Source organism: Geotrypetes seraphini, chromosome 2 (genome assembly GCF_902459505.1).
Source record: "Geotrypetes seraphini chromosome 2, aGeoSer1.1, whole genome shotgun sequence".
NCBI classification, from domain to species: domain Eukaryota; kingdom Metazoa; phylum Chordata; class Amphibia; order Gymnophiona; family Dermophiidae; genus Geotrypetes; species Geotrypetes seraphini.
The window spans coordinates 299,568,288-299,640,376 of record NC_047085.1 but is presented as its reverse complement, the minus strand read 5'-3'; the positions used below and the strand labels follow the sequence as shown (position 1 = coordinate 299,640,376).

The window sequence follows — 72,089 nt, the reverse complement described above, 5'->3', positions numbered from 1 at the left end:
ACGGCCCTCGAGGAGGGACTTTGACACCCCTGCTCTAGAGACAGTTGTTGTTTCTGAGGACTGAAAATGGGCAGAACATCTCTTTGTAGAAGTGGAAGGGAGGAGGCCAGTAATCACAAGCTATTTAATCTGACCTCTTTAGTGGGTAAATTTATGGTGACACTAATGAAAGAAAGGATAATGGAGTATCCCAAATTCAGTAGATTGCAAGTCACCAAGTAGCATGGTGTGACAGATCCAGTTCGGATTTTCCTTGATGCCAGTGCATACACACACACAAACAACCAGGCAGATATGGTTAGAAGGTACAATGAACAATCTTTTATTCTTTTTCCAGACATAAGCCTGTTCCCTCACAGGCTCAGGGAAGGCAAAACAATTTCTTAATTCTTAGAGCATTAATTCAGTTCCACACTTCTTTATTTATCACAGAACTTTATCACAACAATGAGTTCCACAATATATTCAATATATGAGGTTGGCTTACCATAGCACAGCAGAGAACAGTCATCCCCTTGATATTCTCATGCACTCTCCATTCCTTTCAAGACTTATTCTCAGCCTACAGCTAGGAAAGGTGGAAGTCTCTCTCTTTCATGGACCTCCCTGAATGATTCCAGACAGGGGCAGAAGTACTCCTCCCTGCCTGAGTCTCACCCCTCTGACTCAGCAGGGCTGTATCCCTTCCTTAATGGATATTAGCACTAAGTTGCATAGCTCAGGACATTCTGGGACAGGTAGTTCCTGCAGATTTGTCTACCACCCCCTACTGTCCAGAGGTATAATTGCAGCTTCAAAGAGGGAAAATCCCTGCATCTCTCACACATGGGTTTACCAGGGGAGTTTCTATGGCTGGATGACCAATGGTTTAGATTAGAGTGAATGATTCTAATTTCTGTAAAGAAAGCAGCATTACAGGTGGAATGGCCCAGCTTATATCTGCTGAATTAGAGTGATCAAGTAACCCTATATCAACTCCTTGACTAAGTTATGACAACCCATTGACAGCAACTAGAGAATCCTTCTTAGACCAAAACTTGAAATAATAATGCATGGCAGAAAAAACTAGCATGGTCCATCTAATTTACCTATCAAGGTGGCTAGAATTGTTCTTGCCACTCTGTGCTTTCATTTAAGATTGTACCTGTCTCTTCCTGCAAGTTGCACCCTTCGGAGTCATTTCTTTTATTATTATTATGAATTTTCAGATATAAGTCATACAAGCATCCACTTGTTCAGAATAAAAGTTAAGATAATCAAATAGGAAACAAATTAAAGTTCTTCCCTAGACCTTAATATTCTTCAGTGTCATTTCTATACAGTACTCCCCCGAAATTCATAGGGGTTCCATTCCAGGAACACCTTCGAATTTTGAAAAACCGCAAATGTGGTTTAGGAGCTGATCAAAGGCAGGAGAGGCAGCTGGGGCACCGACGGGTGCTGAAAATCATTCTCAGTGTTTTCCAACCTCTTCCTGGTACTAAGTCAGGCTACACCAATCAAGAGCTCCTTTGACACACCAGATAGCATGTCAAAGCAGCTCCTGATTGGTGTAGCCTGACTTTAGTACCAGGAAAAGGCAGTCGGAAAATATCGTGAATTACTGAGTCTGCGATTCGCGAACCATGAAGTCGTGGGGGTTTACTGTATTGCATTATCCACTGTACTAGGTGGATGAGGCGATTAAGTAGTGCATTCAAAACAAACCAGAGAAAATATTTCTTCACACAATGTGTAATTAAACTCTGGAATTCATTGCCGGAGAATGTGGTGAAAGCAGTTAGCTTTGCAGGGTTAAAAAAAGGTTTGGATAATTTCCTAAAAGAGAAGTCCATAGGCTATTATTGAGATGGCTTGGGGAAATCCACTGCTTATTCCTAGGATAAGCAGCATAAAATCTGTTTTACTACTTGTGGTTCTGGGTTGGCCTCTGTTGGAAAAAGGATGCTGGGCTTGATGGACTTTCAGTCTGTCTCAGCTAAATGTTGGTGGAGGAGGATCCACCACAGTATACACTAAAGGTATAATGGGAACATAAGAGCATAAGAACTCTCATACTGGGACAGACCAGGAGTGGGACTGCAGAAGACAAACGTGAATAGAGATGGAGGAATGCAAGACCCTGATCAATTTTCAGAGGGTTGTGTTCTGAGAAGCTAGCTAGATTAGAATTAGACAAAGTAATGGGGCCGGAGTGCTGAAGGAACTTAGGGAAGTTCTGGTGGCTCCACTGACTGACCTTTTAAATGCTTCTCTAGAGTTAGGAGTTGTACCGGAGGACTGGAGAAGGGTGGATGTGGTCCTTCTCCACAAAAGTAGAAGTAAGGAAGAAGTAGGGACTTACAGGCTAGCTGCCAGTAGCATTTAGAGTACAATATAAGACTGCAATGATTTGTTATCAATTTTTGTATGGTACAATTCCAGAGGATTTTAAGAGCAAGATGATTACTTATCAGCCTAAAAGATTGTTGCGTTCTAAAAATTCTGCTTTGTTAAAGTCCAATGTTAATTTGAAATATGTTGAAACTTGTGCAGTGACCTTCTGTTGTGTGGGGGTGACATTATGGAATTCGCTGGTAGGGCAGTTGAGAAAATGTGCTGATAGAGGAAATTTTAGAAAGCTCCTCAAAACGCAATTGTTTGTTAATGCTTATTTATAGGGTCTAACTCATCCTGTTCGAGGAATCACTGCACATTTAAGTTCTTGTTTATTTGTCCCTCTTTTGTACTGTTTTAGCTATTATGTATATGGACATATTGTAAAATGCCTAGGAATTAGACGGTATAGAAATTTTTAGGAATAAATAAATAAATAGATACAGGCCGGTAGGTCTGGCTTCTATGATATACAAATTAATGGAAATGCTTTCAAAAAAGAAAATGGTGAAGTTTCTGGAATCCGATAGATTACAGGACCAGAGGCAACATGGATTCACTACAGGTAGGTCTTGTCAGACAAATCTGATCAATTTCTGTGACTGGTTGACCAGAGAATTAGATAGAGGGAATGTGCAAGATGTAGTATATTTAGATTTTAGCAAAACCTTTCACAGTGTTCCACACAGATGTCTAATAAATAAACTGAATGCCCTCGGGATGGATCCCAAAGTGACGGGCTGAGTCAGGAACTGGTTGAGTGGAAGGCGACAGAAGGTAGTGGTCAATGATGATCGCTCTGAGGAAAGGGATGTTACCAGTGGTGTACTTCAATGTTTTGTTCTTTTTAACATTTTTATAAGCGATATTGCGGATGATACCAAAATCTGCAATAGAGTAGACACCCAGGATGGTGTGGATAACTTGAAGAAAGACCTAACGAAGCTTGAAGAATGGTCTGAAATTTGGCAGCTAATATTTAATGCTAAGAAATGCATGGTCAAGCATTTGGGCTGCAAAAACCCAAAGGAACGGTACAGTTTAGGGGGTGAAGAACTTATGTGCATGATAGAAGAGCGGGACTTGGGTGTGATAGAAATATAGAAACATAGAAGATTACGGCAGATAAGGGCTATAGCCCATCAGGTCTGCCCACTCTATTGACCCACCCCCAAGTCTACTATCCTAGGGATCCCACTCCTGGTGATAGGTTCCCTTGGCTTAACCCTCTAAGGGATCCCACTGGGCATCCTATTTGCTCTTAAATTCTTGCACGCTGTTTGCCTCGATCACCTGCACCGGGAGCTCGTTCCAAGGATCAACCACTCTCTCGGTGAAGAAATATTTCCTGGTGTCGCCATGAAATTTCCCGCCCCTGAGTTTGAGCCCTCTTGTGGCTGAGGGTCCTTTGAGAAAGAGAATCTCTTCTTCCATCTCGATACGGCCGGTAATATACTTAAACGTCTCGATCATGTCATGTCCTCTCTCCCTATGTTCCTTGAGTGAGTACAGCCGTAAATTTTTCAGCCTTTCCTCGTACAATAGATCCTTGAGCCCCGAGACCATCCTGGTGGCCATCTGTTGCACCGACTATACTCTCAGCACATCTTTTCAGTAGTGTGGCCTCCAGAATTGCACACAGTATTCCAAATGAGGTCTCACCATGGTTCTGTATAATGGCATTATGACTTCAGGCTTCCGGCTGACGAAACTCCTGCGGATGCAACCTAACAACTGTTTTGCCTTAGATGAAGCCTTCTCCACATGATCAGCAGTTTTCATGTTTGCGCTGATGATCACTCCCAAGTCTCGTTCTTTTGAAGTTCTAGCTAAGGTCTCACCATTCAAGGTGTAAGTTCTGCACGGATTTCTGCTGCCAAGGTGCATGATCTTGCATTTCTTAGCATTGAAGCCCAGCTGCCAGGTCGAGGACCAAAGCTCCAACAAATGTAGGTCCTGTGTCATACTATCGGGTGAATTGCCGTCTCTCACTATATTGCATAGTTTGGCGTCGTCAGCGAATAACGTTATCTTACCTTTAAGCCCCTGAGTTAGGTCCCCTATGAATATGTTGAAAAGGAGCGGGCCCAAGACTGAGCCCTGCAGTACTCCACTGGTCACCGCCGATGTTTTAGAGAGGGTACTGTTAACTACCACCCTCTGAAGTCTGCCACTCAGCCAGTCATTGACCCATGTAGTTAGTGTTTCTCACAGCCCCATTGATTTCATCTTGCTCAACAGCCTGCGATGCGGGACACTATCAAAAGCTTTGCTGAAGTCTAGGTATACGACGTCCATGGATTCTCCCAAGTCTAGCTGTTTTGTTACCCAGTCAAAGAAGCTGATGAGATTGGATTGGCAGGACCTACCCTTGGTGAATCCGTGTTGACTGGGATCACGTAGATTCTCCTCATCCAAGATTGCATCTAATTTATGTTTGATTAGTGTTTCCATGAGTTTGCATACTATTGATGTGATTGTATGTGATGATCTTAAGGTGGCCAAACAGGTTGAAAAGGTGATGGCAAAAGCTAGAAGGATGCTAGGTTGCATAGGGAGAGGTATGGCCAGTAGGAAAAAGGAGGTACTGATTCCCTTGTATAAGACTTTGGTGAGACCTCATTTAGAATATTGCGTAAAATTCTGGAGGCCGCACCTTCAAAAAGATTTTAAAAGGATGGAATCAATCCAGAGGAAGGCTACTAAAATGGTGTGTGGTCTTCATCATAAGGTGTATGGGGATAGACTTAAAGATCTCAATATGTATACTTTGGATGAAAGGCGGGAGAGGGGCTATGATAGACATTTAAATTCACAAAATTCCAAAAATGTTACTCACCAAAGGTGGGATATCCCTTACAGATCCACATTTAACATCAACAAAAAGGGGGGAGAAAAAGCCTCAAGTCAATTTTTCACGCAGCAATCAACAATTGATTACAAGCTACTGTTGTCATCTGCAATTAATCAGGAGATTCAGGAAAATCAAACACATCTCACATCTACCCCATAAATCAGATATCATCAAAAAGGACAAACACCAGATTCAAACATAGCAACTCATTAGAGCCCCACATGTTTACTCACTTATCGGCGTCACGCTCAGGGAAACTGCAATGTTCCTACTCACTGCCACTAGCCTGTCAGTTATGCAAACACATCCACTCCCACACCTTCTAAATATGCTCCCATTCAAACCCCAAACAGCTGCGTCTTTATTTAAAAACAACCAAACACGCTACTGGACCTCCATACACGTCACACCAACCCATCTACACCACTCCCACATTACTCCCACATCAGTATAACTTTGACAGGTCAGTCAGTAGGAAGATTTCAGTTTCCCTGAGTGTGACGCCGACGAGTAAACGTGAGGTTCTAAAGAGTTGCTGTGTTTGAACCTGTGGTTGGGGGCTTTTGGTGATGTCATGGGTTTGCAGTGTTTTATACTATTTTGCTTTGTTTTGGACGTGTGTGCTGAGGAATCCCCTGATGAAGGTTTAAGAACCAAAATGCCAAAGGGGACAGTATGTTAGCTGTACCCGGGCGTCAGGAGTGAAAATACAGTCAGCACTCGAATCCTGAGGGATAGATAAGTGCAGTTTCACACGTTATTAGTGTATTTGGTTCTATGGAATTTTTCATATTTAATTAATTTATAAGAAGTGTTTAACAAATAAAATTTGGAAATAGGGAGGTTGGAACAAATGATTAAAGAACTGAGATTGGTGAAGTGGGTTCTGAAATAGCTGTGTGCTATAAAAGGCCCCATGATCCCTCTCCTGGTTAGTTTTAGTTTTTAAAAGAAATTTCAGGGAGCATGTATCAAAGAACTTCCCAGTTCATAGGATGCTGAGAAGAAGTTTTCAATATTAAATTTTTGAAACCAACTTGGCATAGAAGATAGAAGACTAAGAACAATTGGAGTGCTTTCACCCATTTTGAAGAAGTGAAGTGTAAATCTTCCCATACCTCACTGTGCACCTGAAAATCCCTGAAGCAGCCGAGTATGGTGAAACAAGGCCTTGTTGGAGTTTGTTTGATGGTGTTTTCATTGCAATGTTAGCTGCTTGCCGATTCTGTGTAGACAGAAGAGAGAAGACGGTAGAAACACAGTAACAGGAGCACTAAAAGCCAATTGTTTTGAGCTAAATGAAAATTTCCTTTGATCTTTATAAATCAGTGTACAGTGGTGGGTTTTGATCCCTTTCTTTTGATTGTTACATTTTCTGGGGTTGGAGTTTTTTTATGCTGATGACAAGAATAACAGCAGCTTGTAATCAATTGTTGATTGCTGCATGATAAACTGACTTAAGGCTTTTTCTCTCCCCCTTTTATGTTGATGTTAAATGTGGATCTATAAGGGATATCCCACCTCTGATGAGTAATATTTTTGGAATTTTGTGAATTGTTATTGTTACTACATATATTTTTTGTTGAGAGACATTTATATACCTATATGGCATAAATGCACATGAGTCGAGTCTCTTTCATTTGAAAGAAAGCTCTGGAATGAGAGGGCATAGGATGAAATTAAGAGGTGATAGGCTCAGGAATAATCTACGTTTTTTACAGAAAGGGTGGTAGATGTGTGGAACAGTCTCCCGGTAGAGGTAGTGGAGACAGAGACTATGTCTGAATTCAAGAAAGCATGGGATAGGCACGTGGGATCTTTTAGAGAGAGGAAGAGATAATGGTTACTGTGAATGGGTAGACTGGATGGGCCATTTGGCCTTTATCTGCCATCATGTTTCTATGTATTTGAGGGTGTACTTTGGGCCTTTAGGCGACAGTTTATATGATCTTAATTGCACATCATTAGTCCTTAGGATTCCCAAAGAGATTTGGATCGATGAAAGTGGATATATTTTTCATGGGTAGGATGTATTGAGGTGATAAAAATGATGATTTTGCTGCAACTGTTATTTTTGTTTCAGACCCTCCCGATTTGAGTGAGTTGCCCAGTTTTGGCGTGTGTGCAGAGGAGAATATTACAATTTATTGGGGTAAATAGATGTCCTCTAGTGAGGCGATGGGTTATCTGCCTGAGTAAAGGAGAGGGGAATAGCTGTCCCTAATGTGGTGAAATACTATCAGGCAGTTCAACTATGGATGATTATTGAATGGCAGGCTCATGAATGTAAGCAGAGGGTGGATATAGAGCAGTTGGATGTTGGAGAGATACCTCTGATATATTGCCTGAAACTTCTCTCTATATGACCCAGTTTTGAACTTCTGTTAGACCCATAACTGCAGAAGGGTGCAGTTTTGGCGCTCTACAAATGCCTAAATGCATGAGGGGGAGAGCCCTTAGAGTATATGAAGGCTTGGGAGGCAGACCTGAGGTGGGGATTAACTGGTTTAGAATGGGAAAATATTTGGCAGAATGTTAAATCTTTGGGGTTGGCTGCAACTTTGGTGGAAAATGGGTACAAGGTACTCCTGAGATGGTATTATACATCCATGCTTTTGGTGAGAATAAGGAGTGGGGGAGAAGGGCAATGCTGGCAACGTTGTGGGCTGCTTGGGACCTATATACACATGCGGTGGGATTGTGTTCAGGATTTTGGGTGTCTCTGTTTTTAGGATGCTTTCACAAATTTTGGGAAGATTGGTGTCTGCTTCTTGGGAATTGGCTTTGTTACTTTGCTATGGGAAGGATATGAACAATGGAGCGATTAGCTTTTGTAAACTGACACGACTGCTATGTTGGCCTTGGCTGCCTATTGGAGGCGGCCAGTTATACCAGACTGGCAGCTGGTGGTGGACAACTTGAACCAATGGCATGTTAGCATTAAAATATGGTAAATTGCATAGCTTTGATGGAATTAGGAAGAGATTTGAGCAATGGAAAAAGACTGCTTGATAATGGGGACAACAGAGAGAACTTGGACTTGTAACTCTTAGAGTATATGACTTTTTCAGGATATGGAGGTGGGAAGGGAAAGGGAGGGTCACTTGGATATGATTTTTGTAGCTTTCTGGTTATATCTTGTTGTGGGGATAGATGCACGGAAAAAGCCCCATGCACCTGTCATGTTGTTTTCATTTTTGTCCTTTGTGACTGTATCTATTTTGTGATCATCAATAAAGGTTGTTAGGTAGCTGAAGGGGGAGGCAGGGGCAGTAGCACAAAAACCTGTTTCTGCTTGTTCACCCTGTTCTCAGTTTCCCACCCTCCTCCCAGGCTTAGTGTTTAGCTGACAGCAGAAAACAATTATTGGGAGTTGTCACTTTGTAATCTGATTAAACCATACACTTTTTTTGTCAGTCCTTGTTAGCGTCCCATGCAAGCATCACACTGACATGCGTAAAGCAGGTATAACCAGTTATTTTAAATATATAAGTACTTAAATAAATAGCCCTCTGTTTTCTTTTGGAGCTTGCCAGCAGTCAGAATAGACCAGTAATCTCATGCCTTCTATCACAAAAGTGTAATTTATGTGTGTATATTAACACATATGGGTCACCCGATATGACTCCAAAACCATTTGGTTATTATCCAATATACAAAGAAAGGACAGCAGGGGAATTTCATGATAGTAGCTGAGTTAAAGAATTCTGTGCAACTGATGTATGAGGGTGCTGCATCCTGATATAGAGGTAGAAGAAGATCTTTTGGGTTGGAGGGGATCATATTTATTTATTTATTTTAAAATGTCTTTTCTGCTTAACACCCTCCAAGTTCTCTAATTGCCAATGTTGTATTTGGAAAAATATTGGTGGAAGAAAAAGGTGGGGGAGAGAAAGTGACCAAGGGAAGAACAGATGCTGGACTTACAAGACGGGGATGATAGAATGAGGTAGGAAGGGAGACAAAACTATTTTTACAGTAACTCTCAAGCAACCAGAAACTACAGTTATCTGGGATCTAGCAATCCCCATGGATGCCAAATAACTGAGAGCTTACTGTATTGGGCAGACTGGATGGACCGTTCTGGTCTTTATCTTTTGTCATTTACTATGCTACTATAATGCAGTGATAGCTAAATCCCCACAGGGTACATAATAATAAGATGAAAAACATGCAGATGCATATAAACCAGCACATTACCATTAAATTTAATAATGTGAATTGTACTGAATATTATAGGTCACATTATGGCTGGAAAAATAACCCCAGACAAAAAACGTTATTTTACCATCCTGGGATCATTGGGCCTCTAAGCCCCACCCCTCAGGAGCTACAAAACGAAACACACTGAAGCCCTTGGAGCCTCTCTCAAAATGGCTGGCTACAAAATGGCTGGCAGTTGTGTAGTAAATGGGGGGTAACCACAACAACCAAAAAGGTCTATCAAGTAAGAATGCAGTGCCACATGCCAAATGTGTGTATGTGGATAAGGAGGAAAAAATCCAAACCATAGAGACTATATTGACTGTCTATTGGTTATTTTTGGATTGAATTATCTTTCATCAATACAAAACCTCCAAAAAGCTTATTTTTATGTTTTTTTATGATTATTTTTTATTAAAAATTTTTTTAAAAAATGACCATTTAATTTATAAATTAAACGCAGCAATGCTGATTTAAACTTAAAGCAGCACACTTAGGGCTCTTTTTACTAAGGTGCGCTAGCGTTTTTAGCGTGCGTTGCATTACCGTGTGCGCTAACCCTGCGCTATGCGCCAAGAACTAATGCCAGCTCAATGCTGATGTTAGCGTCTAGTGCGCGCTAAAACCGCTAGTGCAGCTTAGTAAAAGGAGCCCTTAGTGCTACAGGTTGTGACAAACCCATTGCCAGCCCAGTCTTTGTCTCAGGTTCCTGATCAGAAGAGCTAACCAGGTAAACAGCACAGATATGGAAGTGGCTGACTACCCCTCTGTTAGTGAGGCAGAGCAAGACACTTATGAGACTAGAGTCACTAGACAGGATGTTTCTTGTCAGCGTAAAACTTGTACTAAACCAGCTAAGGTTCCAGTTAGAGAATGACACGGGGAAAAAAATCTGTCCCCGTCACCGCCCCGTCCCCAGCCCACCATTCTCTGCACCGCCCCGTCACCACCGTTCCCTTCACCGTCCCGTCACCGTCACCGCCCCGTCACCGCCACTGCCATCCCATTCACCGCCCCGTCACCATCCCCGCTGCATCCATATAAGCCTTAGTACTGTAATATTTAGCTTATTCCTTTCTTATAAATCAAAGTTCCTGCTGCTGAACTAGAGAAAGAGATGTTCAGCTGGCAGGGCTTTGTTTATAAATTTTTATCAACACAACTAATATACTACTTTATTCTAAAGCAAAAAATAAATAAATATAATTTTTTTTCTACCTTTGTTGTCTGGTTTCTGCTTTCCACATCTTCTCATTCAATTCCTTCCATCCACTGTGTGTGTTCTCTCTGCGTCTTCCATTTGCTGTTACTGTGCCTCTCCCTTCACCCCCCCCCAATTGGTCTAGCACCCATCTTCTTCCCTCCGCTCCCCCATAGTCTGGCATCTGTCTTCTTCCCATTCTGTCTTCCACATTTCCCTTCAGGGTCTGTTCCTCTCCACCCTCCTTCAATGTCTGTCCTATTCCTTTCCACCACCACCCTTCCCTCCCTCATTTACCATCTGTTCCTTTCTACCACCCTTCAGCTCCTCTCGCGTGGCCTATCTATCTACCTTCCTCCCTCTTATTTTCATGGCACGTTACAATGTAATTTGTGCAAGCCACTTGAGCCTGCGAGCTCGGACCCTGTCCCATCCCCACAAACCATCTCGCTTCTGTGCTCCTATTTTCCCCATTTCTAATATCTCCCCTATGTATCTGCCATTGCCCCCCCCCCCCGTGTCCATATACCATCCCCATGGCATGTCCCCTTTATGTCTCTGTCCCTATGCTCCATGCACATAATTTCCCCTCTTTCTGTTACCTTCCTGTGTCCAGATTTCCTCTATCTTCCTCTTCCATACCAGTGTGTCTCTTCTTTTCAACCCCATCTAGCTTTTTTCCCTCTTTCTTCCTCCCCCCCCCCCCTGCTTCTAGCATCTGGCTCACCTGTCTGTCCTTCCCTTTCTTTCCTGCTGTGGGTTTTTCTTTCCATCTTCATCCCCTTGGCCCAGAATCCTTTTCCCTTTCACTCCCTCCTTCCAGTTTGAGCTGGGAACACGGGCGATCGCACGGTCCCCGCAGCCCCCACCCGCCTGCCTAATCGATCCTAATATTTAGTCAGCTCTCTCCCTTCTCCTCACCTTAGTTTGCAGGCTTTCTTTTTCGGCGACCTGCACGCTTTCCCAAAAAGCCGTGCACACGCGGCTGCTCAGTGTTCAATCTTCTGCTCTGCTGCAACTTCCTGTTTCCGGTTGCGTCAGAGCAGAAGATCGAAACTGAGCAGCAGCGGTTGCGCGGCTCTTTGATAGCGTGCGGGTCGCCAAAAAAGAAAACCTACAAACTAAGGTGAGGAGAAGGGAGAGAGCTGGCTAAACACTAGGATTGATTGGGCAGGCGGGTGTGGGCTGCGGGGACCGCGCGATCCTTCATGCCTCACTGCGGGGACAAGACCATTCACCGCTCCACGGGGCGGTGAATGGCCTTGTCCCCGTCCCCGCAGTGACTGCTAGTTTTCGTTCCACGTTTTGGCGGGTTACCCGCGGCTAAACGCGGTGGCCGCGGGTAAACCGCCACTGTGTCATTCTCTAGTTCCAGTTGTTAAAATGGAGCCTGTTCCTGTAAGGAGAGGGCAGTGCAAGGAGCCCAGGTTGAGCCCTACTCTGTTACCTAGAGAGCTGCAGCCCAACCCCCTTCCTAGAAGAAGAAGGTGGGACAATGAATTACTTAAGGAGAAAGCTTTGAAGTAACAGGAGAGTCAGGGCAGGAGTCAGGAGGAGCCACAGGAAGCTAAGGGGAAACACTTCCCTCAGGAACCATGGAATGGGCAGGATTGTGAAATACCTGAAGAGGAACCGCTGTTGGGACCAGCTATACAATGCTCAGAGTTTTGAGAACCGATGGACACAGGTGAACTCTCATTACAACTACCATTGCCACAGGATTGAATGGAAATTGAGTCCTGAACCAAGAACTGAAAGAAGTATTGAAAGGTTGCAAGTAAGCTCTGTGGGAGGTTTTGTTTTTTTTTTTGCTCTTGAATGGAAAAGCTGTGCTTTCCTTCCAAGGAAAAGAAAGAGGCATGTTTGTTTGCATTTGACTTTCTTTTGCTGGGACTTTTCCTTGCCTGTTCTAAGGCTGGTTAAAGCCTAATGAAATTCAATGTTTGCACTGTGTTATCTAGTGAACAAGGTTTGCCATTATTTACCTGCCTCAGATAATTTTAGATAAGCACTGTTGGAGCTAACTTGGCAGAGGCTTCTGAAACCCCAAGTTGGTGAGAGTTTGAAAGTTAGGGCTAGATTCACTAACCTGTCTTCCGTGAGCAAGCCGTGGCTGATCCTAGCTGGCCTGACGAATTCACAAATTGAAAAAATTCAAATGAGGGCAATCGGAGGAACGCCCTCATCTGGCCGACATGGATCGCTAGTGTGCAAACCCGCGCATGCGCAGACCATCTGTAGATGCTCTGTGCATGCGTCAAGACCCCTCTGAGCCGCAACTTTTTAAAAACTTTTTTGTAGCCCAATGATCCCGTGGTTTTAACCCGTGAGTTTAAACCACGGGATTGCAGTGCGGGGAAGGGCAGGAGAGATTTGGGGCAGTGGGCAGGAGAAATCCGGGGACGAGCAGGTCGGTGATTTGAGGCAGAGCAGGCATGAGAGTTCAGGGAAGAGCAGGGCGGCAATTTGGGGCAGAGCAGGCAGGAGAGATCGGGGAAGAGCATCAGGGCCGCAGGCAGGAGAAATTCAGGGCAGCAGAGAGCAGGGCTTCAATGGAGCTGGAGAGTCGGAAAGACATTTTCGACAGATCCCCAGCAGTCGCTTCTTGGGTTGATCGGCCAGCCCAGTTGGTTTCAAAAATTTATTTGGTGAATCGCATCTCTGTCTACTTTGCATGCGTTTCCCCTCATTTGCATTGGAAGCGGATCGCAGGAGAGGTTAGTGAATCGGGCCAGAGGGAAATTTGGTCGCAAAGGGGTCATAAACCGATCGGTAAACGATCGGTTTGCTTAGTGAATCTAGCCCTTAGTGCAGTTTATGAATGTTTGAACTGTGTTATAAGAACATGATATTTTCCTACTGGTTCAAGGAAGTTTGGCTGCTTGTTATTTTTCTTTTCTTGATTAAAGTTTGAGTTCACTCACCTGTATGAAGGTGGGAGAAACCTTTTGCTATGAAAGAACTTTAACCTGGTTCCCTGGCGAAGAGAACTTTCTCCAAGGAGCTGCAAAGCACAGGGAAGGTAAAAGGATTAGGTTTTTTTTGTGTGGGTTGTTTTTTTTTTTTTTGCATTACCTTTATTTTGTTACCAAAATGGAATGTTGACCTTTTTGCGTTTTGTTAGTTTATTTCCATGCTTTATTAAAGTGACTACTTTGAAAATTGACCAGTTAAAGGTCCAAATAAAATTCAGACCTTATGATTGGACGAGGCTACTTCCAAGCAACACCAAGAGAGAAGTTTGAGAAGTTTTTAAACTAGGAAGAAGAGAAAAGCCGACAGTCGACCGAGAGAGGATACCATGCAGGAAGATAGAGGGGAAGACTCATCACAGGTCACAGATCTAAAGGGACACAAGAGGGAAGGAAATGCAAGAAAGGAACAGGCCGCAAACTCAAGTGTATGTACATGAACTCAAGGAGCCTAAGGAATAAGATGGGTGAATTAGAAGCTATGGCACAAAAAGATAACTTTGACATCATCGGCATCACGGAAACATGGTGGACCGAGGAAAACGTTTGGGACACTGTGCTACAAACTATACCACAGAGACAGAGTGGCTCAAAAAGGTGGGGGCATTGCCATATACATCAAAAAGGGAATTGAATCTACTGGAGAGAACATGCCACAACTGACGAATAAGATAGTCTCTTTGGGTCAAAATTCAGGAAACAAATGGACTGGAAATGAAGATCGACGTCTACTACTGCAATAGAGGCTGAGCGTGGCTGAGTGTAGTGCCACGAGTAGAGGTGGTTTCAGCTCAAAGAATGGGCTTTTCTAACTAAAAATGTTGGTGCTTGTAACCAAGGAGGCATAGCCCCTGATGAAACATAAAGTGAAACGGTTGGGCAGCCATTGGGCGCAAAGATAAGTGCCTTTCCTTTAGAGCACTATATAGCACTTTTATGGCACTCTATGCACTTTATAATTTATGCAGAGCCTGTTGAAAATTAATAAAAATATTTATTGCACATGCTATTTGCTAAGACCAATGATGAAAACACCACCCCAGTAAGGGCATGAATAAAATAAAAAGTAGTGGTCTAGCAAGAAATCCACTTTTTATAGTTTTGCCTTCATTATTTGGTATTCATATTTATTGGACATCTCTTAAAGTTTCATCATTTAGTTGATTTGTACATCAAAGGAGGACAAAGACATTTCTGACAAACTGAACACATTTTTTTGCATCTGTAATTAGCGAAGAGGATATACACAATATACCAGAACCCATCAGGCTATATGCTTGAAACGAAGAAAGGAAACTGACAGGGTCAGTCTAGAAGACGCGACCTTAGAATTACATAATTCTAACTGTACCGAAAGTCATTCTCAGGAATTTGACGTGGAGGTTTGTGGGGCAATGACATGTGCAGATTTACCACGTAATTTCTTATGAAATGAAGGAACGGTTAAGTTGCAATAAATCCTCGTGAGTGTTGTAACATCTACATGTCAGATAGAACCCGGAAGTCATCAGAGTTAAAAATACTGAAAATTGTCACTTAGAACCCTGTAATTCTAAGGTCGCGAAGAGGTATGCAGGCAGATTGATAGGCTCAGAGACAGGATTGCGGGGATGGAGGTTTTTGGTTTTTTTTTTTTTAGAAGTATCCACGTTTTGTCTGGTCAGTGGGATTTATATGGGGTAGGAGCCATTACGGCTTTTTCTATAAGGAGCCATCTAGTTTTAGGTGGCAAAAAGGAATGTAAATGGGAGTATGTAAATGACCTCTTACAGAATATAGCCTACACCAGGGTTAGGCAATTCCGGTCCTCGAGAGCCGGAGCCAGGCCAGGTTTTCAGGATATCCACCATGAATATGTATGAGATGGATTTGCATGCACTGCCTCCTTGAGATGCAAATCTATCTCATGCATATTTATTGTGGATATCCTGAAAACCTGACCTGGCTCTGGCTCTGGCTCTCGAGGACCGGAATTGCCTACCCCTGGCCTACACCATGCTTTGATAGTACATAATTTGCTGGTGGCCATGCATATGGGTGGGGTTTTAGCAAAGCATGGGTGGAGTGTACAGCTACTGAGTATGATAGCATTCTATCATTTATGTGTATGAGTGCTAACATGTAGGCATGAGCATTTATATCAGTCATATGGCTGTCATAGGTGATCATGCCACAATATACATGTGTTTTCCGCCATATGTGCCTACTTTTATTTATAGAATAGGCTCAAACCAGGTGCAATAGCCAGTGCCTGTTATAAAATTAATTTTGTACCGATATAATTTTTTTTTTTTTTTGTATCAATAAATATTTTATTGAAAAGAAATTTGAACAAAATCTACAAACATCCCATTCGGGACCATCAAACAATATACAAAAAGCACAATTAAAATACAAGGTCCACTACCCACAGCACACCCACCCAAAATTTCCTCCCAACAAATGAAAAAAAAAAAGACCCCCAGCAAAAACCTGCCCCCCCCCAACAATACAATAACCGTTCCTCCCCAGTCCATTCCCCCTCTCTCTAACCCCCATCCATCCACCATTCCTCCCCTGCAAAAGAAAACATCCAATACCCTCCCTTCCTCCCCGCTCAAGGCATCTTATCTAGGTAGAGTGCCAGTGAGAGGGATATTCAGTGGCACAAACCAGATGGTACGGTATAATATTTCCTCTCATTACCTCAGCACAATCCAGATAGTACTGTGGAATTTGTGGGCAGAAGGGAGCTGGAGGGTATTCAGTCAGCAGAGATGTTCAGGGCTATTACCCAGATAAGTATCTGAATAACTTATGATAGCAAAAACAAACAAGCAAGAAACCCCATGAGAACATAAGAATAGCCTTACTGGGTCAGACCAACAGTCCATCAACCCTCCCAAAATAAAATAAAAATACTGTCCTATGTGATATTCATTTAAGTTATCCAGTTTGTCTGTCATAACTAGATTCTAAGCTCTTTCGATCAAGGACTGTCTTTTGCGTGTTTAATGCACAGTGCTGCATGCATCTGGTAGCACTAAAGAAATAATAACTAGTAGCAGCAGACTGGTTTAATATCATTTAATATCACATTCAGCAGCAGCCACGAGACTGATACTACTGCTGAATATCTGGATGTTTAAAAAAAAAAAAAAAAAAACCTGCTGGTTGCAATGTTGTGTTTTTGTGCGTGTTGGGGGGAGAGGGGAGCAATACATTTATACATGCCAACTGGTAAATATCACTTTAAACATATAAGAAATCTGTTTAAAGATATATATGAATTTTCAGCAGTGGCACTTAGGGATCCTGTTATTAAGGTGTGCTAACCGATATGGCATGCACTAAATGCTAAGGCGCCCATAGAATATAATGGATGCCGTAGCATTTAGCACGCGCTAATCTTTAGCGTGCGTTACATCATTTAGCGCACCTTAATAAAAGGACCCCTTAGACATTTTAATCTGCTGCAAATATATATAGCTTGAAATGTATATTTTATATACCAATGACACTGGACCTCTTACTTGAAAGGCACCACTTACATGTGAGCTTGATTCATAAGGAATGCAGCTGCTTTTTGGCATCTGCTGGCTATTCTTATTGGCCTAGACTAGCTACTTTTTGTGCTATTGTTCCTTTGGAGCATCCGGTATATCCTTTGTTTCAATAATTCTCCCCAGGTCCTCTGCAGTTATAGGGATTTTTTTTTTTTTTGGCTGGTTGTATCCACTTAAAGCCTGGTGATATTTGCTGCTACCAGATTATTAGAGATTTTGTTTGATGTATGAACAATGGGGGCTTGTGTGTATTTATTTATATATTTATTTTTTATTTACAGATAATTTATTTCCCCATTTTCCCAGGGTCCAAATAGTTTTCTCCCAACTGTGTTAGATAGCAAAGTGTTCCCATATTGCTTAGGTTCCTAAACATTGCTGCTGACAAACAGCATAGGAGGCAAAAGCACACTGTCCTCTGCATGTGAGTCAGCCTTTATGTTTGCTCCTAGCCAAAGGACCAAGAAAGTCATGCCTTAACTCTTTTGAAGTATAATTCATCTTTAACAAGACATTTAATTATCTTGGTTTCATCGATTTTCTGTTTCCTGCACTCTGGGATGGGGTAGGATGCCCCTTTCTTTTCATATTGTGCAAGTTCTCAATCTCAGACAAAAGACTAGAAAGAGACTGTCCTCAGTTCAATTCTTATCATTTGCCCTTGCTTTTAGCCAAAAGTAGAAAAGGAAAAGAGGAAACAACCTTCACAGATCACTTGAAGTGCATAAACCAAGAACAAAGGTGCTAATGACCAAGGAGAAGTAGTAGTAGTAAGGAGAATTTAATAAATATTTTTGGAACGAATCTCCCTTGGTCACTGACACCTTTACGGCTGGTTTGTGCATCTTAGCTAAAAGGAGGTCAAGGACCAAGAAGTGCCTAGACTGTAAAAATATCCTCCTCTGGGAGCAGCTTCAAGATGGCAGTGGTGCAGGGTACATGAGCAAGTCTTTTGAGAAGTTTGCCTGAATTGATTTTTTAATGGAGAAAAGGAAAGCAAGGAGGCAGATTTACCCTGCCACCCCAGTAATCTCACCTTCAGTTGATCCAATGGATGCACATGTCCAATTAGACTGTGCCGTGGCTGATATGCCTCCTCTTTATGTGGGCATTTGCTCAGTTTCTTATATAAGAACAAGTTTAAGTGTTCATGTTAAAATATATAGATAAGGTGTGCTCTGCGGACTTAAATCCCCAGAGGGCTTTGCTTCTCCCAGAGAGCTAGGCTACAACCACAGAGCTTAAGCGCTCCCCCTCCCCCCTTCTTGTTTAGTCTGAGAAAGAACAGTTGCCATATTGTCAGACCACAAGACTGTTAGAACCTGAGTCTACCATGTTCTCCTACCGAGTTTTTACCCTTTATTTCTAACACACCTTAGATTCTCTATCTAAGTCTGGAGAACACACTTCTGGCTTGAATAGGATGGGCTGTTAGAGTGAGAAGATTCTGTGACAGAGCTGAACTGCCTTGAAGTCATCAATTGTGAGGGTTTATTCTTTATTTCATGTTATGAAAGAAAGTTGCTCAACAAATACAGAGTCTGGCTGGTAACACTAAGGCCCTCTTTTACTAAGGTATGCTAAGCATTTTAGTGCACGTTTAGGGCGCACTAAATCAACGTGTGCACTAACTGCTAATGCATCTATAGGATAACATGCACGTGTTAGCGTTTAGCACGTGATTAGCACGTGCTAATATTTATCATGAGCTAAAAAGCATAGTGCACCTTAGTAAAAGAGAGGGTAAGATTACAGAAGTAAGGGTTAAGTGAATAGGAGCCTCTTACAATTGCCAATAACTCCAAGTGAGTTCAAGTGAGTCCAAGTGAGTTCAATAAGTCCAAGTGAGTCCAAGTGAGTTCAATAAGTCCAAGTGAGTTCAATAGTGCTTGGCCAATCCGAGGAGTCCTAGTTTTTCAGTAGAAACTGAGGGAATCTATGGTGAACTGTTCTATACAAGCTGTAAGCAGCACAGTGGCTCCAATTTGGGCATCCATGGCAAAGGAAGATAGTTTGCTTTCTCATTCCCTAGAGCTAGAGGAACCATTTTGCCTGGAGCTATGAATGCTGCCAGACTAGCCAGGTGGGCAAAGTGAGGCGATGCCATTATTGCGAATGGCACCTTCTTTTTTTTTTTTTTCTTTTTCTTTATAACAACTTTCTTATTACAATCAAGTAGAATAATTACAACTTGAATAGATCAATATAGCATAGTGGAAATTGACAAAAGAAATATCAAACAATTAACTAGGATATTTAGTCCACCATATTTGAAGAATTATAACAACACAAAAGAAAAGCAGCATTACTCTGAATTACCTACAGATGGTATAGCAAGTTATACATTAGTTGCTACAGATGTTCCTCCTTCTCTTGTTTCAATAAACTCTAACAGCTGTTTGGGATAAAAATTAAGACATTCTTAGTTTTATAGGTAACAAAACATTTCATCAGAAATTTTAACAAAAAGGTTCCACTTAGGGAAAGGATTCTTGGCCTTAATGCCAAGAACTCCTTTCTCCGTTTCTGAGACTTTTGAGCCATATCTGGAAATATACGAATTTTGGCCCCAAAGAACTGATCATTTAAATGACGAAAATACAGACGTAGAATATATTCACGGTCACTTTCCAAAGCAAGTGTAACTAACGGTTCTCCTTTCAGTTACTACCTCTAATGAGCTCTCTAGGAAGGTTGTCAGATCTAAATCCCACTCATTATCTCCTTGAATCTCCTTGGGGGTAGATGCCTCCCCAGAACTTTTAAATTGTAGGTAATTAACTCTTAACTATAGGAGGTAAATTTTCAGGTGGAATACACAATACAGTGGTACCTCGGTTTATGAGTGCACCGGTTTGCAAGACAAGCAAAACATTTGCAAAATCGTTGCCTCGGAAACCGAGCATGGCTCGATTTACGTGCGCCCCCCCCGCAATCCAGCACCCTCCTCCCCGCAATCCGGCACCCTCCCCCCTTGATCCGGCACCCCCCGACGCGATTGGGCACCTCCCCGCCGCGATCGGGCACCCCCGCCACCGCGATTGGGCACCCCCCCGCCACTTCTTCCCCTCATCTGGGCACAGGCACTGGGAGGGAGGGAAGAGGGATGGGTGCAGTGCTTGGCAAGGAAGGGAGGGGGCTGGGTGCAGAGTCTAGCAGGGAGAGGCTGGGTTCAGGGAGTAAGGTGCTGGGAAGGCAGGGAGGACAGATGCTCAGAGGATTGGGAAATACAGATACTGCATGGTTGGAAAGGAAAAATGCACGGGCTGGAGGGGTTTAAGAAAGGGGAAAAAGAGAGATGCTACACAGGTAGAGTAATGGGAAGGGAGAGAATTAAATGCTGCCGGTGGGGGAGGGAAAAGGAACAGAAAATTGTTGGACATAGATGTGTGGCTTGAGAGGGAAAGAGAGATGATGTATATGGGGAAAGGAAGAAAGATGGAGAATTGTTGGACATAATAGTGGTGGAGAGGAGGGAGGGAGAAATGTTACACTGGAAGGGAGGAGAGATGTCAGACCACTGGAATGGGAAGGAGAGAGAGAGAGAGAGAGAGATGCCAGACCACTGAATGGAAGGGAAGGAGGGGAGAGAGAGATGCTAGACTGCAGAAAGGAGAGGAGAGAGATGTTAGACCTCGGGAAGAGGGAGAGATGGAGAGAGAGATGCTAGACCATGGGAGAGAGATTGCAGGCTATGGAAAGGAGAAGAGAAAGAAGCTAGACCATATGAGGGGGGAAGGGGGAAGACAGAGATGTCTGACCATGGGAGAGGGATGAGATGGTGCAAAGGGATGGAGGGAAAGGGGAGACAGAGGGAGGCAATGGTGCACAGCGATGGGTGTGACAGGGAAGATATAAGAAGAAATACTTCTTATGGATAGCTGGGAATAGGGGAGAAGAAAGAGGGAGGAGATGGTACACATGGATAGATGGGAAGGGAAGGCATGGAAAAGTAGATTTTGAGAAGAAAGCAGAAAAATAAAAGAAAGTTGAATGTTAAAAGTTAATGCTCAAGACAGATGTATGGCAGAAAGTGAAGGAGAGAAAAACAGCAAATGTCCTAGTGTCCCTGGATACACAGTTAAGAGCACAGACAGAAGGACGTGCAGCCAGAAACTGGGAAAGATGGTTTGAAAACCAAAATCATCAGGCAACAAAGGTAGGGGAAATGATTTTATTTTCAATTTAGTGATTGAATTGTGTCAATTTTGAGAAATTACATCTGCTCTCTATATTTTGCACTGTTCAGGAAGAAATGCATTTGTTTCTATTTCTCTGGGGGTTGTACTGTATGCAGAGTCTTGATTCTAAGGGTTTTGTTTGTATATATTAGTACTTAGTTTGTGGTCCTGTATTTACATAGGGGTTATCTGTGTTCTGCATGTGTGACCAAGGCCAGGTGTTCTGGTAGGAATGAATGTTGAGAGAAATGCAGTGTGCTTTGCGTAGTTTAATTTTGTGGTTAATTATTATGTATTGTTAATAAGATTATATTGTGTGTATATATGAAAAATGAATGGAAAAAATGGTATTACAATTACAGTAGTACTATTATGGTGGCAGGGTCTGGGGCAGAGATTGGGTGGTGTATGAGTCGGAGCTTGCAGGCCCCCCCCCAAACAAAAAAGCGTTCCGCTGCCTATGTCTCAAACACTTTAAAATCATGTGTTTGAGGCTTGTGCGGTTAAAGCAGAGCTTACAGGAATGGGGCAGCGCCAGGGACAGTGACAAAACTCACTGGGATCGGATGAGGAAATTCAGTTCCTGCAGGGACATGGACAAATTTGTCCCTGTGTCATTCTCTACTTCTTACTCTGATATATAAAAGTCTTATCCCTTCTGCTCCTTGCTTCATGCCTAATATAATCCCTTACACTTTATTTTATATACTTTGTACATCACAAAAGGCTCCTAATTATCTTTTCCTTCTTTCCTTAAGTGACTTGATATTTCACGTGACACAGCTTTTACACCAGGCCACAGCTAAGGAATTTCCTACCATTAGAAATTAGATCAAAGCCCTTATACTCCAGTTTCAAGAAACAGGTTAAAAAAACAACCTGGTTATTTAAAGCACTTTTGAACTTCAGAAGTAACTTCAACCATCCATGTCCTTTTGTTTAATTAATACCTGCATTTCTTCTTCCATACATTTCTGTTTTTTCTCTCCTTTTTAGTTTGTTGTTTTTATTTTATCCCCCTTCTGGTTATTTAATTTTGAAATATTGTAAACTACTTAGCAGCATTGGAAATACAAGCCTTAGAAATAAATATAAATAAATAGATCCATATTACCTTCCTCTTTTTTTTTTTTTTTGTTCAAAATATTTTTATTGATTTTATAGATATAAAAAAGACAACAAGAGGCTTCCGAGAAAGCCCAACAAGAATAAACAAGTGACAGCTCCTTTCCGGTACATCATATCACAATAAGATATTATATCGGTATTAAACATAGAATCAACAAATAATAATAATAAATCTAATATTAATACAGTCTTCTGGCCAGAGTACATTGCAGGATAGAGTGGCAGGGCCATGAAATAAGTATAATGCCATAATGCAGGCGATTATATAAAGCCATAGAGAATATAAAAGCTTAGTAAAATCCAATATTATAAACGTGGAGAGGGTCATATTGATTCCTAAGATACATCAGATAGAGATATCAATGATAGTGCAAAGAAGTAAAACAAATAAATGAGTGATGGTTATATCAATAAGTGATCTCATATGTATTAGTTCAAAGGTCTTATGTAAAATGGTCCATAAGTATCGACCAAGTTTTATCATAAGTGGATAGTGACTTAGAGCATTATGCCATATGCCTCTCATATTTCACATGGAGGGATACTGAATTCCACCAATGAGTAAGGCTGAGGTTAGAAAAGTCTTTCCAATTTTGTAGAATTAATTGCAGAGCTATAAATAACAAAAGGGTCAAAAGGCGATCATGATACATAGATAAAGGTGAGGACAGTGCCGGGGATCCCAGAAGTAAGACATCTAATATGAAGGGGTCGTTAATAATAAAAAGTTTGGTGATCACATTCCATATAGAGGACCAAAAAATCTGTAAATGGGGACAATCAAATAACATATGTCATAGGGAGCCTTCGGAGGATTTTCAGGTCCAACAGGAGCCATCCGTGGACCTCTTAATTAAAAACAAGTAAATGCCTGGAGCGCATACCAGGTTGAGAGTGCATCCCAGATGTCTTTTTATATGCTAAATCTTATGGAGGTGTTTTAAACATTAGGTGAAGGGACAGGCCATTAGAATGTTAATAGTAGACCACATATTGGAATCAGAGACTGAATTTTTTTTAGCTTTTTCCAGAAATGAAATGAGAAATATATGGATTAGAACAGTGATGGCTAACCTTTTTGAGCCCGAGTGCCCAAACTGCCGCACAAAACCAAAGAATTTCCTCAAAGTGCCAGCACGTCAATTAAACCTTAATAACAAGATTTTAGTATCTAAAAACTCTTTATAAAGTTGCATGAACTATGTAACATCATTTTTAAAGGTTGGAATCTTTGTATTGTCAGAGAATCAATTTGATTCACAATCCTTTGGTTTTCATTTCAATTTATTGGCAATTTATAATGTTTTAATGATTTCATTCATGGGCCGAATACACACATACTTTTCTCTGTCGCCGCACTCTTTGACCAAAAGATTTGTAAGCCTGCAACCACGTCAAGGTAGACTCTTTCAGCAGCTCCCCTCCCTCCCCCTTACCTTTGTGGCCAAGTCAAAATGATCTACCAACAATAAAATTTTTAAAAACACAAAGCACGCTGTACGCAGAGAAAATGTTATATTCCGCGGGTTTTCAAAGAGGTCAAGGCAGATGACTTTATGCAATGTCACTTCAGTAACAACTATACAAAAATAGACAAATATTCCCCCTCCCTTTATACTAAACCGCGATAGCGGTTTTTAGCGCAGGGACCTGCGCTGAATGCCCCACGCTGCTCTTGAAGCTCATAGGCTCCCTGCGCTAAAAAACGCTATTGCGGTTTAGTAAAAGGAGGCCATAGTGCAAAATATAGACAGCATATATAAATTCTCAAAACGGACACATTTTGATCACTAAATTGAAAATAAAATCATTTTCCTACCTTTGGTAATTTCATCAGTCTCTGGCTGCACTTTATTCTTCTGACTGTGCATCCAATATTTCTTCCCTTTTTTCAGCCTCCTGTATGCTTTCTCTCCTCCAGACCTCATTCCCTCCCCAAACTTTTTCTTTGTTTCACCCTGCCCCCTTCTTTCTTTTTCTCTCTCTCCATACCCCCTTTCATTCTGTATGTCTGTCTTTCTCTCTCTCTCCGTGCCCCATTTTTCTTTGTTTCACCCAGCCCTCTTTCTTTTTTTTTTTTTTGGCTCCCTGTCCCCCCCTTTCTTTCTTCCTCCTTGCCCTCCCCTATGCCACCACCATTGGGAAAATGCTGCCACCGCCACTGGGGAATAGGCTGTCACTGCCGCTATCGGGAACAGGCCGGCGCCGAGTTCGCCCTGCTTCTCTTCCCCATGGGGCCGACCAACTCTCGCCACTCGACGTCAATTCTAACATCGGAGAGGACGTTCTGGGCCAGCCAGGCAGCGATTGGCTGGCCCAGAACGTCCTCTCCGACATCAGAATTGACGCGGGTGGCGAGAGTTGGTCGGCCCCACAGTGAAAAGCAGGGAGAACTTGGCACCGGCCTGTTCCCAATGGCGGCGGTGGCACTCAAGTGGCTAAAGAGACGCAGTTTGCCAGCCTAGGGAGAACACTGGAGGGTGGCCAGCTGTGCACCCCCTTGGGGCATAAAACCGGGGCAGACCGCCCCCACCCCCACCTTGGTATGCTACTGTCTGTACCTCACTCCCTCCCTATGACCAAAAATTCTCCTTTCTTCTATTCCCCGTGTACACAACCATCTCTTTCCCTCCCTTCCTCTCTCCCAAGTCCTTGCCTTCTGTGTCCAAAAACACATTCCCTCCCCCACCTCAGCATCTCTTTCCCTCCCTTCCTCTCTCCCAAGTTCATGCCTTCTGTGTCCAAAAACCCATTCCCTCCCCCACCTCAGCATCTCTTTCCCTCCCTTCCTCTCTCCCAAGTTCATGCCTTGTGTCCAAAAACCCATTCCCTCCCCCACCTCAGCATCTATTTCCCTCCCTTCCTCTCTCCCAAGTCCATGCCTTCTGTGTCCAAAAACCCATTCCCTCCCCCACCTCAGCATCTCTTTCCCTCCCTTCCTCTCTCCCAAATCCATGCCTTCTGTGTGCAAAAACACATTCCCTCCCCCACCTAAGCATCTCTTTCCCTCCTTTCCTCTCTCCCAAGTTCATGCTTTCTGTGTCCAAAAACCCATTCCATCCCCCACCTCAGCATCTCTTTCCCTCCCTTCCTCTCTCCCAAGTTCATGCCTTCTGTGTCCAAAAACCCATTCCCTCCCCCACCTCAGCATCTCTTTCCCTCCCTTCCTCTCTCCCAAGTCCATGCCTTCTGTGTCCAAAAACCCATTCCATCCCCCACCTCAGCATCTCTTTCCCTCCCTTCCTCTCTCCCAAGTTCATGCCTTCTGTGTCCAAAAACCCATTCCCTCCCCCACCTCAGCATCTTTTTCCCTCCTTTCCTCTCTCCCAAGTCCATGCCTTCTGTGTCCAAAAACACATTCCCTCCCCCACCTCAGCATATATTTCCCTCCCTTCCTCTCTCCCAAGTCCATGCCTTCTGTGTCCAAAAACCCATTCCCTCCCCCACCTCAGCATCTATTTCCCTCCCTTCCTCTCTCCCAAGTTCATGCCTTGTGTCCAAAACGCACTCCCTCCCCCTTTTGTGTTCCCCGTTTGTCTCCCAGCCCATCTTAGCAACTTTCTCAGCAAAATGTAGCTCGAGCCGCGTAGGCTTGTCTTCTATTTCCTGCCTGTCCCGCCGCGCACACATAGCCGATCGGAAATCTTCCCCGACTTCAGCGCTGACGTCGGAGGGCGGGCTTTGCTTAAGCCCTCCCTCCGACGTCAGCGCCGACGTCGGGGAAGATTTCCGATCGGCTGTGTGAGCGGCAGGGCAGTCGGAGTAGAAGACGAGCCTCGCGGCTCGAGTTATATTTAACCCCGCGGGTCCCCCATCGTCCCCGTTCAGCTCTCTCTCCTGTGCACCGCCTGGTAGTACTGCCCTGATGGCGGCTCTGCGCGTGCCAGCTGCAAGGCCTTCACGTGCCACAGTTGGCACGCGTGCCATAGGTTCGCCATCGCTGGATTAGAACATATGGGATTTTCCTGACATGGCCAGATCAACTTCAAACATGGGGAAATAATCTATTTTGTTTAGGCCTAGTGTCTTGCAGTTTGGGGCTTAAGTTTGGTTAAATTTCCCCTGTAAATGTGTTGTAAAGCACATTTACATACTGCTTTCTTTGTGGGCAAGCAGCCTCCTCTCATATCTTTGGTTTATTTACCCTGAGTATTTGGGGGATGAGGCTATACATAACATAACATAAAATTTTATTTACATACCACTATACACCTGGTAGTTTGATGAGGTAAACAGAATTTATACACATAGTATAACAGGTGTTTGAGGGTTTTTTTATGATTGTTTGGTGGTATTTGATTATTAGTGCCAGTATGATGATTTCTTATTTACTACTACTGTTATTATTTCTATAGCGCCACCAGATGCACGCGGTGCTGTACAGAGTCACAAAGAGTAAGAAAACAGTCCCTGCTCAAAAGAACTTACAATCTAAACAGGCAAGACAGACAAACAAGATGTCATGGATACAGTTAAGGGGAACGGTTAATCAGCTGGTTGGGTTGGAGAGCAGAGGAGTAGGGTTAAGGATTGAAAGCTATATCAAAAAGATGGGTTTTCAGTCTGCTTTTAAACAAGAGAAGGGAAGGGGCTTGATGGACAAACTTGAGTAATTTTTACTTTTAGAACTGCATGTGTGATTTTGGCATCTCCAGTCCTTGTATTGTACATCCTCCAGAGGTCTTCAGTTCCTGTTGATCTTTAATACTTTGGAACAGTGACAGATATGGACCAGATTCAGCCAGTGTTTATACTAACTTAGCAGATTTGGCCTTCTTACATCCAGCCACCCCAGTATAATGAAGATGAATGTTCCACAGAAGAGCAAAACCTACCACTTTCATGATGAATGGGAAATGGACTACTTCTTCATCATGATGAAAGACAAGTGTTGTTGTCTAATTTGTAAAGCCCCAGTATCCTTGCCCAAAAAGGGTAATCTGGAACGTCATTATAAGGCTCTGCATAGCTGATTCAGTTCATGGAAGATCACTTCAAAGACGGCTTTTCAATCTTACACTTAATGAAGGGGCAGCGGAAATTGTTTAGCACACAGATGTAAAGTGGATAAGTAGGCACACATTTCTGTAAAGATTTTGTGATCTGCTGAATGAAATAAGAAGTTTTTTTGAAGGAGAGGGGAGATGACCAAGCAGAGTTGGAAGATGAGGAGTGGTTATGTGATCTGGCATTTCTCGCTGACTTTACAGGTGAACTAAGTGATACAAACCTTGAACTACAAGGTAAAAACAAATGCATTGGCAAAATGATGAGTACAGTTTCATCCTACAAGAGCAAATTTGAGCTAATGATGACTGACTTTGCAAACAACACTTTTTATTATTTTCCTAATATGCAGGACCATCTGGGACAATAACCAAATTTTGTTTTTCAGAACGATAAGTATGTGACAGAAATCTATTCTGTTATCCAGGAATTCGAAAATAGATTCTGTGACTTCCAAAAAATTGGAACAGTTGTGGAGTACTTGTCATATCCATTCAAAGTAGATGTGGACATTAAAGAACCTGCAGCTACTATCAGTAAAAATTACTCATTGAACAAGCCATCTCTTGAAAATGAAATATTAACCCTTAAAAATGACATTTTTCTCAAGATCCATGCTGAGCAAGAATCATTTTGGAAGCTACTGCCTAGAAACAAATTTTCCAACTTGAGAAGATGCAGTGAAGCTGTACACTCCTGTTTCGGTTCAACTTATTTGTGTGAATCTATGTTTTCCCATCTGAAAATGACAAAGTGTACACAACATTCCAACATGACAGATGAACATCTCCAGGATTCCCTGAGACTGGCCCTCATGCAATATTCACCCAACTTCAAAAAGCTGGTGGATGAAATGCAAGCTCAGACATCTCACTAATGAGCAAGAGCTAAATATTAAAGATTGTGCAAGATCAGCCTGGATCAATACTCGACCTAAATTTAACAAAATTACTCAATAAAAGTTAAAGAAAGTTATTACTCAATAAAACTTTAAGAAAAAATGTACTTTCCATTTCCCCTCGCAGCTCTTACTGGATCTTTGTCTCTCTGTTTTGTTTTTGCTTAATTTGCCTAACAGCTGATCACATTCAAGTAAATGATGGAAAGTTCATAAAAAATGGGGGGTGGGGGGGTGGGGGGAATTCTCCAACTTTATTGGGTTAGAATTTAGTTTGAAACTAATTTGAAACTTAATTTTCATGATGGTAGATCTTCGGCACTTATGGCCAGAAAAAGTAGATCACGACCTGTTCATAGTTGGGCATGATTTATGAAAGGTTTTATAAATTTCTCTTCTGTGGTTTCCAGATGCCACAGTCCCAGATGGAGGCAGAAAGCAAAAGACAAGAGGCTTTCATCATCATCCCAGAGTTCCGTATGAAAGAGGGCCTGATGGGAAATTCTCCTCATGCACGATATTATGAACTTGGGCATTGTCTGCGGGCAAATATATTCCCAGGTGTGATACTCTTCTAAGTTTCTTGCTAATTTGAATTTCCCTATTAAATTCCTTTTTTTAATTTATATACTATAGTAGTAGTCCCCAAACCTTTTCATGTAAAGGGCCACAGTGTGAGTACAAGAAAGCTTTGAGGGCCACCAAAAGATTTCAAACTTACATATACTGCTAATTTTTTTTAACAGCCTTGACCTGTTTGTTCAGATTGGATATTAAACATCAAAAAATTATACTATTGATTCCAGTGCAATAGGGATGATATTCTGAACCATAGGATTATCCATTCATGCTTGTGAGCATACTGCAGAAGATGTCAACCACAGCTTTTCAACTCCTTCTCCACAGTCTCTGATGCCCCCTTCAGTTCTTCCTTCCGAAGGTGAACATGAAGGTGACTTTCTGATCTGCTCTGTTTATTTCTTTATTGTTTTGCATTATTTTTCTGTTTTTTCAGCTTGTTCATGGATGTTTTGCGTGGCTTAAATGGACTGCTTTGTCTGCTTGGAGAGGAGCAGACTTTTATGTATGCAGCTTGAACAGAGTAATATCCCCTACCTCTGACCTTAGAGACCTGGGAATAATGATAATTGTACAAATATTTCCAATCAAATATTGTTTATTAAAATTAACAGAATAATCTTATTTCAAAAGGCATTTGTACAATAGAGACACATTACAGTCAGAAGCGTAAATATAGCTTTCCGAAGAATGGACTCAACAACTGCTATTCTGCTACGTTTACCTATATATACTTAATTTGAGGACATTCCTCTACTTGTATATAATTGGTCATAAATATTTAATACCATATAAGGCTTGCTTCAATACATTCGCATGGGGGGGGCGTGTTTTCCCCCTTTCACAAAAGAATTCCTAAAAGTTACATTTTAATACTAGCTTACATCATAATAAAGAAAAATATAGAAGAAAACAATATTATAACATACTTACACAGAAAAATATTCATATACACAGCTTTATCTCCTTTCTGTGTCCCTTAAAAGTCAAACTGCTTCTCTTCCACATGCTACTTGAGTGGTCTATCAGCATGCACTGAGAAGGGGAGGGGGAGGGGGAGTGGTTAGCCCACTCCCAAAAACTTCCATATAATTCTAATTTTTCCTATATACTTCCTTTAATACATTTTTAAGGTAGATATATTCTAGTCTAAGACCTTTAAATGAAAGCTCCTACATATGTAAGTACTAATTTATGATTTTAATAGCTTACTAAAACTTAATTCATCATATATGCATTACACATGTGTATCCAATTAGTGTTTCTAACTTTACTCTGCAAAAGAAGGGCCCCTTGGAATGTATAGTCTCTGCAGTCCAGAGTAAGACAACCAGGTCAAAGGCCAAACCCTGTCATCCCATAAATCCCTTGGGCATATCCCTAGACTGAACTGGACACACATTTGAACAATGAATTTCTGTGAAACTTAAGCTATAGCATCTGGTTTGAATTTTCTCCGGCCTTCAACAGAGCTTATCAATTAATCTAATGCCCTAGCCTTACCCTGTTTCTCTTCAAAGTACACAGCACACAGCACATGTTTTTTCCAGATCAATATTTTATCCCATCCTTGTCCACCTGGTTCTATATCCTGGTTTATCCAATTTTTTGTTTTATATATATCTACTCATAAAACTTTCTCACCTGCTCTTGGATTAAGACCTTATCTTATTCTCCCTAACCAATAAAATCCTGAGCAATGGTAAGAAAGTTTAGTGGCTATTTTTTTTTAAAATTTCATGTTTGCCCATTCCACCAAAATACCTGTCCATTTTTTAATAGGCTGCTACCCCAGGCTCATTTAAGCCACATCCTCAAGCTGGCAGGTACATCCTTTGAGGACCTGTTCAGCCAGCCTGCTGAAGCTTGGTAGAGCTCAGGGTTCCGGGCCCTAAGCACTTACTCAACTTGGTTAGGAGCTTGAGCGCAGGTTGTTAGGCATCAATAGTGTTCCTTTGGGGTACTCATGGTGCTGGTTACAGCTTTTACTCCTCCTCTCTACCCCCACCCCATTTTTACTGCATCAGTCATGGCCCAGGGAGAAGAGGGGGGGGGGGATTGAGGAACAATCCGACTAAGGTTCAACTGGCAGCCCAAAGATCTGGGCATGGCTGCTGACCATCGGCTTCAGGCAGAGAGCCCCTCTAGATCCAGCTAAACATTAAAGGATCTGAAGCAGGCTGCAGCACCATTTCCCCAGCATATGGTCTGAATACAGGCTGTAACAGCCTATGAGGAAAATCGGGGGAGAGGAGGTGAAAACTGTATTTTGACTGTTTCTGCAGTAAGGTCTTTGGTCCCTTTCCTCTAAAATCCTATTTTTTTGAATTTTTTGGTTAGCCCTGAAGCGTTTTGAATCTGGTTTTGACACCAAAATGCTGCTGCGTTGGTCATTTTAGATTTCCCAATTTTTTTCTAAGTTCTCCAACTTCTTCAAAACACCTTATTTTCCTCAAACCTGATAGGGATGGAGTCTTCAGACCCTAATACCCCTATATGGAACAGTCTCACAGAAGAGGTGGTGGCGAAAGAAACTGTGTCTGAATTCAAAAGAGCCTGGGATAGGCAAGTGGGATCTCTGAGAGAGAGAAGAAGATAATGGTTACTGCGGATGGTCAGACAAGATGGGCCATTTGGCCTTTATCTGCCATCATTGTAACTTCTTCTTCATTGTATTGTAACTACTTCGCTGATTGTCCAGCGCCTCTTGTTGTAAACCGCCTCGAACTATCATGGCTTTGGCGGTATATAAAAATAAAATTATTATTATTATTATAATGTTTCTATCATACCTTATTTGCACTGGATAGGCATCTGAAGAGTGCCTTTGTACTACATGTTGCATGGCATGGGATGGAGAGTCAGGAGCTTTGGACCTAGCCCCTCTGCAGTCCTCTAGGGCTGGAGAAAAGCAGATGGTCCCATTGTGGGGGGGGGGGGGAAGAAACATCTTCTGGAGCTTCAGGATGGCAGTATTGTGCACCATAAGGGCATAGATGCTCTGCAGCCCAAGAAAAGGTGACTACACCATGCCAGGGGGGACGGAGAGATACTCTCTCAGGCCTTTATCCTAGAGAAAGGATTGGCAATGATATCCCTTAAAGTTCAAGTAGCAGGGCTCTCATGCTTCCAGGGCTGAGAGAAGAGTGGTTCGCTAGCGGTGCATCTGGACATAGTTAGGTTCTTGAAGGGTGCCCTGAGACTATGGCCGCTGATTCAAGATCCGTTTCCATCTTGGAATTTTAATATAGTCTTAGAAGGACTTAGCAGGGCTCCATATGAGCCCTTATACTAAACCTTTCTCAATGATCTATTGGTCAAAGCAGTCTTCTTGGTGGCCAGGAGAGTTTCAGACTTGCAGGCATTGTTGCGCAGAGAGCCGTTCCTCAGGATCACAGAAGCAGGAATGACCTTGCATATGATTACCTCCTTCTTACTAAAGGTCATTTTAACATTTCATGTGAGCCAAGAGGTTAGGTTGCCAGCATTTCATCCTATAGGGTCCAAGAAGAGAGACAAGGCCTTAAAGGTTTAGGACATCAGGAGAGTCCTATTGCATTACCTGGAGGTCACTCATGAGTTTCATCTTTCAGATTTTTTTATTGTGTTAACCAATCAGGCAAGACAAGGTAGACCCGTTTCCAAGGCCACCATCTCTAGATGGATTCTTAGAGTGATTTCCTCTGCCTATATCAGCTGCGTCAAACAACCAACTGTTTCATTGAAGGCATATTCAACAAGAGAAGTGGTCACCTCTTAGGCAATTCTTCCTGAGATTTGTTGATCAACAACTTGGTCCTCCCTTCATACCATCACCAAATTCTACAGGGTAGACATTGCAGCAAAAGAGGATTCCACTTTTAGGTTCTCAGTACTACAAGCAGGCTCACCTGTCCTACCCTAGAGTTTGGGGATTGCTTAGGTATGTTCCTATGGTTCAGCATTCCATCCCTATTGCACTGGAAAAAGAGATTAGGTTCTTACCTTTATAATATATTTTTCAGTAAATAGAGATGGTATGCTGAAACCCCCACTGAGCAATTTATCTGATGTGCCTGCTCACTGACTCAAACTTCATTCTCAGCTTCATAGCTAAGATTCCACTGTCAATCACACTATGTGATTAGGAAGAGTCTATATACAGAATTACAAAGGAGGAATGGTTGAGCTCCATAAATGTTTAGACTGTTTCTGTTTCTTGCTTAATTTGTATTTTCTTGGATTCATTGTTCCTCTCAGAGGCTTGTTAATGTTATAACTAAATTGCTGTTTCTGCAATGATTGTTTTAGCTTTCTCTGAGCAGATCAGACACTTGGTTTTGGGTAATTCCCCGTACCCCTCCTTCTCCTGTCTTCTTCTGTAGGGATAGCATCAGCTTTGGTACAAACTAAAGGGAGCAGCAGAGACTGGTGAAGAAGAAGGAGTTGAAAAGCAGTGATTGAAATCTTTTGCAGTATGCTCACAAGCATGCGTGGATGGCCCTATGGTTCTTCATACCATCCATACAGTGGCATAGTAAGGGTAGAGGCACTTGTACTACATTTTCATTGGTGCATATGGCCACACCTAAAGTTAGGCGTGATTCCCGGACACAAGCACTATTCTCTAAAAAACACCTAACTCCCCCCCTCCCACACACACACTTTTACTAAGCCATGATTAAGGTTTTCATTGTAGCCTGGAGTGCTAAATGCTCTAATGCTCATAGAAGTCCTATAAGTGAAGGAGAAGTATCGGAGCATTTAGCACCACAGACTGCAGTAAAAACTTCTATTGTGGCTTAGTAAAAGAGGGCCTTTAAGCGCAGTTTATAAAATAATACTTTTTTGGGCGCCAATTTTTTTAGGTGCTATCTGTAGAACTTACCACAATACACACTAAGCTAGTATTCTATAAAGGTAATTTCTTGCGGAACAGCCTTTACAGAATTCTAGCAGATTATCCCAGCACCATTTCTTTCAACAATTTTTAACCCGCCTAAAACCTAAACAGTTTACAAAAATACATTCACAATAAGTTACAAATCGCACTCAACACAAATCAAAAAAATAACAATATACAATTCTCTACAATGTGCTCTACCCCTAAGCATAACAGCACTGACCTTCTGCATACAAATAGATCTCATGTATATTAATTGGGGAAATCCTGAAAACCTGACTGGGTTGTTTCATTGAGCACCCTTGATTTACTGAATTCCCCTCTTATGTTTTATCATATTCTGTGTTTCTCTATCATTATAATTATTATTAATATTTCCTCCTCATGTTGAATATGTTTTCATTCCTGCAGGTGTGCCAACTCTGATGAAGAGTCTTGTGCAAGATTCATATACCAAAGAGGTGCATCAGTTGAGCAAAATAGACATGAAGCACTGGCATGGAAAGAAGATCGATGATATGGGTATGGATATGAGGGTTAGCAGGGGAATAGAACTACACATGGACAAATGACTGGAGAATTGAGGAAATTAGTGATAGGAGACTACGGGGCTCATTTTCAAAAAAGATAGATGTCCAAAAGACAGCATAAACTGGCACTTGGAAGTCTTCACTGTTCCCTCTAAGCTGAGCAGGAGTCCTCCACCCACAGTCTCACCAATAGAGGGTGTTGTTTTACTGTCACATTTTCAATTGTGAGGGACAGGCAAGTTCTGCAGGACTTCAGGGAACATACCTGTTCTTAGCGACTGAAAATATTCCACCCCCTAGTGGTAGCAATGCAGCTGGAGGACACCTGCTCAGCTTAGAGGGAACAGTGAAATTTATTCGTCGGTCAAAATGTCCAAGTGGGCCTTTTCAGAACTGACTTTCTTAATATCTAGCAGGACTTCTTACTCATTGTGTGTCCAGTGGAGAAATGGGCATGTTGGTAGGTGTGCCATGGACAGGGAATGGGTGGATTTAAGTGGGCTTAGACTTAGATGTCCTGCAGCTATAATCAAAACTTTCCCAGGATGTCCTAGACGGAGCTTAGACATTTTCAATTAGACCCGTTGGAGAAGCGTTTAAGTGCCAAAAGAGTACCCAAATTGACCAGATGACCACTGGAGGGATTAAGTAATGAGCCCCAGACACTCCCCCAGTGGCCACTGATCCCCTTCCACCCCAAAAAAATTTGAATGAAACAGTATATACTTGGCTCTAGAACAGCAGCACTTTGTATTTGCATCACACAAGTATCTTAAGTTGTCAGGTGGGTGGGCTAGTGAACCACAGAGAGGTGGAGCCAGGGCCATAAGCCACTCTAACCACTACATTTATGGTGGAAAATGTGAGCCTACCAAAACAGTACTATAGATGCCAGCTGCAGTCATAAAGTGGGAGTTTTGAAGGGCTATACGGGGGTTATGGTGAGATGTACTCTGGCACTCTTTAAGTGATGGTCACTGCAGTGCCTTCTAATGTGTCCCAGTGTTCTGTTGGCATGTCTGTGTGGTCAGTCCATTAGAAATCTGGCCCCTCCCACGTCCAAATGGGCTTCATTTAGAAATTTTCAACATGGATGGTATTGTGGTCAAACATGGGGAATAAAGTTAGATGTCCTGAGGTTGGACATCTAGTTGGACATCCTGGTGGCCAAGATGTTCAAACTACTTGATTTTCAAAATAATAAAAAAAAAAAATTAGACATCAAGGATTTTCAAAAATGGACCCTCCTGGAAGTTCAATTTTGGACGTTTTGTGGGAAACATCCAAAGTTGGACTAAGATGTTCTATCAAAAATGCCCCTCAAGTGTTTAGTAACAAGTGATTTCAGTGAAATTATTGTCTGCCACGGACAGGGGAAGAGAATGTGCGTTCATTATTGAACTGTCACCCAGCACTAGCAATGGAGCCTAGTTTATAGAATAGTAGTACTTATGCACATGATTGGTGTCGATAATTGGCAGTTATGCATGTATTCATAGGCCTTTTATACATCCAGTGCATTTAAATTGCTTAGTGTACAATTGCTAGGGTGGTATACCTGTGGGTGGAGCATGGACATGTCATAGTTGGTCACCAAGCAATATATGCAGCTTATAGAATACTATCTTTTGCATTCAATGCATGGCACACTTAGGCACCCACATAGGCCAGCCACTTATATCATAAGTAGGAGCACCTAACTTTTGGTGTGCTAATATAGCTTTGCATTAGTAACCTACAATAAGACTATAAGAGCATAAAAATTGCAATACTGGGACAGACCAAAGGCCCAGTATCCTGTTGAGTGGCCAACCCAGGTCCCAAGTACTTAGCTGGATGAAAATCCATCGTAGAACTGATGAAAAGCCATTGTAGAACCAATGTTAAAAGCATGTTTCTTTGTAGAACCTAAAATGAGTTGCCAATTTACAGAATTGTTGCCATAAGCTTCAGAAGGTTTGGCAGTGAACACTTAATATACTGATGTTGAGGACATTAACTTTGATTGGGAATGGGTAGAGAAACTTTAAAACAAGTATTAACAGTATTGAGAAGAACTGGATAGGGGCAGTGATGCTCCTAGAACCTGTACTGGATGGAATGGCACAAGGCACATTGAAACGGTAGACCTCCAGTCTCAGTATGAAAGATACTGATAGGAATTCTCTGAAGGCAGTCTGGCCTATAGCAGTACTTTAGAGGGTTTCACATGGTTTAGGTATAAAAAATGAGACCCTTAAGGACTATCACTGATGAGAAGCAGTTGCTGACCTTTGGATTGTCCTCTTTACAGGAAGGTGGTTTGAGATGCATTTTAGAGATGTGAATGTGAAGAAAGCCTTCGAGGAAAAACGGCAAGAGAAAATTCTAAAGCACTAGGCAGTTCAGACCAGACAATAAAATATATTGCAACCGATTAGTTTAGTCCTTCTTGTCTTTAAAGTGGTATGTCAAGGGAAAGTTGGAGAGTCCTTATGTAAGTTGGTGTTCCAACTCTCGTCTGGAGGCATATTTAATGACGGACAAACCCAGATGCAAGGCTCCGCCCCGTTCTGCCTCTACCATAGTCTGCCTCCAACCCTTCCCTTCAACTTTCTCCAACCCTCCCCTCTCCTTAGTCTGCCTTTAGCCCCACCCCCAAAAAGCCTCATCTCTTTTTTCCTAAACTCCAGGCCGTGTCTGGAAGCCCTTTAGTATGTGTGGACGCATGTGATGTCATCCACGCATGCTTGTTGAAGGCTCTCTAGATGCAGCTAGAACTCAAGGCTTTCCAAAACCCGGACAAACTGCTGGGTTTTGAAAAGTCCATCCGGGAACCCGGACAGTGCTCTAAAAAAAGGACATGTCCAGGTTTTTCCGGACATCTGGTAACCCTACGCATGTGAGAGAGTTGCTTATGCTGTATTTCCGGTGCATGCAAGTCTGTCTTGTGCATATTCATTACTGGATATCCTGAAAACTATACCAGATTGCTGTGCCTTCATCATAGTGCCCCAGTATAAGAGGCATGGGGAAGCTAAGCCTTCGGAGTCCAAACTGAAACTTTTCCTGCTTGCTGTCTCCCCTCCCTCTCTAGGCTTTCCTTATTCGAGAAGTTCCATCCCCTTTATCATCTTGGTCACTCTTTGAACCTTTTCTACTGCCGCTATATCTTTCTTGAGATAAGGAGACCAGAATTGAATGCAATGCTCCAGATAAGGTTGCACCATGGAGTGATACAGGGGCATTATAACATTCTTAGTCTTGTTAACCATCCATTTTTAATAATTCTTAGCTTTGTGTTTGCTTTTTTGGCTGCGGTCCTGAGTGACTTTGCTGTATGATTATCACCATGGGCCGGCAGAGATGGTAATAGAAAGAAGGAAACAAAAACTCCTGCATGCAGGCTGGAGGGCTTAGGAGGAGACAGGAGCAATGGTGTGGGGTGTGGCAAGGAAAGAAATAGGAACAGTGCAAGGAGGAGGCAGGAAGAGAGACAGGAGCAATTCGGGGGGGGGGGCAGGGAGAGACAGAGGAGCACTGTTGGTAAGGGGGAATGAGACAGAAGCAAATCTAGGTGTGGGTAGAGAGAGAGAGAGAGAGAGAGAGAGGCAAGAATAATGTTAGATGAGGGGTAGAAACAGGCAAGTGGGGTAATTCTGAATGGTGTGGGAGAAAGAGACAGATAGAAAAGGGGGACAATGCTGTATAGGGGTGTGGAGAGCTAGATGATAGATTGCATGGGGCAAAAGAGAGAGAGAGAAAGGCAATGCTAAATGAAAGGAGGAAAGAAAGAGAGGGGCAATACTGCATGGGGAGGAGAGAAGAGGATGGAGCAATGAGGGGATGGGAGAAAATGATGGGGCAATGGTGGATAGAGGAAGATAGACATGGACAATAATGGTGAAGGAGGAAGAAAGAAGATAGAGAGAAAAACAGGAGAAATGCTACATGCCAGGGAAAGACAGACAGGCAGACGGGGCAATGTTTAATGGTGTAATAGGTAAAAAAAAATCAAGAGATGAGATGCAGGATGGTTCGGGGGGGGGGGGGGGGGGTGCAGAGAGAAGGAAGATACAGAGAAGAGCTGCTGGATGGCAGGTGGTAGAGAAAGAGAAGCTGGATGATGGGGAGCATGAGGAAATAGATAGTGAAAGACTGGGGAATAAGAAGAAAGAGAATGTGAGGGACAGGGTGAAGAAAAGCTGTAGGCAGCTCCATTAATAAGGAGATAGTGAATGACAGTGGCATACCTAGCGTATGTAATAGCTAAAAAACCCCAGATATGATGGAAACCAATGTATATGTAAGTAACTCTTCCAATGGGAGACAAATGTGGTCATAAGATGTTATAATACAATTGTTGCAGAAGCTAAAGAGAAGCAGTATCAAATCTCTATTGCTCTAAAGGAAGGAAAAACGCCTCAGAAAGGGCCCCCCCACCTCCACAATGGTGGATCTTAAAGGTGGTTCAGCGATAACCTCATAGGCGAAAACCTTCTTAATAAAGTGAGCAATTAAATCATAAACTATGCTTCACTCAAATGCTGAAAAAGATAGAGGCAAAAAAACCACTTATCTTAGAGCTGATCGGCACACCGACGGAGGCCAGCGTTTCACCGACAGGCTACATCAGGGTGTGACCCGACCGATCAGTCTGCAAGAATAAAAAAGAAAACACAGGAACTTAGCAGTTTCACAATGAGTTAACTTTTTTAATGTAACAGAGCAAAACGTACCTAATCGAGAGCGTGTGCTACGCTTCAAAAGTCCAAAAAATGGCTCCCATGGGGCGGCTCCAAGATGGCGATTTTTAAATTTTCGCGGTGGGACACGTCACCACCGGAAGTGAATGAAATGACAGCTGAGAAAAATCTAACAAAACAGATCTCATCCCTTTAAACGGAAACAAGAACATGAGCCAAACAAAACAAAAAATGGTTGCACTTTTAAATGTAACCAACATTTGGTTAAATATATGTCTTCTTTCTTATGTTTACATTTTCTGTTTTATTTATGTTATTTATTATGCTTTTAAATATTATATTATCTCTCTTCCTTGCTTTCTTACTAGCGACTCCTGATAAATTCAATGTGATTTCTATATGAAAATTTTTTGGTCGTGTTCCTGTTATTAATTTAGAGAAGGGTCTTCCAAAAGTATTTTGCAATTAATCTGAAGTTGTTTTAATAAAACGCACTCCAATCCAATCTCTGGTTTAACCCCACAGGCTCTTCGCTGTTGAGTAAGTGAATCCAAAATTGCTCTGCTCGCAATAACTGGGTAGGGCGATTGTTAACTCCTTCTGATATATGGTCTATGACAAAACAACGTAGATCTTCAAAACTGTGATTCTGTTCAAGACAATGTACCACCAGAGGAGCTTGCAACTTGTTATTGTGCAAGCAACTCTTGTGTTCTGTTATCCGCCTTCTAAAAGTTCGTGTAGTTTGTCCTACATAAATCTTTGAACAAGGGCAGAAAATGATGTATACTGCAAAAGTTGTAGAACATGACCATATATCAGAAGGAGTTAACAATCGCCCTACCCAGTTATTGCGAGCAGAGCAATTTTGGATTCACTTACTCAACAGCGAAGAGCCTGTGGGGTTAAACCAGAGATTGGATTGGAGTGCGTTTTATTAAAACAACTTCAGATTAATTGCAAAATACTTTTGGAAGACCCTTCTCTAAATTAATAACAGGAACACGACCAAAAAATTTTCATATAGAAATCACATTGAATTTATCAGGAGTCGCTAGTAAGAAAGCAAGGAAGAGAGATAATATAATATTTAAAAGCATAATAAATAACATAAATAAAACAGAAAATGTAAACATAAGAAAGAAGACATATATTTAACCAAATGTTGGTTACATTTAAAAGTGCAACCATTTTTTGTTTTGTTTGGCTCATGTTCTTGTTTCCGTTTAAAGGGATGAGATCTGTTTTGTTAGATTTTTCTCAGCTGTCATTTCATTCACTTCCGGTGGTGACGTGTCCCACCGCGAAAATTTAAAAATCGCCATCTTGGAGCCGCCCCATGGGAGCCATTTTTTGGACTTTTGAAGCGTAGCACAAGCTCTCGATTAGGTACGTTTTGCTCTGTTACATTAAAAAAGTTAACTCATTGTGAAACTGCTAAGTTCCTGTGTTTTCTTTTTTATTCTTGCAGACTGATCGGTCGGGTCACACCCTGATGTAGCCTGTCGGTGAAACGCTGGCCTCCGTCGGTGTGCCGATCAGCTCTAAGATAAGTGGTTTTTTTGCCTCTATCTTTTTCAGCATTTGAGTGAAGCATAGTTTATGATTTAATTGCTCACTTTATTAAGAAGGTTTTCGCCTATGAGGTTATCGCTGAACCACCTTTAAGATCCACCATTGTGGAGGTGGGGGGGCCCTTTCTGAGGCGTTTTTCCTTCCTTTAGAGCAATAGAGATTTGATACTGCTTCTCTTTAGCTTCTGCAACAATTGTATTATAACATCTTATGACCACATTTGTCTCCCATTGGAAGAGTTACTTACACATACCTAGCGTATGTGACACCTGGAGCCAATCTTTTGTTTTCACATCCCCCTCCTCTGTATAAAATAAACTTCCAGTCCAAAAGGCATATGAGTAATAAATAACTGGGTTTTATCCTCCATTTGTTGCAAAACCTAGCAGAAGGCATCAATCACATTTTTTCCCCTTCCTCCACCTCCTTCCACAGTGGGCTGTGCCCCAGCTTCTCAGTCTTTCCTTTTGTAAGCAGACAGAAGATGTCTTTCTGATTTGCTCTGAGATCATCTTTTTTATTTTTGGTTTTTTTGATCCAAATTTTGAGTCTTTCTTTTGGTGCTGCAGAGGTTCCCAACAGTCGTAGGGCAGCTCTGGCTGTGAGAAGACACAGCCACTTGGTACAGAGGTCTGTTTCTAACGGGATTCCCCCTTATACAGGGCACCTGCCTAGCCAGCCTTCATTAATTGGATTTTAAGCTCAAAGATTATTTCCATGGGAGCTCTGCTCGCTCCAGATTCAACTGGAGCTTGAGCGCAGGCTGAGTGGCCTTGAGTTACCCTTGCAGCTCTAGCGGGTGCTAGCTGCATTTACTCTCCCCCTGTCATTGAGAGAAATCCTGTTAAGAGTCAAATAAACAGGCATCTGAGCATCCTACATGTTTGTTTGAGGTAGAGTCTTATGGCAGCTTTCCCTGAAGCTGAGCAGTTCCCAGGACCAGTACAGGCTATGGGGAAAATTTAGAGGGGGGGAGGTCTAAAAATTGCCAGGATTTAGTTCCCCTACTTCCAAAAGCTCTTTTTTGAACTTTGAATTAGCTCCCCTGGTTGTTTTATGGTGTGAAATTGCTGCCACCAATGGCCATCTTGAATTTCCCAATTTTAAACTGAAAGACTCTATCTGTCTCAATACCCCTCAATTTTGCTTAAAATCAGTAGGGATGCCTTAATACATCCTCTGACCCCTCTAGGACGATAGAGTCATAGACAGCTTGATTGATGGGTCAGAAGTCTTTCCCAGAGCTCCCATTTAGTAACCTGGTGTCTACAACAAAACACTGTCATGCAGATGCCGCCATGCTGGCAGAGAACCCAAGGAAGTCCTAAGAGGGGTCCTGGAGGGTCCCAGTTAGCCTGATGTTTGAGACCTATTTCAAATACAGGGGCTAGGCTATGCTGTCCAGGGACAGCGGTGGCTACGCAGGAGGGTCTGACCCATTAGGTGCTAGTCCCTCCTATTAGGTTCTTCTACAGAATCCTGAAGTCCAGTCAGAAAAGGACTAGGAAGATTGGGGGTTGGAATCTATTCCTTTGCTTTCCCACCATGGATCCTGAGTTTTAGAGGATACAGGGTCTCAGGTTGGGGCAGCCGATCAGGAATCCATTGCAGCCTTGAACCAGGGAGAGGATCCAACAGTCCACCTGCCAGCAGCTTTGACGAAGTTGAAGTTAGATTCACCTACTTCTCAAAGTTCTGTTATGATCATGTCCAAGGCTCAGCCAGCATGCTTTCCCTCACATCCAGATATAACAGTCATGCTCATGGAGCAGTGGGATGCCCTGGAGCGCTCCCTAAAGATGACAAAACCAATGGCCAAGCTGTACCTGATGGCTCCCAAATGTCAGCAACTGTTTGTGCCACCTAAGGTGGATTCATACATAGTGCTGGTCACCAAATGCACGTCTCAGCCCGGTAAGGGAGGGGTGATTCTAAAGGATGCACAGGATCACAGGATAGACTGTCCTAAAATGGCAGTTTGAAGCCTTGGTGTTAGGACTGAAGGCATCATTGGCATCATCTTTTGTCACACGGGTTTGCCATACCAAATTACGACGGTCCTCGGCCATAGACATTTAAGCTTATATGATGCCAGTGCACCTTTCTGGATTTCCCGCGGCGTTTCCAACGTCGCAAGGCTAAGGAGCTAACCCGACTCGCTCCTTAATCCACTTAGTCAGCATATTTCCAGGTCTCATGCCTTCTCATATTCACTATTTGTCCTCTTCATAACCAGCACTCCATCTCACCTTAGTGTGAGTACCAGTCTGTACTGCAGCCGCTTTTTTGCTTTTCACATCTATTTTAAATGTCCTTTTATACCTTAGTTACAGTTTGGTTTATAACTTTGTTGCTTTCATTAGCATATCATCTTTATATAACAATGCTGGATTTGGGTTTTTTTCATCTTTTTTCAACCTCCGTTATCTCAAGTACAGACCTTCCTTTTATTATCATTTTTTAACCTTTGACGCCATTTTAATCAGGTCTGGTTCGGTATAATTTCATCTTTGGTGCCTTTATTCATATTCCCTTGTTGTTTTTGTATTGAGTTTTGTCGTTTTTAATGTCCCTTTTTTTTTTTTTTAAGTTTTTTATTTATTTTAAATGTGATCTTATATTAAAGTTTTTTTAACTAAACGTATCATGCAAATGTTTTTTCACATTTCTTAGTTTATTTAATTTCCACTTTAATTCTTTTTCTATTGGATTTATATGTCCTTTTCAGCCTTTCTATCCAGTTGTAATCTGTATGTGGCTTATATTCTTTTAGGTAACGTATGCCTGTTTTCACACAGATCCTTTATTTATTGACGTCCTCATCCGATTCACTTATTCCATATGTTCATAATTTTTTTGCTCTAAAATGGCACTGCCCTTCACATTGGGACACATGTTTTTTCAAGTGTATCCACACATTTTTTTTACACAATTTTTAACTTATCAATTAGCATTTATCGGTCACACTCTAACATTTTCCAAAGTAGGTTCACCATCACCACACATTTTGGTTCACCGTTTTAAAATCATATGTACTGTCATCGAAAACTGAACAAAATTAGAAAAATAAAAAAGCCACCCAGAAGCCCAACGGAGCCCTAAAAAAGAATACATGTCCAGGGACACCTGGTAACTCTACTCCAGTTGTTCAAGACTCATATGCCTTTTGCACTTGGATGGGAAGAGTAGGTTCTTACCTTGATAATCTTTTTTCCAGTAGAAAGGCATATGAGTCTCGAAGGCCCACCCTGTCAGTTTTCCAATACTCTGCTTCCTGTCTCAGAGATGCAAGTATTGTCAGACCCTTTATTTCACTGCCAAGCAGGTTTAAAATTTAAGATGAAAATTAAACTACTAAGAAACAAATGAGGGAGTATAAAGCTACATAGTTATTAGTGTAGGTTGTGCTTAGCTAGGTTGCTTGTTGGTTATTCCACCTTGGTTCTTCTTGTTGGTTATTCCACCTTGGTTATTCTGCCTTGTTTACCAATTATTTTTTAAACTGAGGCATTTTGTTCACTGATCCTTACAGAGCAGAACAGAGTTCATGTAGATGGGGGAGTCCCCCATACTCCTCTTCCTTATGTTTGTTCTTAAAGAGTTTAGCATTGCTTTGGTATGAACTGAGGAGCTTGGGCACAGCCCACTGAGGAAGGAGGTGGAGGTGAAGAAAAGAATGTGATTGATGCCTTCTGCAGGGTCTTGCAGCCAATGGAGGATAAAACCCTGTTGTTCAACACTCATATGCCTTTCTGCTGGAAAGATGATTATCGAGGTAAGAACCTAATCTTCCTTGTAAAATGAGCCCTCAACTTTTTTAAAGATATATGGTAGTAATTGAATTGTACATTTCCCCCTTTTAAATTACTTTGATATATAGTCTAGCTTAATTATTAACCATTTAGATGTGTGAGGTGAAAGCTGTTCTATTACATTACAAGCCCTCCAGGATACAGCAAAATACCTACTGCAACAGAATGTAACTTGTATTGAGTTATTAATGAGAAAGGTATGATAAAATCCAAATCCAAAATCCAGTACTAGGCATATTGTTAATTAATGCAAAATGCTACTCTTGGCCAACAGAGCAATTCTACTGTATCATAAGCAAGTTTCAAGTTTTATTCGGATTTTATATACCGCCTATCAAGGTTATCTAAGCGGTTTTTACAATCAGGTACTCAAGCATTTTCCCTATCTGTCCCGGTGGGCTCACAATCTATCTAACGTACCTGGGGCTATGGAGGATTAAGTGACTTGCCCAGGGTCACAAGGAGCAGCGCGGGGTTTGAACCCACAACCCCAGGGTGCTGAGGCTGTAGCTTCAACCACTACGCCACACACTCCTCAGCATTAACTTCTGCCCCCTCTCTCTCCTTTCCATGCAACGTCTGCCCTTTCTGTCTGTACCCCTCCCATCCAGTGTTTGCTCTCCTTCTCTGCCCTTTCCTTTCATCCAGAATTTGCTCTCTTTTTCTGCCCTTCTCCTCCATCAAGCATCTGCCCCTCTTCTTTCCATGCATCTTCCTTTTCTTTCTCTGTCTCTTTCATTCATTTTCTGCCCTTGATATGCCACTGCCCCACCCTATGGTCTGGCATCTCTGTCTCCTTCTCTTCCATCTCTCCCTTGCTGCTATGCCATATTGCTCCACTGCTTTCTTTCCTATCCCTCCCAACTGTACTCATCACCACCCCATGTTCTGGCATCTCTATATCCTTCCCGTTCCCTCTCCCCTTCCAGTGTGGTTTTGCATCTCTCTCCTCACCTCTGTTTCCTTTCCCTTCCATCCTTCCCCTATGGTCTGGCATCTCTCTCTCCTTTCCCTTCCTTTCCTTTCCTTCCCTTCACTGGTTTTCCTTTTTCCTTCTTACCTTCCTCCCTCCATCCCAATTTGGTGGCTTTTTCTTATACTCCTCCCTTCCCACATTCAGATGTGGCATTTCTTCCCCCTTCTCCCCCTTGGGATGGGTACCCCTCTCTTTCTTTTCTCCTTCAAACTGCTGCTTGCAACCTGTGGGCCACCAGTAACATCAGTCAGTTGAATACACTACCTTCGGTGGTTCTGGAAGCTTTTCCTCTGCTTCAACTTCCTGTCCCTGAAGAGGAAAGCTTATGGGCTACCAAAGGCAGCATGATCAGTAGACTTATGTTGCTGGTGGCCTGAAGATTGCAAGCTACAGCATGGGGAAGGGACTGGCGCACTCCCCTCCCTTGGTAGACCACTATGAGGGGTACACCACTGTAATATGAATAAATGAACAAAATCTAAATAGAAGATATCTGAAAGGAACAGATCAGTGTTGAAACTGGATGTAGTAGAGCAGGTCAAGAAGACAGATGGAGAGAAAAAATAACAAGTGGACATGAGACCTTTGGAAAGAGAATGAAGACAGAAAGCAGTAAACAGAGACTAGGATCAACACAATTATGTGGCCAGACAACAAAGGTAGAAAAATAATTTTATTTTATATTTTGGATGAAGTAATATGCTAGTCATGCTTGCCCACTTTAAAAGTTAATAAATAAGAAAACATGGAAAATAAGATATCTTTTATTGACTAGTTTTCTTTTGGAGGCTAAAGCCTTCTTCCTCAAGTTAGGACAGTATGCTGATGTTATTGTAACCTGTCCTGACCTAAAAAAGAGGTTTTGGTCTTCGAAACTTAGTCAAAAATCTTATTTAGTCAAATAAAGAAGGTATCAACTTGTTCTCCAAGGACAAGCAGGTATAATATTCTCAAAGAACTCAGTACTGACACATAGCAAATGCACTTTCATGTTATATTTTTAGACAGTACCTATACTGCTAGTGTTTTTCTGTTTAACATTGGCTTGCAGGACCTGCAGTTCTTCATTTTCGAGGGAGCTGAGGAGCTATGGGGCTCATAATCAAAACAAAAAAACATCTAAAAAGTGGCCTAAATCGATACTTAGATGATCAAAAAGCCAGATCGTCCAAGTACCGGTAATTAAGGCTGGTTTTAGATGTATCTAAAACCAGCTTAGGCCTTTCCCCTGCCTCTAAATGCATAGAGCGAAAAGAGGCATTTGTAGAGGAGGAGAAAGGGCGGGAGGTGGCCAACCTAGACTTAGTCGCACAGCAGGTATAACCAAAAGGTTTAACAGGTTGCCTAGTCGGCAATTATACATTTTGACTTAGACCAAGTAAAAACAGGTATAAGTGCTGAAAAGGGGCCACTGAGCTGATTGCAGCTACCGCGATCAGCTCAGCAGCCCTGGAAACTTGCCTACCCCCCACTGCAATGATCGTGGCAGGAGAGATGGCTTATCTCTCCTGCCGCGATGGCAATTCCCCACCCCCCCGAACCAATACGGGCGGGAGGGAGCCCAACCCTTCCTGCCCCAATGAACCCTTACCCCTCCCCCGATCAGATACGGGCAGGAGGGAGCCCAACCCCTCTTGCCCCTGTGACCCCCACCCCCGATGCGATCTGGGCAGGAGGGAACCCAACACCTCCTGCCCATGACGAACCACCCCATGACCGCCCCCCGAACTTCCGATCGACCCCCCGAACCCCGATACACCCCCAACCGGTGAACCTGTGACACCCCACCCGACACCTCCCCTTTACCTAAAATACGTTGGCTGGACAGACAGGTCCCAAGCCCATCTGCCTGCTGGTCCACCATCCGCCGAATGGCGGGCCTTAGGGCCTGATTGGGCCAGGCACCTAAGTCCCCACCCACAGGAGGCTCAGTTGCCTTAGGCCACAAGGGTGGGGCCTTAGGCTCCTGGCCCAATCAGGCCCTAAGGCCCACCATTTGTCAGATGGCAGGCCTGCCGGGCAGATGGGCTTGGGACCCGTCCATCCAACCAATGGATTTTAGGTAAGGGGGGTGCCGGGGGTGAGGTGTCATGGGGTTGAAGTTGGGGGGGATGTCGCGGGGTTCATTGGGGCCGATAGTGGGTTTGTGGGGGAGGTCGGTGGGGGTTCATCGTGGGCAGGAGGGGTTGGGCTCTCTGCTGCCTGGATCACATCGGAGAGGTGGGGGGGTCTCAGGGGCAGGAGGGGTTGGGCTCTCTCCTGCCCAGATCGGTTGAAGGGGGATGGGGGTTCATCGTGGGCAGGAGGGGTTGGGCTCCCTCCTACCCGGATCAGTTTAGTGGGGGGGAGTGGATCGCGGCAGGAGAGATTGGGTATCTCTCCTGAAGCGATGGCGATCACCCCTCACCCCAAACTGCCACAAATCGCAGCAGGAGAGATTGGGCATCTCTCCTGTCGCAGCAGTTCGGGGGGGTGATTGCAGCAGGGGAGATCAGCCATCTCTCCTGCTGCAATCGTTGTTGAGGGGGGGATTCTGTAACCAGTGTTCTTTTTGACATACACTGGTTACAGAATCCAGCTTTTAGGCGAAGGACTGGCCCCTCCTTCGCCTAAAAGGTCTGGTTTCGGGTGTTTGAGACAGGCTGTTTTTTTGGGTTGGTAATGTGTTATAAGTGTAGACGTAGTGGCGGTCTGGGCGTTTAAACAGCTGAACGCAGAGGTAGGCCATTCTAAAAAAAAAAAACCCTCTCATTTTGGATGGTTTTTTTTGAGAATGGACATTTTCCCTGCTTCTACTTTCAGCGTTTAGAGCCTAGGACAAAAGGGGATGTAGACCTTTTTTTATTATGCCCATCCACATCTTCAGTGCCTCAGTTTTAGTACCTTCCTGACATTTTTTCCTTTGTTTTTGTCATTATTATTTTAATCGAGTTCCTTCATTCCTACCAAGTTTGGGGATTTTTTGGACAACTTTTCTATTTTGGGCCTTTGGGCCACTTCAACCCCTTTTTTCTTCCCGGGACCATCAAAATTTTTCGGTTTGGTAATGTATTTTTCTAGGAACTGACCTTTGCGATTGTTTTTTTTATGGGCACTTTATGTGATTTTTCTGCTGATTATATGTTAATGTTTGTTTGATTTTATTTGTCTTATTGAATTATGTATATAACGATATGTAAACCGTTTAGGTTTAAATGGTATATAAATTTTTTAAATAAAATAAATAAATAATATTCAAACTCCCCAGGCAATTGAGGCCTTTGACTTCGCATTGGCTGTTTTCGTCTCCATGTCCAAATAGGCATCAAATAACTTCAAGAAATGCTCTTGATGCATTAGGGCACAAAAAAGAAAAAATGTTCCATGAACCAAAAAATGAAAAACACAAAAAATTGGGGTACTAAGGACTCCAGAATTTTTTTTTTAATGTAATCTAAATTTAATCTACAATAACATATCACTTGTCCCAAAAAACATGTATCACATCAGGTTCTCAACATGTGCGTACACCTTTGTCAGAATATAAAACATAAAAACTAAAACATTAATAATACATAATAATAGCTTTATTTATATCCCATCATACATTTGCAGTTCAAGACAGTGTACAATAATGGAGTACATTGAGATTACAGCGAGTATTGGGTGTCAAGAGATTACATTAGTTTAGAGTAGGAACATACAAGCATATAACAAACTAATATACAATTCCTGGGAGGTCTCTCCAAGTACCTCCCCGGACAGCCTGTATTGTGCAGGAGATTTTTGTTACTGACATGCATCACTTTACACTTATTCATGTTGAACCTCATCTGCCATGTCAATGCCCTTTCCTTGAGCCTGATTATGCCATGTTGCAGATCTTCACAATCCCCCTGCGTCTTCACTACCCTGAATAACTTTGTATCATCCACAAATTTAATTACCTCGCTTGTCGTACCTATGTCCAGATCATTTATAAAGATGTTGAAGAGCACAGGTCCAAGCACCAAGCCCTGCGGCACTCCACTAGTGATGCTCTTCCAGTCCGAGTATTATCCATTTACCCCCACTCTCTGTTTCCTATGCTCCAGCCAGTTTTTAATCCATAAGAACATAAGAACATAAGAACATAAGAACTGCCATCTCCGGATCAGACCTTTGGTCCATCAAGTCCGGCGATCCGCACACGCGGAGGCCCTGCCAGGTGTACACCTGGCATAATTTATAGTCCCAGTAAACACACTAAATACAAAAATTCCCCAGTGGAAAAACCTATACCAAATAATATAAACCAAATACTTTCCACTTAATCTAATATGTTAATGAAAGGTCAATTATACTAACAAGAGATAGCCTCAGTAATGGAGCCTACGCGTAGCCAAAATCAATGACTGGGGTATTCAGCGTAGTTATACTTGCTCCTTATTCTCCAATCATTGGCCTCACTCTTGTGACTATACTTAATTCAAACACATAAATTTGCTAAAAGTTATTTATTTAAATTATCACTTTTTTTCTTATCTTTTCAATTTTATAACTTACTCTTATTAAAACTTTTTATTACACTCATACTACCCCTTTCATTATACTCACATTCTAATTCTTTCACTACACTCTTATTTAACCCCTTTCATAACAATCTATCTCTTATGAGCCTACTTACTTTCCGTTTTATCTATTAATAGTTATTATAGAGACAAGGCATTCATTCACACTTGTCTTGAGTCAGCATTTATATTGCATAACAGCCTTTTTCTCATAAACCTGCTTGCTTTCAGTTATATCTATTGATAGTTATTTTAAACAAGGCATTCATCCAAACTTATCTTGAGTCAGCACTTGTATTTCAAGACAGCCAACGTGGCCAACGTTTCGTGGGCGTAAACTCGAACCCACTGCCTCAGGGCCAGATAATTTAGGAAACAAGTCGCTGAAAAAAGTACAAGAAAGTTCATTTAGAAAAACGTAATGCATTCAGATTTATTGTGCACGATAAGTTCACTTACTTGCTGCTCAGTATTCAATTGAAAGCGGTCTCAGTTCAACAAAATGGCGACAGCCTCGATTTAAAAACCTGGTTGTGTACTGACGTCAGTCAGAGTATCAGATTTCACTAGTGCAGGGATTCATTGATAAAAGCCAAAAGCTCTGCTGCCGATTTCAGAGCAGGAAACAGCCTGCTATGTTTGCTCACTGTGTGATTCTTGGCTGTTTCCTGCTCTGAAATCGGCAGCAGAGCTTTTGGCTTTTATCAATGAATCCCTGCACTAGTGAAATCTGATACTCTGACTGACGTCAGTACACAACCAGGTTTTTAAATCGAGGCTGTCGCCATTTTGTTGAACTGAGACCGCTTTCAATTGAATACTGAGCAGCAAGTAAGTGAACTTATCGTGCACAATAAATCTGAATGCATTACGTTTTTCTAAATGAACTTTCTTGTACTTTTTTCAGCGACTTGTTTCCTAAATTATCTGGCCCTGAGGCAGTGGGTTCGAGTTTACGCCCACGAAACGTTGGCCACGTTGGCTGTCTTGAAATACAAGTGCTGACTCAAGATAAGTTTGGATGAATGCCTTGTTTAAAATAACTATCAATAGATATAACTGAAAGCAAGCAGGTTTATGAGAAAAAGGCTGTTATGCAATATAAATGCTGACTCAAGACAAGTGTGAATGAATGCCTTGTCTCTATAATAACTATTAATAGATAAAACGGAAAGTAAGTAGGCTCATAAGAGATAGATTGTTATGAAAGGGGTTAAATAAGAGTGTAGTGAAAGAATTAGAATGTGAGTATAATGAAAGGGGTAGTATGAGTGTAATAAAAAGTTTTAATAAGAGTAAGTTATAAAATTGAAAAGATAAGAAAAAAAGTGATAATTTAAATAAATAACTTTTAGCAAATTTATGTGTTTGAATTAAGTATAGTCACAAGAGTGAGGCCAATGATTGGAGAATAAGGAGCAAGTATAACTACGCTGAATACCCCAGTCATTGATTTTGGCTACGCGTAGGCTCCATTACTGAGGCTATCTCTTGTTAGTATAATTGACCTTTCATTAACATATTAGATTAAGTGGAAAGTATTTGGTTTATATAATTTATAGTCCACCATATCTTTATATGCCTCTCTTAAGGAGATATGCATCTAGTTTGCTCTTGAAGCCTAGGACGGTAGATTCCGCAATAATCTCCCCTGGGAGGGCATTCCAGGTGTCAACCACTCTCTGAGTGAAGCAGAACTTCCTGACATTAGTCCTGAACCTGTCCCCCCTTAGCTTCATTACATGTCCTCTAGTCCGTGTCAAATTGGACAATGTAAATAATCTTCTCTGCTCTATTTTGTCGATTCCTTTCAGTATTTTGAAGGTCTCGATCATATCCCCACGCAGTCTCCTTTTCTCAAGGGAGAACAATCCTAATGTTATAAGTCTATCCTCGTATTCCAGTTTCTCCATACCCTTCACCAGTTTTGTTGCTCGTCTCTGCACCCTCTCCAGCAGTTTTATATCCTTCTTTAGGTAGGGAGACCAATGTTGGACGCAGTATTCCAAGTGTGGTCTGACCATTGCCCTATAAAGCGGCATTATAACTTTCTCCGATCTACTCGAGATTCCTTTCTTTATCATGCCCAACATTCTATTTGCCTTCTTTGCCGCTGCCGCACATTGTGCCGACGGCTTCAGGGTCCTATCTATCAGTACACCCAGGTCCTTTTCTTGTTCACTCTTCCCCAGAGTTGCACCTGACATTGTATACTCGTATTCCTTATTCTTATTGCCTAAATGCATAACCTTGCATTTCTCCACATTGAACTTCATCTGCCATTTCTCCGCCCATGTTTCTAACCTACACAAGTCGCTCTGGAGTTCCTCTCTATCCTCCTGCGTTCTGATTGCCCGGCATAGTTTTGTATCGTCTGCAAACTTGATGATCTCACTGGATGTTCCTTCCTCCAGGTCATTGATATAAATATTAAAAAGGATTGGCCCAAGTACCGAGCCCTGGGGTACACCACTAGTCACTTTCTCCCAGTCGGAGAACTTCCCATTTATGCCCACTCTCTGCTTTCGGTTTTCCAGCCATTTGCCTATCCATCTTTGTATATCTCCCTCTATGCCATGGCTTTGTAGTTTCCTGAGAAGTCTTTCGTGTGGAACTTTGTCGAACGCTTTCTGGAAGTCCAAGTATATTATGTCCACCGGCTTCCCACTATCAATTTGCTCGTTCACGGTCTCAAAAAATTGGAGTAAATTCGTCAAACATGATTTCCCTTTCCTGAATCCATGTTGACTGGGTTTCATCAAGTCGTGTGCGTCCAAGTGCCGGACTATGCTATCCTTGATCAGTGCTTCAACCATCTTGCCGGGGACAGACGTAAGACTCACAGGCCTATAGTTGCCCGGTTCCCCTCTCGATCCTTTTTTGAAAATTGGCATGACGTTTGCTATCCTCCAGTCGTCCGGTATCTGTCCAGTTCTGATTGTCAGGTTTGCAAGTTTTTGCAATAACTCTCCGATTTCAACCTTCAATTCCTTTAAGACTCTCGGGTGAATTCCATCCGGTCCAGGGGATTTGTCACTTTTAAGTTTGTCGATCTGATAGTATATCTGGTCTAAGTCCACTTCAACTGTGGTGAGGCTGTCTTCTATTTCTCCTGCAAACACTTTCTCCGCTTCAGGTATTGTTGAGGTGTCCTCCTTCATAAAGACGGACGCAAAGAAGGAATTTAGTTTGTCTGCGATTTGTTTATCTTCCTTGATGTACCCTTTTCGTCCCTCGTCGTCCAGGGGTCCCACTGCCTCTTTTGCAGGTTTTTTCCCTTTCACGTATCTAAAGAAGGGCTTGAAATTTTTGGCCTCCTGGGCTATTTTTTCCTCATATTCCTGTTTGGCATCCCTCACCGCCTTGTGACATTTCTTCTGATCATCTTTATGTTTGTTCCAGGCTTCGGTTGTCTTTATGCATTTCCATTTTTTGAAAGAGTCCTTCTTTTCTTTTATGGCTTCCTTCACCTGTATGGTAAGCCATGCCGGTTCTCTTTTGCTCTTTGTTCTCCTATCTTTGGAAATCCTCGGAATGTAGAGATCTTGTGCTTCTGTGATATATTTTTCAGTAGGGACCATGCCTGATCTACCGTTTCAAGTTTGTCCATCATCTTCTCGAGTCGTTTTTCTACCATGGCTCTCATGCGATCGTATTTACCCTTTTTAAAGTTTAAGGTGGTGGTTAAGGTTTTGGCATGTTTCCCTTTCCCGATGTCAAGTTTAAAGTTGATTACATTGTGATCACTCGTTCCCAGTGGAACCATGACTTCCACTTCTGTTATCGGTCCCGTGAGGCCATTTAGGACCAAGTCCAAGGTGGCGTTGCCTCTTGTCGGCTCTTTTACCATTTGTTCCAGGAAGCAATCCCCTAGCACCTCCAGGAACTTGGCCTCCTTGCCGCAGTTGGAGGTTGCTAGTTTCCAGTCTATCCCTGGGAAATTGAAGTCTCCCAATATAATTACATTGCCTGTCTTGCATTCTTGTTTGATTTCCTCCATCATTTCTGAGTCAGTTTCCTCCGCCTGTCCTGGGGGACGATAGTAAAGGCCAATTTTCGTATCTGCGCCATATTGACCAGGAATTTTGATCCAGAGTGACTCAAGCTTCTCTTTCATTTCTGTTGTAACCAATTCAACAGAATCTATTCCCTCCTTAACATATAGAGCAATACCTCCACCTTTCTGTCCTACTCGATCTCTTCTATACAGTTTGTATCCCTGTAGTACTGTGTCCCATTTGTTTTCTTCATTCCACCATGTTTCTGTTATGCCAATGATATCCAATATGTCTTGTCTTGCTATTGTCTCTAGTTCTCCCATTTTGTTACCTAGACTTCTAGCATTCGTATACATACATCTAAGTTCCCTTCGTGTTACCTTTTTGGACCTTCTACTCTTGGCCGTCCCTATAGTTTCAATTACGGTATCCTTTACTGCTCCTGTGTTATCACCATTGTTAGCTGTGTGGTCGTCCCCTCCTGTGTCTGAGTTGTCCCTTCCTGCTTTTTCTCCCTTATTGGCTGTGAGGTCGTCTTCTCTTGTGTAGGAGTAGTAGTCCTTGGCTTCTTCGTCGGGGCATCCTGCAATCCGTACCATCGACCTGTGGTCGACTGTCGGCTTTCCCCTATCTTTCAGTTTAAAGCCTTCTCGATTGCCTTCTTCATGTTGCCTGCCAAAACTCTTGCTCCTTCCTTGTTGAGGTGTAGTCCGTCCCTTCTGTAGTACTTGCTTTTTCCCCAGAACGCCGTCCAGTTGTGCACGAAGTCAAAGCCTTCTTCTTCGCACCATCGTCTCATCCAGGCGTTGATTACTTGCAATTCCCCTTGTCTCTTTCCATCCGCTCTTGGTACTGGGAGGATCTCAGAGAAGGCCACCTTCACCTCCCTGATCTTCAGTTGTCTTCCGAGTGAGCGGAGCTGGCCCTTCAGCTCTTCCCTGTCATACTTCCGCCCGCTCACATCATTTGTTCCCACGTGGATAAGCACAGCGGTGTCCTCTCCCCCTGCGCCATCTATGATCCTGGAGATCCTGTTGGTCACATCCTTCACTCTTGCTCCAGGCAGACAGGTGACGACTCTGTCCTCTCTTCCTCCTGCGGTGTGGCTGTCCACATGTCGTATAATGGAGTCGCCTACGATGATCCCCATCTTCTTTATTCGGGAGTTCCTTGGGGGGCGTAGGTCCACGTCCTTGGAGTAGGGCCAGTCTTCTTCCTCCAATGATACTCTTGAAATTGTTTCCTGTTCTTTGGGTGGGGCGATGTCTTCCTGTGCTCTCTCTATTCCTCCTGGTGTGCGGTTGTCTCCTACCTCGTCTTCGGTTTCTTCTGTGTTTGCATGGGTGTCTTCTCTCCTCACATGGGTTTCCTGAGTACAGTTTTCCAGCCCTGGGGTCTCTACGTGGTGCTGATGAGCTTCCTCTATGAACATTTCTAGTTCCTTGACCTCGTCGTTTGGGCTGTACTCCACTAGAATCTTCTCCTGTGCTCGGATTCTGTCTTCGAGTTCCATCACTGTTCCTTCCAATAGTCTTACCTGACATTTCAAGCTATCCATCTCCATGCATCGATTGCAAATGTATGCCTGGATCCCCGAAGGGAGGTAGTCATACATATTGCAGCCGATACAGAAGACCGGAAAGCTCACCTTCTGACTTCCTTGGGCTTCCATTTCTTGCTTCCCTTGTGTGTGCTTGTGTCCCTTGCCTGCTGCTTCCTTATGTTGCTTGCCTTGCTGTCTCTTTTGTGTGTGCTGTCTCCGCTCTACCTCACCTTGATTGTATGTGTGGGTTTGTTCCCTTGGCGTCTGTCTCTTCCTTACCTTCTGTGTTTGTCGCTTCCTTACCGTTCAGTCCTCCTCGGTGTTCTTGATAGTAGATACTTGTCCCTTGCAAGGCCCTTCGCAAAGGCGCTCTCGCTAAGGCGAGCGCCTTTACCTCTCGCCTTCGCCGCGCGCCGAACGGCTGGGCGCCGTTGGCTCCTCCCCTTTTAAGGGGGAGCTTCGGATCGGTGCCTGGCTGACGTCAGAGGGGTGGGCGGAGCTAGCTCTCGCCTCTGCCCCTCACTCTCGCCTGCCCTGCTTCTTCAATTCCTTCCTTCTTCCTCCTTTTCTCCTCTCTCAGCTCTTCTTTGCCTGTCTCCCGACTTGCTTCTGCTTGCCCTGCTCACTGGGCTCTGGTGTTATCGCGCCGTTGGCTCCTCCCCTTTTAAGGGGGAGCTTCGGATCGGTGCCTGGCTGACGTCAGAGGGGTGGGCGGAGCTAGCTCTCGCCTCTGCCCCTCACTCTCGCCTGCCCTGCTTCTTCAATTCCTTCCTTCTTCCTCCTTTTCTCCTCTCTCAGCTCTTCTTCGCCTGTCTCCCGACTTGCTTCTGCTTGCCCTGCTCACTGGGCTCTGGTGAGTATTTCACCCTCAATTCCATGGCTTGCAATTTTCTGAAGTAGTCGTTCATGTGGAACCTTGTCGAACGCCTTCTGAAAATCCAGATATACAATGTCGACCGGATCACCCTTGTCTATCTGTCTGTTTACTCCCTCAAAGAAGTGCAGCAAGTTCGTCAAACACGATCTGCCTTTGCTAAAACTGTGCTGATTGGTCCTCATCAGCCCATGTCCGTCAAGGTGATCAATGATGCGGCCCTTTATCAGCGCCTTTACCATCTTTCCCGGTACCAAGGTCAGACTCACCGGTCTGTAGTTTCCTGGGTCTCCCCTCAAACCTTTTTTGAAGATTGGTGTAGGTTACAACATACATTTATAATCAATAAAGAGATCTTAAAACAACTAACAATGCAGTAAAATAAAACTCCTCTTTATATTGTCATCAAACACTGGTTGTCATACTATTTTTAAATATTGCTCATCAGCGCCTAGAGATGACAATGGTAGAAAATGATAACACCTACTTTAGCAAATATGTACATTCGCCACCTACTAGTCCTCCGGAATCTTTCCTGATACAATCGGCAGATTGGCTATTAGTTGAAGCAGTTCAGCTATAGTCCCTTTCAGTTCCTTGATGACCCTTGGATGGATGCCATCCGGTCCTGGGGATTTATCGCTCTTAAGCCTATCAATCTGCCTGCATACCTCTTCTAGACTGTCAGTTTCCCGTTTTCACTCCCAGCATATAGCCTAATGGGTTCCGGTATGCTGTGTATATCCTCTTCGGTAAATACAGACGCAAAAAAAGTGTTCAGTCTGTCAGCGATTGCTTTGTCCTCCTTTAGCGCTCCCTTTATTCTTTCGTCATCCAACGGTCCCACCGCTTCCTTTGCGGGTCATTTCTCTTTAATATATTGAAAGAACGGCTTGAAGGTTTTCGTCTCCTTGGCTATTTTCTCTTCGTAGTCTCTTTTGGCCCCTTTTACCGCCTTATGGCACCTGCATTGATGTTGTTTGTGCTTATTCCAGTTTTCAATCGTTTTTGATCTTTTCCATTCCTTAAATGAGATTTTTTTGTCTCTGATCGCTTCCTTTACCTCTACTGTGAGCCACGCTGATTCTTTATTCTTTTTCCTCTTTGATCCTTTGTTGATACGCGGTATATATAGATTTTGCGCCTCGGTGATCGTATCCTTAAAAAGAGACCAAGCTTGCTCTAGCATCTTTACAGTGTTTATCCTCTTCTTAATCTTCTTCCCCACCATGCATCTCATGTCTTCATAGTTCCCTTTTCAGAAGTTTAGCGCTGTGGCCGTCGTTCTGGACCAATGTTTCGCCCTTGTTTCCAAGTTGAAGCGAATCATATTAAGATCGCTGTTTCCTAGGGTCCCTTCTACTTCTACATCTTGTGCCGGTCCTTGCAATCCATTTAGAATTAGGTCCAGAATTGTGTTTCCTCTCATGTTTTCCTTGACAAGTTGTTCCAGGAAGCAATCGCCTACCGTTTCCAGGAACTTGGTCTCTCTAGCACAGCCGGAGGTGCCTAGGTTCCAGAATTGGGATCACCTTAGTTTTCCTTTTTGGTGGGCGAGCTTATGTTTAACTTATATATATATGAGAAAATGAATGCTGACATGCTGGGGCATAATAAGATATTCAAATTAGTTTGGGGTCCATTGACGTCTTTTGTAGATTTGCTAAAGTTGTGCTTTATCTTTATTTTCTGTTGTTTTTCACCCACACATCCAGGGGGAGTGGGGAGGTAGGAGCAGGAGGGGGGTATATCTTTTGTTTTGGTATTATTCCTGATTGTAATGATGGATGGGGGAGGGAATGTTTATTTTTTGTATAGATACTGATTGATTATAAGTGCTTGGTTGATTATCATTATTTGTTTATAAATTGTATTGCACTTTTTGTTGGCATTAAAAACTAAATAAAGTTAAAAAAAACCAAAAACAAATAATGTACATTTAAAATAGTGAAAAAAACATCTATTAAACCATTTACATTGATCATAATTTTAAAATATATTAAAAGATTCATAATAACTAGTTATAATACGTAAGATAACTAGTGATCATACAAAATGTTAACATATAAAATATTATACAAATACAAATTCATATTTATAACTAGCTGATGCCCCGGCGTTGCACGGGTATTTAATTATAGCAATAACACTGTAAATGGATTCAAATAAAGATACTTTATAGTGGTGAATGAAATTATTTTTTTACAGCTTTATAAAAAGTACAATATTCAAATTATAAAGTGAAATATTTGACAAAATGAATACAATACAACTAACACAAAACTTGATTATAAACATTTTTAGTTTCACCTCCAGGAGCAAGAACATATACATTCTTGGGTGAACCCACCCTTGAGCAAGCAACATAGAGTTGTCCATGGGAAAAACAGGGGGATCTTAAATCCACTCCACAGTATGTAATAGTCTGTCCTTGTGATTTGTTGATTGTGATAGAGAATGCAAGTCTCACTGGAATTTGCAATCTCTTAAACTGAAAAGGAAGATCTGTTGGAATAAGTGGTATCCGCGGGATAAATACGGTTTCACCTTGTCCCTTTCCGGTTAAGATAGCCGCTTCAATTACATTGGCCAGTAACCTCTTTACACAAAGCCGTGTGCCATTGCAAAGTTTTGGTGGGTCAAGGTTGCTAAGTAAAATAACTGGAGATCCCACAGCTTTTTACATTTTTTCCATTGACTTGAATGGGTGAAATCTGATTTTCTGTTTGTAGCTCCGCCCACGTGTGCAGGTGGGCCGCGAGACCCCCAGAACATATCACCCCAGGTAGTGAGGGATCTGCATACCAAGTTTCGTTCAAATCGGTCAAGCCGTTTTTGCGTGATCGCGGCACATACACACACACATACATACACACATACCTCCGATTTTATATATATAGATGAACAAAAATAAACTAAGCTAATGCATAAAAATGAACTCATAAAGAAGTATATAAAAAGATAAATTGATGAACAATTATATAAAGTATTCAAAAAAGCAGATACATGTCCAAATCTGAATATAAAACATACCTTGTTTGCCAAGATGTATAATGTAGAGAGAAGAACTCAATGAAAGATATACTAGCAATGAAAGGAATTTCATAGAAATAATACATGAGAAATAATATTAAAAAAAACAAACAAAAAAACCATCATGTAACAGTCACATATTCACGTATAGGAATTTATGTTAGATTCTGGTACCATCTACTTTACCAGAACTGTCCCCTCAATATAATCAGTTTGGCAGACACCACACTTGTGGCTGTTGCTCTGTTTGCAAGCACAGTCTTTCTACTAAAGAATTCACAGATTCACAGTCTAGAAGGCAATTCATCTTGAAATACACTACTGATTGCAACTCTAATGTTTATGTTATCATTTGTCCTTGTGAGAAATTATGGGCTGCTCTTATGAAGCCGTGTTAGCGGCTATATCGCACCGCGACGTTATATCACGTGCTAACCCCCATACTTGCCGAAAAGCTACCGCCTGCTCAAGAGGAGGCAGTAACGGCTAACGCAGCCAGTGGTTTAGCGCGCGCTATTATGCACGTTAAACCGCTAACGCGACTTCATAAAAGGAGCCCTATATGTTGGCAAAACAATTAGAATGATCAAAACATGTATAATTGAATATAGAACCATACTATAGCTGATTTAGCATTTTTTTGTTCAACATTTTCCCATTAGATGGCAGCGAGGTGACATAGACAAGATGATCACTCGCTCAGAACAACAGTGGATATTTAAATTAAATATCATTTACCCCAGTGGTCTCAATTCTGATATTAATCTAAGTGATTTTTATAATTGTTCAATTCATCTGTTATTATGATGATTTTTAAACCAAACATCATCACTGTCCATTACTATCGACCATTTCTCACAGTCGCGTTTGAAGACTTTGAAAGGTCCATTGAGAGCACGGTGGATTTCAAGAATGTCATATGCACAGATGGCAGAGACTTCACCTCCATCCCAATGAGAAGAAAAGATGCCATAGAAGACTGTAGAATTCCAGTTGGCTGCATGCATGGTGAACATATCTTTTAGGATATTAAAGTGGATGCCGCTCTCTGGATCCATGCAAACCAGCTGTGCTTTTAGGAAGGTTGTCCACCGTTTTTGCAGGACCCTTCCTAATTGCCTCATGTCTTACATTGATCTAAGTGTATTTCCTTAATTGGTTTGACTCATCTGTGTTATGATGTTTTTATTTTTTTCATCTTTCCACATGTATCTTTCTTAGGGGTCTGGGCTTTTTTAGGCTTCATGGCTTTTTGAGGGAAAAAGCTCAATCTACACTCCGATTCTCAGTGATTCAAAAATGCTGTTCTCTCGGCGTCGGTGTTTGCCAGCGCTATTTTCATTTATTTCTGCTTACCCTGCTGCCTTTTTGAATGCTTGAGGTTCAAACCCCGGATGCAGCCAAGTAGCGAAACAGGGATTATCCTTGTCAGGAGTATTTGGACTACTGGATTTCCCTGTGAGAGCCCTGAGGAACGCTGGAAGTAGCTGTTCGTTTGCAGGAGCACTGGAGGGTCACGTTCAAATGTGAACAGATAAATCCTGTCTTCACATTGTAAATTTGGCAGTGGTGAATTTATGCGCCTTTCAAGCGTTCTGGTGCAAGTTGCCTGTATTATTTATTCGGAAACAGTGACTTTTTTGAAGAAGCTTTGAAAGTGCATTTTTGAATCACTGAGAATCGGAGTGTAGGTGGAGTTTGTTTCCTCAAAAATCCATGAATCCTAACTGAGGGTTTTTCTCCACACTTTTATACATTCCCAGTGATTCTTGACTTCACTTTTGTGTTTAAATCATTTGGTATCTGCCAGGAGCACTTTTCTGCATTTGCTTTAGGAGCAGGCTTGCTTTGATATATTGTGATTAATGTGCTCCTTTCCTTATCTATTGTGGTAATTGAAATCACCTATTATTATACTGTTGCCCATTTCTCCAGCTTTCCTAATTTTTGAAAACATTTCTTTATCTGTCTGCTCATTTTGTCCCGGAGAACATTTATATTTCTTCCCTTCACACATGGAATTTCTATGCATAAGGATTCCACACTGCTATCTATGCCATGCAGAATGTTTATTTTACTTGATTCAATTCCCTCGTTAACATATAGCGCAACCCTCTCCCCTCCAATTTCATCTACTCTATCCTTGCGATATAATTTGTATCCAGGTAACACGGTGTCCCATTGATGTCCTCCTTCCACCAGGTCTCTGAGATGCCTATTATATCTCATCATTCAGTGCTAACTCTCCTATTTTATTTTTTAGGCTACTTGCATTTGTATACAGACACTTAAATTGTGTTTTTTCCTTGCAACTACAGGCTGCTGAGAAGACAGGGAAAATTTGAGTCTTTTACTCTGCCTTCCTCTTAAACCTTCCTGGCTTTCTTTCACCATTATTGGAAACTCTCTACCAGGACTCCCTAAATATCCTGTTTCAATAGTATCCTCCAAGGATACCTCACACTGGACCATCCGCTCCCGGGCGACTGTTGGCTTTCCCCCACATCTAAGTTTAAAAGCTGCTCTATCTCCTTTTAAAACGTTAATGTCAGCAGCCTGGTTCCATCCCGGTTAAGGTGGAGTCCGTCCTTTTGGAACAAGCTCCCCCTTTCCTAGAAGATTGCTCAATTCATAACAAATCTAAATCCCTCATTCTTGCACTATCATCTCAACCACGCATTGAGACTTCAGAGCTCTACCTGACTTTTGGGTCCTGCGCGTGAAACTGGGAGCATTTCTGAAAATGCAACCCTGGAGGATATGGATTTCAGCTTTCTACCTAAGAGCCTAAATTTGGCTTCCAGAACCTTCCTCTCACATTTTCCTATGTCAGTGGTACCTACATGTACAATGACAGCTGGCTCCTCCCCAGCACTATCTAAAATCCTATCTATGTGACGCGTGAGGTCTGCCACCTTCGCAACAGGCAGGCAAGTGACCAGGCGATTCTCATGCCCACAAGCCACCCAGTTATCTACATGCCTAATAATCGAATCACCAACTACAACCGCTGTCCTAACTTTTCCCTCCTGGGCAGAAGCCCCTGGAGACACATCTTCGGTGCGAAAGAATATTGTATCCCCTGGTGGGCAGGTCCTAGCTACAGGATTATTTCCTACTTTACCAGGGTGATACTCTCCTTCTAGGAGACCTCTCTCCTTCAAGGCAGCATACTGGAGGTGGCTGCCTTCAAGGCTACCAGACTGGAGGTTGGACTTCTCTACAACATCTCTGTAGGTCTCCTCTATGTACTTCTCTGTCTCCCTCAGCTTCTCCATGTCTGCTACTCTAGCCTCAAGGGAACATACTCATTCTCTGAGAGCTAGGAGCTCTTTGCAGTAAGCACACATATATAACTTCTCGCCAACCAGGAGAAAGTCATACATGTGACACTCAAATGCAAAAGACTGGATAGCAACCCTCTTGCAGCTGGACTATTGTCTGCATCTTGTTATTGAGTTGATTTAATAAAATCCTAAAGCTCTCTATACTAGTCTAATATATTCCTAGTAGAGAATGATACGGTGGATGTTACCCGCCAAAACGGTGACCAATAAAAAAGGTCACCATGAGATCAGGGACAAGGCCATTCATCACCCCGTGGAGCAATGAATGAGCTTGCGGTCTGGCAGTCCTCTCTCTCCCGCTGGCTGTCCGGCCATGCATCTCCCTCCCTCCCTTTCCCTTACCTTCTCTTGTGGCGAAACTGGTGATTTCTATAAGGCTATGCGCTGTATTACAGCTGGAGCCTTGAAGTTGCGTTGTGTTGCCTGCTGGAAAAGTCTCCTCCGACGCAACTTTCTGTTTCCAGTTGCATCGGAGGAGACTTTTCTAGCAGTAGAAGTTGCTCCTAAAAAGATAGACACTATATATAGGATACAGACATGTCCAGGATTTGACAGGCCTCAGCTTCAACACCATTCGCTGGTTGTGGAATCTGCCCTCAAGTGTTCACTTATGGCCATATTCTATAAATAGTGCCCTGTTTAGGTGCCACTGCTCTCCTTATGATGTAATTTCCTAGTTGTGAGACAAGGAAATGTCATCAGAGGGAGAGCAGAGGCCGGTATATGATGCTCACTGACAGCAACATTTTAGAAGAAGTACAGTGCAGTGAAGGAGCACAGTGGTGAACGAATATGAGGGAAGGCTGACATGGTGGTAGCGAGAAGGGAGAGATTCAAAATGTTGCCAGTGACAATGCATATGCCTCCGTGCAGGTCTTGCCTAACCCTGGGGATACTCATACCTCGTGTTGGGAAACTCTGCCATAGCACACACAATTGATGCTGAAATGGCCACCACACTATTCTATAAAGGGCAAATAAGCATGTGCACTTGCAGCATGACTCGTCTCAGACTGGGTGTGCTCAGGGCAGGACCAGCAACCCTTGTACACAAGACCTATTTTATAAATCATGAGCACATTGATACTCAAATAACATTCCTATATGTGCACCTACCCCATGGTAGAGAAAATGTCTATTTTAACCTTGTGTGTTGGTTGGTTCTTAGAGCACATGCATTCCTTAATTAGCTAACGTTCTACTCTCAATTCATTTTCTACACTCCTATTGTCACTGACTCACCTTTTTGATTCAAGATACTGAAGGGAATCGACTTAGTAGATAAAGACAGGTTGTTCACCCTCTCCAAGATAGGGAGAACGAGAGGGCACTCTCTAAAGTTTAAAGGGGATAGATTCTGTACAAATGCAAGGAAGTTCTTCACCCAGAGAGTGATGGAAAACTGGAACATTCTTCCGGAGGCTGTTATAGGGGAAAACACCCTCCAGGGATTCAAGACAAAGTTAGACAAGTTCCTCCTGAACTGGAGCACACGCGGGTAGGGCTGGTCTCGGTTAGGGCACTGGTCTTTGACCTAGGGGCCGCCATGGGAGCGGACTGCTGGGCATGATGGACCACTGGTCTGACCCAGCAGTGGCAATTCTTATGTTCTTATGTTCTCTCAATCAAACACTCTCTCCTACCCTTTTAACACCTGACTCCCTTTCCTCTCTTCTTAGTTCCCTCTCAGCCCCACCACTCCATTGTCCCACCACTCCATTCCTCTGAGCAAGAACTTTTGCGTGTGTATCTTCATCTACTGCTGGCTTCCTTTGGGTTTGTTGAACACTGTTTCTGTTTCTGTAAGTATGTCTGTGTCTCCCTGTGTCTGGCTGTGTGCATGGTCTGAACGTTGTTGGTAGTGGTTACAAATAATGATTAGTAGTGGGTGCAGTTTTTTGGTGGATAGCAGCTTCAGTGGAAGTGAGATGTTGCTCTTGTGGGTATTGGTTTGCAGGAACAAAGACAACATATGAAAAAGAGAGCCCCTGTGCAGAGGATGAACAAGCCCAGAACATAGTTCATTGTCATTACTGAGGAACTATATCTGCTCAGATTCAGATTTGATAAAGACACAATAATACACCTGTGCAATCAGCTGAAAAAAACCTAGAACCCATTACTTGGAGGGGATAAACCCTGCTGATCCACCGGAAGATCACCACAACCCTAGCATTCTTCCACATACCCCTTGGGACCATAATAGGCATCTGCATCATACTGCATTAGCCAGTTCCTATAAGCCTACCTGCAAAGAGAAACATCAAAAGGCAAGAGACAGACCAACACCAAAACATGACCTCTCTGTTGAGGTTATAGAGTGCAGGCCACCTTCATGGAACGAGGCAATCTAAAGGAACTGGAAGGCCTAGCACTCCTTAAACATGTAGGTGGTATGTAATGCCTCGGATATCATCACAGATGTATATACGATGCCTAGATCCAAACTGGCTAGATTACCAGGGGATGGCTGCTAGATGCACTCACCCACACATTATTTTCACTAACCACCTTTCTTTCTCACTACAGGTTACTCTCTTCATATGAAACAGCTAGCCCTACAAGCTTCTGCAACCACCAGTTCTCTAAAGTGACAATCCAATAGCAATCCATAAAATATTCGTAATTATCTCCTTTTCTCCCATCCCTGCAGGTGAAAGAGACTATCCCCTATGCACCTGATTGATGATCCCCACTGTCAACTCCAGCACCTGAAAAGAGATACAATGAGACATATGAGAAGACAAGGGCAGTGATTAGGACATTTGGCATCCTGAAATCAAGAATCAGGCATCTTGGACATTCAGAGGGAGAACTTCTCCATACCCCTGTTAAAGTATATGGCATCTTCACTGCCTATTATATGCTCTACAACCTGCCTGTTTCAAGATGCCAGGTCCAGATTCAAGCAATGACAGCAATGATGAGGGGTAAGCTGTGCAACATCGGGTCCAGATACCCCCACAGGTCTACCAGCATGCAATAACTGCAAGAAACAAATTCATATAGATACATTTCCTGTGTGTAAGTGAAAATTTAATTCAGAGTGGCCCCATTACATATAATTTGCACCCTCTCACCCCCCAGTGTAAATAATAGTGATACTGTGCCCAAGGTGTATCTCAAAACACAGTGGTTCTCAACCCAGTCCTTGAGGTGCACCCAGACAGTCAGATTTTCAGGATATTCATGATGAATATGCATGAGATAAATTTGTATACAAAAAAGACAGTCCCTCCTACATAGATGGATGAGAAACTGGTTGGCGGGTAGGAGTGAAGGGCCACTACTCGGACTACTGCTATTTAATATATTCATAAATGATCTAGAAATAGGGACGAAGTGTGAGATAATAAAATTTGCGGACAACACTAAACTATTTAGTGGAGCTCAGACTAAAGAGGGCTGCAAAGAATTGCAAAGGGACTTGAACAAACTAGGGGAATGGGCGACGAGATGGCAGATGAAGTTCAATGTTGAGAAATGTAAAGTATTACATGTGGGAAGCAGAAAACCGAGGTACAACTATACGATGGGAGGGATGTTATTGAATGAGAGAACCCAAGAAAGGGACTTGGGGGTAATGGTGGACATGACAATGAAGCCGACGGCACAGTGCGCAGCGGACGCTAAGAGAACGAATAGAATGCTAGATATAATCAAGAAGGGTATTACAACCAGAACAAAAGAAGTTATCCTGCTGTTATATCGGGCGATGGTGCGTCCGCATCTGGAGTACTGTGTCCAATATTGGTCGCCGTACCATAAGAAGGATATGGTGATACTCGAGAGGGTTCAGAGGAGAGCGACACGTCTGATAAAAGGTATGGAAAACCTTTCATATGCTGAGAGATTGGAGAAACTGGGTCTCTTTTCCCTGGAGATGAGGAGACTTAGAGGGGATATGATAGAGACTTACAATATCTTGAAGGGCATAGAGAGAGTAGAGAGGGACAGATTCTTCAAACTCTTGAAAAATAAAAGAACAGGAGGGCATTCGGAAAAGTTGAAAGGGGACAGATTCAAAATGAATGCTAGGAAGTTCTTCTTTACCCAACGAGTGGTGGACACCTGGAATTCGCTTCCAGAGCACGTAATAGGGCAGAGTACTGTACTGGGGTTCAAGATAGGATTGGACAATTTCCTGCTGGAAAAGGGGATAGAGGGGTATAGATAGAAGATTACTGTACAGGTCCTGGACCTGTTGGGCCACCGCATGAGCGGACTGCTGGGCACGATGGACCTCAGGTCTGACCCAGCGGAGGCATTGCTTATGTTCTTATGTATTCAGCAGGACTTAGCCGCCTGGGAATGGCTCCTGGCTGACTAAGTCCCATTTCGCTGGCTATCTGCCTACATTCAGCCGGAGAAAGCTGGCTATCTCTCACTAAATATCTGGCTTGCTGGCTAGCCTGGTGACTGAATGTGTCATGTGGCATAGCCAGTCACTGCCAATTTTCATCAACTGGCCAACTAAGGTCCACAGCCAGATAGACTCACCTAAAAATCAGGTCTGCCCTCAGCCGTTATTCGTAGCTGACCAACTGATGAAAATCAGCTTGGCCAGCTAAGTGCGAGCAACTGAACTTTGACCTGGATATTCAGTGCCAGTGGCCAGATACGGCCCCAACATTGAAAATCCAGGATTGCTGCCGACCACGAGAAATAGTCTGCATCCCACGGTTTTTATATTGGACTCAGTGTATGCAAATCTATCTCATGTATATTCATTGTGGCTATCCTGAAAATCTAACTGGCTAAGTGTGCCTTAAGAACTGAGTTGAGAATTTCTATAATACCAAGCTTCCTCCTACCCATATGTCGTGTTATGCATTGCAGTGGTTATAGTGCCCCTTGCACTATTTTCTACCCTCCATGCCCTCACATTGGGAAGTGGCTTGGAGGCAGGTGCTGCAGTATACAGACTGCTGAGGTGCTGGATGCTCTCTTGGAGAGCCTGATCTATGTTGACCCACCTCCTGAGCCATGTTTGGCCTCCCCATGGAATTCAGAGAAGATCAGGAATTGCTGAAGATGTTGAGGTTCTACATGCTCAGGTGTGGGTCAAGATGGACTGAAAATGGGTAGGGATTGTGCCTGACCTGAGGTGAATGACAATGTTGATGGTCATGGCACTAGCAGGGTGAGCAAGGATTCCAGAGTCTGGTTCAGGGGTCTGGAACTCACTTAGTGATGATCCCAACACTTGCACTAATGTTATTCTTGTCCTCTCCTAATGTAGCCCTCAGACTCTGAACTTAACTTCACTGCAGAGTCATCAGATCTCTTCCCTGAGCAAGGGATGCTGCTGCTTGATGTATATAAGTGATGTAACAATGACCTTTTTCTACCCAGGTCAGTGATAGATAATGCCTCTGTGTTCTCTGCTTCAACTTTTTCTGGATGTACAATGTTCTCCACTGGCTCCCTGGAATGATCTTCCTTACCTACATCCTTTGAAGCTCCATGCCCTCCAGCTCTTTCATCTTCCTCTTCCGGGTAAATCAGCTTGGATGTCGGACACCATTTCCTCCAGTCTTTGTTCCTGATGGTGCTAGGCAATGGGGGCAGCTACTGCCTGCTGGAGCCATCTTCCTCACAGGGACTGGCCTAGTTCCTGATGTCCTCCTCCCTTGCAGGAATCACCACTGTATCCTCTGCAAACATTGTGATGTTTGTAAGAACAGAACTTTGACTGAGTAATGGACATCTGTGCAAGAAACCGAACAGCACATTATTAACATTGGCTGAAGCATTATCAATTATGGGATTGTTGATGGAATTAGAGCCTTGGCACAATGCCCATTTGGGTCTCATAGCATCATTGCCATGTCTATGAGCATCTCTCAGCAGCAAGAGACAAATTTCCATTTTCCTTCCAACTAAGTTTATGTCCCTCTGCCAAGGCATGTGAATATGCTCTCAGCTGAAATGACAAAATGATTATGATAATGTAGTATAAACACCTTCACATCTTAGAACTCTAGCATATTCCAAATTGATTGAGGTATGGGTGGTAAGATGGGGGTTGGGGGAGTAACATGGCATCATGTTCTCATGATGCAAAAAATACATATAGGTATACATGGGGTGGAACATGCAATGATGGCAGATAAAGGCCAAATGGCCCATCCAGTCTGCCCATCTGCAGCATCCACTATCTCCTCCTCTCCATAAGAGATCCCACATGCCTGTCCCATGCTTTCTTGAATTCAAACAGTCTTTGTCTCCACCACCTCTACTGGGAGACTATTCCACGCATCTACCACCTCTTAACTTCATCCCATGTCCTTGCACCCTGGAGTTTCCTTTCAATTGACTCATCTCATGCCTACATAGGTATTTAAATGTCTCTGTCATATTACTCCTTTCCTGCCTTTCCTCCAAAGTACAATTAAACAATAAATGGGGATACCAAAATATTGGCAAACTATCACTGAGGGTGATTAAAGTGATAATATATCAAAAGTAAACAGAATCACTCCCTATAAGGTGTTCAAACGTTCTCATAATAGTAGTAATGTCTTCACACAAAGTCAAAAACCATATACAGCAGAATAATTTTTTGTTCGGAGGGCCTGAATGCTCCGCACCAGACCCCGCCCCCATAATAGTACTAATTGTAATACCATTTTTTCCATTCATTTTTCATATATACATACAATATAATCTTATTAACAACACATAATGGTTAACCACAAAATCAAATTACACAAAGCACACTGTATGCTTCTCAAAATTAATTCCTACCACATGCAGAACACAAATAATAACTCCTATGCAAACACAGGACCACAAATACAAGTACTAATATATAAAAATGAAACCCTAAGATGCAAGACTCTGCATATAATGCAACACCACAGAAACAATGAAACATGTCCCCTACTACTGTGCAAAATATGAAAACAGTACTGTAGATGTAAATTTGAAAAAACTGATACATAATTCTCACCACTTTACAAATTAACAACAAATATGAGAAATAAGAAAATAGCATTTTATTGAACTAAGCCATTTTTCAATTAGCTTTCAGAGGCCAAATCTTTCTTCAGGACAGTACAGTATACTGCTGTTATGGTATCCTGTCCTGACATGAGGAAAGGGGTTTACTCCCCCCAAAATTGCCTTATTTCCATTTCCTATTTATAAACTTTTATCAATACAGTTACAGTACTACTTGATTCTACATAAAACATAAAAAAATTTCTACCTTTTGTCGTTTTTGCTTTAATCATCTTCTCTTCGCTCTCTTCTTTCTATACAGCGTTTGTCCTCTCTTCCATGCAATATCTGCCCTCTCTCTTTTCTCCTTCCACCCAGCCTCTGCCCTCTCTCTTTGCTCCTTCCACCCAGCCTCTGCCCTCTCTCTCTCTACCCCTTACAGCTACTGTCCACCCTCTCTCTGCCCCTTCCATCCACTGTCCACCCTCTCTCTTCTATATGGCATCTTCCCTCTTTCTATGTCCCTTCAATAAACTGTATATCCTGTGGCCCTTCTCTACATTTGTACATGATTAATTTCAGTTTCATCCCTAAGCAGTGGCATCTCTCTCTTCTCCTTTTTTCCTTCCTTCCTTCCCACTCCAACCCATGGTCTGGAATCTCTATCTCCTTCCCTTCCCTCCCCCCATGCCCTCCTTTCTCTCCTTTCATATCTCTCCCTCTCCCTCCATGCTCTGGCACCTCCTTCCTTTCCCTCTGGTCTGGCATTTGTCTCCTTAGTTTCCCTTCCTCCCTCCATGCCCTGGCATCTCTCTCCTCTCCTTACATCTCCCCCTCCATTATATGGCATCTCCTCTCCTTCCTTTCTCTCCCTCTCTTCTTCCTTTGCCCTGATCTGACATCTCTCCATGGTCTGATATCTCCTTTCCTTCTTTCTTTTCCCTCCCTCACTCCCATGGAATTGGCATCTCTCGTTCCACTCCTCTCCCTTCCCTGGTCTTCCTTCTCCTCCCCAATTGGGTGCATCAGAATTTCTCTTCCCTACCCCCAGTCTTCCTTCTCCCTCTTTCTTCCCAATTGGGTACAGCAGCATTTCTTCCCCCCCCCCCTTCCACAGCCGTCGGCTGCTCACTGCTCCTCCTTGCTATGGGCGAAAACAGAAAGTAGGTGGGACCCGGCAGTGAGGAAGCAAGCAAGAGCAGCGCTGCTTTGCTCCCCCCCCTAACACCAGCCCTAGAGCTAAAGCCAATTGGCCACCCCATTCTGATACCTATGTCAAAAACTATAAAAATATATATATGCTCAAAGACTTGAAGGCAAAAACAAGAGGCGAACCCCAAGAATATCACCTTACCACCCAGTCATTGCATATAATTAAATGATATTTGAAAAGCAATTTCTTCACTGCTACACCAGTCAGCTTATTTTTATACTGTTTGTATGTTCATAACCAAGAACTTATCTTTATCAGAGGAACCTGATTGGCCAATCAGGGACTTCCTTAGGCTCCTCCCTTCTGCCAGCTTTTTGGGGTTCAGGTGGGTCACCGCAATTGTCAGGGGAGGGGTGTTTGCAATTGTCAGTTCGTCGGGGAGGGCCTGCAGAGGATTTTTTGATATTTTTTTGGGGGGGGACGGACAGATATTTTGCGTGTGTAATACATGCAAAATATCAGTGCCATTTTTTAAAAATGAAAAAAGTCCGGCAGTCAGGTTTTAGGATCGTAAAACCCAATGCAAAATAGCCAAGCAAATGTTAGTGAATCAATCACTCGGCTATTTTGCATCGGGTTTTACAAATTTGTATGGCCAGATCGGAAAATGGGCGATCGAAGGGGAAAACACGTGATGCTATTTAGTGAATCGGGTCGGTTAGCAGCGATCATCACTAAACCTGTGAAAACAGATTTTGTGATGATCGCTGAGTGTGGTGAATCGGGGCCATAGTGCCTATATCTGTTGGAACTGTATTGTTTAAGAATGCTTCTTGTTCCCGTTAGAAGAAGTAAAAGTTGGAGTTTATTTTCATAACTACTGGAGGCAGGGGCAGCTCAAGTCTATCTGCTGTCTGAGGTGAGGGATGAAATGCCCCCCATCCCCACTCACTCCTTCCTCAAAACTACAATCAGGGAGTAAGGTGGGTGGGAAAGATAGAATACAACAAACTGACAGGAACCAAAAAATTAGGCTTATTACAAAATCATGAAAATATATAAATCATATATATTTATTAGGGCTGCACTTCGATTAATTGTGATTAATCACAATTAAAAATTTTAATCACATAAAGATTCCTCCCTCAGAACTGCAAATGATCTAAACCAGTGTTCTTCAACCTTTTTACACCATCAGAGACGCGGCAGAGCAAATCAGGGCAGTAGAAAGGCCTGAAGCAGCGTGTCAAGACTGCTGCACAG

At 42.7% G+C, this 72,089-nt stretch overlaps 1 long non-coding RNA gene across 1 annotated transcript; it reads left to right on the top strand.

The window, feature by feature from the left end:
• The first annotated feature begins 28,802 nt into the window (after positions 1-28,802).
• Positions 28,803-68,510, top strand: LOC117355654. The gene is made up of 4 exons (XR_004538426.1): positions 28,803-28,926; positions 34,238-34,348; positions 65,382-65,658; positions 68,084-68,510. It is a non-coding gene; the product is annotated as an uncharacterized LOC117355654 (long non-coding RNA).
• Positions 68,511-72,089: the final 3,579 nt, after the last annotated feature.